The sequence below is a fragment of the Centropristis striata genome, chromosome 8 (assembly GCF_030273125.1).
Source record: "Centropristis striata isolate RG_2023a ecotype Rhode Island chromosome 8, C.striata_1.0, whole genome shotgun sequence".
Taxonomy (NCBI): domain Eukaryota; kingdom Metazoa; phylum Chordata; class Actinopteri; order Perciformes; family Serranidae; genus Centropristis; species Centropristis striata.
This window is the reverse complement of record NC_081524.1, coordinates 21347899-21408846: the sequence shown is the minus strand read 5'-3', so window position 1 is coordinate 21408846 and position 60948 is coordinate 21347899. Positions and strand designations below refer to the sequence as shown.

The 60948-nt window shown below is 38.4% G+C and overlaps 5 protein-coding genes across 5 annotated transcripts; 3 read left to right on the top strand and 2 right to left on the bottom strand.

Annotated features, from left to right (window-relative positions):
- Nucleotides 1–1059: 1059 nt before the first annotated feature.
- Nucleotides 1060–24518, bottom strand: smarcc1a (SWI/SNF related, matrix associated, actin dependent regulator of chromatin, subfamily c, member 1a). Its single transcript, XM_059339010.1, has 28 exons — nucleotides 24299–24518; nucleotides 21897–22016; nucleotides 21726–21811; nucleotides 21501–21582; nucleotides 20912–21004; nucleotides 20716–20785; nucleotides 20531–20600; nucleotides 20308–20383; nucleotides 19736–19861; nucleotides 18723–18841; nucleotides 18051–18181; nucleotides 17006–17065; nucleotides 16830–16867; nucleotides 16233–16354; nucleotides 15771–15842; nucleotides 15488–15601; nucleotides 15053–15206; nucleotides 14802–14912; nucleotides 14466–14525; nucleotides 13747–14005; nucleotides 13355–13516; nucleotides 11884–11939; nucleotides 10929–11082; nucleotides 10565–10743; nucleotides 9493–9627; nucleotides 7326–7656; nucleotides 6281–6406; nucleotides 1060–4725 (listed from the first exon to the last, which is right to left on the bottom strand). The coding sequence occupies exons 1-28, from the start codon at nucleotides 24482–24484 to the stop codon at nucleotides 4634–4636; spliced, it is 3384 nt and encodes a 1127-aa protein (XP_059194993.1). The 5' UTR covers nucleotides 24485–24518; the 3' UTR covers nucleotides 1060–4633.
- A 3286-nt stretch (nucleotides 24519–27804) lies between these two features.
- On the top strand, nucleotides 27805–31578 carry LOC131976204 (fucolectin-4-like). The gene is made up of 5 exons (XM_059339126.1): nucleotides 27805–27868; nucleotides 28974–29259; nucleotides 29473–29627; nucleotides 30143–30422; nucleotides 31327–31578. The coding sequence occupies exons 1-5, from the start codon at nucleotides 27805–27807 to the stop codon at nucleotides 31475–31477; spliced, it is 936 nt and encodes a 311-aa protein (XP_059195109.1). The 3' UTR covers nucleotides 31478–31578.
- A 6185-nt stretch (nucleotides 31579–37763) lies between these two features.
- LOC131976203 (fucolectin-1-like) lies at nucleotides 37764–41266 on the top strand. The gene is made up of 5 exons (XM_059339125.1): nucleotides 37764–37827; nucleotides 38756–39041; nucleotides 39173–39327; nucleotides 39812–40091; nucleotides 41106–41266. Exons 1-5 carry the CDS (start codon nucleotides 37764–37766, stop codon nucleotides 41254–41256), a joined length of 936 nt encoding a protein of 311 aa, XP_059195108.1. The 3' UTR covers nucleotides 41257–41266.
- Nucleotides 41267–44784: 3518 nt separating this feature from the next.
- On the bottom strand, nucleotides 44785–49468 carry LOC131976202 (fucolectin-4-like). Its single transcript, XM_059339124.1, has 6 exons — nucleotides 49417–49468; nucleotides 49163–49230; nucleotides 47100–47385; nucleotides 46746–46900; nucleotides 45739–46021; nucleotides 44785–45061 (listed from the first exon to the last, which is right to left on the bottom strand). The coding sequence occupies exons 2-6, from the start codon at nucleotides 49224–49226 to the stop codon at nucleotides 44911–44913; spliced, it is 939 nt and encodes a 312-aa protein (XP_059195107.1). The 5' UTR covers nucleotides 49227–49230; nucleotides 49417–49468; the 3' UTR covers nucleotides 44785–44910.
- Nucleotides 49469–52464: 2996 nt separating this feature from the next.
- On the top strand, nucleotides 52465–55910 carry LOC131976205 (fucolectin-like). Its single transcript, XM_059339127.1, has 5 exons — nucleotides 52465–52558; nucleotides 53125–53189; nucleotides 54459–54744; nucleotides 55153–55322; nucleotides 55473–55910. Exons 2-5 carry the CDS (start codon nucleotides 53126–53128, stop codon nucleotides 55484–55486), a joined length of 534 nt encoding a protein of 177 aa, XP_059195110.1. The 5' UTR covers nucleotides 52465–52558; nucleotide 53125; the 3' UTR covers nucleotides 55487–55910.
- The last annotated feature ends 5038 nt before the right edge of the window (nucleotides 55911–60948 follow it).

Below are 60948 nucleotides of genomic sequence, written 5' to 3'. Positions count from 1 at the left end.
ACCTTTTAGCATTTTCACTCATTAGTATGGTCATAAGTCAATTTGTACTATTAAAATTTGGGATGTAAACCATATGAAAATGCTCCAAATAAAAAAGGCACTATAGCATGAAAATATCTGCTCTGGTGGGCTTGTTCTATGGTCGGTCACAAAGGGTTAATGGAGTGCGAAAGAAGAAAAAAAACCTACACAAATTTGTATCATACCTCAGTGCATTTCTTGTGTTTTGGTAGTTTTATCTATTTGTACCTTAAACAGCTTTGTGAATGAAACCATCTGAGATATGTATAACGAGGAAGTATATATATGAAGCTGGTAAAAACTCATTAGTCCTAAATTAGACAGAGTGGAAATGCTGTGGGAATTTTTTTTAACTTTCTTAAACTCTTTGTTGGAGGATATGACAGAGCCTTTTACATTTACATTTAGGTACAACAAGCAATGTAAAATGTGATTGTGTTAGTATAAATTACATATAATGCAGCAGCACACTTTTTTTTATTTTTATGTGATGTAATGTTGTCGATTCAGGCCCACATAGACCTTGATATGTGTTTATAGCAGTCAGATGCAGCTTCTTAATTGTTTCTAATGAAATTAGCTTTTTGCTGGTTTTGGGAGCGCCCTGAACTCCTGTTGCTGAAAAAAACTTCAACTTGAAGCAGAAAAACACCTGACGTCATTAGCAATTTTTTCAGATTAACTGAGAGGACTGGTGATTTTATGGTTGCCTAGAAACAATAAGAAAAAGCTGCAGCAAGCTTTTTTGGTGTAGACTTTACCAAAAAAAGGCATGTGCCGATTTGAGTTCTTAATTTAAATGCAGAGGAGAGCAAACAACTGGCTCAAAGTGGTACACAGTGTGAACCAAAATGACTTTTCAGGTGACAGGATCAGCTTCCACATGGTTAGCTCTTTTTTTCCTCTCCCTGTAGATATTTCTCTCGCAGTAAAAGCTAAGCTTTTGGGACTAAGGCGGGCTTTTGCAAAGATATTGTTGTCTCAAGAAGTAGCAAGGAAAATCAATTATTAAATAAAAAAAGAACCGTGACATCAAGCTCATACAAAACACAGTTTATTCGACAGTGTCTAGGTCCAAGTACCAACAGACCCCATACAAAAGAAAAAAAGAAAAAACAAATGCTACAAACTTCCAAAGAACAGAGATAACTTCCATCTACACAAAACTTCTCCTTAAAAATACATTACCAATAACACAAAAAAGTATTGATTAAAGATAATATATGTAAGGGGATTCCCGTCATATTTAAGTGATATTACATAACAAGCCTGTTAAGATGTTGAATGGGAAAGGAGGGCGCGGTGAATGAGAGCGAGAGTGAATGACCGTCCGTGTGTTTAGGTGTGTGGTTTTCTTCTTCCGATAGAACGGGAGAAGAGGGCAACAGTCAGTGATGCAGCAGTCACGTGGGCAGGAAAAGGAAATTTAAAAAAAAAAAAGAAAGGAAATGGGAACAAGAGGTAGCGAAGGGGTGCGCAGAGAGGTAGCAGATAGCAAGAGGAAGATTTCTAGAAGAGGTAGCTAGCGGATGAACGAGGAAGAGGTAGCAGAGATACTAACAGTGCTAGCGAAGGGGCAGAGGAGGAGGAGTTTAAGTCAAGACTTCACATTAGAACAGCTTTTATCCGAGCTTATTATCAACCTGTGTGTCACTAAATTGCCTTATACTTATACTTGGAGACTGAAAAATATATAAAGCAAATTAATTTCACATGTTGTCAGGAAACGAAATATGAATATAACTTAGGTGGTTTCTTATATTTACCGTGTATGTAGGGCTGAAAATGATGATGGCAAAATTTTGTAACATGGTCCTTTAATAGCTGTTCTGGACCTTTTGATTGTATTAGTTTTGAGCATTTCAAGGATTTTCATGACAAGCTGGAAACCTCATCTGCAGAACAAGATTGTAAAAAGACCAAAAACTGCAGAAAAAGCTGCTAATTGATCCTTTGGTTGTTGAGGCATCTGATTTCCATAGTCTAGAATAAACTTTCAAACACACGAAAAGCTGTTAAAATGCTCAAAAACAATGTAAATATGAACATCTGCAATGCCATAAATGCTGAGGAATGTGGTTTTTGTTTGTTAATCAACTGAAAATCTAGATAACTAATTACCAAGCAAAGTTGCCAAATATCTGCTGGTTCCATCTTAAAATTGGGGCAGATTATTTTCTCATTTCTCAATAAATGGAGATAATGAAATTGTGCCTAGAGGTGACGTCTTTAAACATCCAATTTTTTTTTTCTTCGACTAACAAAGATATATTTACTTCAACATCAAAGACAGCAAGCACATATTCACATCTGAGAATCTGGAATTTTTGCTTAAAAAACAACAATCAAATGGGTTCACTTTCTTGCTTACTCATCATTTCAGATCTATAAATAGGTGGTTGGTGGTTTTTCCCCGTGTTTATGCGCCTTTTTAATTTACCACAACACCACAGGACACTGGATTATTAAAGAGTAATTTATGAAATCATGATTGCACCTTGTTTGTAGCGCGGTACTTTTCAGTGTGCCACCCACAATAAGGTTGATACACAGGAATGAGGATATTGCTTATTTACCCCCGTGGCTAGTGGCAAAAAAGCAAGAAAAAAAATGTGAATGTGTGTGAGGTTTAGTTAGCGAGGTAGGCAGCACTAGGCGTTGGGAAACCGTGAGGGGAGGAGGAACGGGGGACGAGGCTTTTCGCTACAGTGTCAGCACCTAAAAACATCTAGAAGCCCGCCGTGCTGAGGAAGAGCATCATTCATGTTCAGTCGAGCCGCATCACAGCGTCTCCCTCTCTGTAAAGGCTGTGTGAAGGTCAGCAGGAGATTATATGTATATGTGTGTGTTTTTATGCGTGTGTATGGTTGTCCAGTGCTTTGTGGCAGGGTCTGGCCAAGTCGGTGTGTGCACGCAGCCTCCAGTGTGAGCCTCAGCTTAGCTTACATTTCTGTGTGTGTGTGTGTGTGTTACAGTGCTGTGGTTGGTGTGAGGCAGCAGGAGGAATGACGGTGTGTTTAGCAGTCTGTCCTTCCTCTGACCGAGCCTCAATTTGTGCCTCATGTAATCAGACTTTTGCTTTAATGTTTAAAAAACAAGTGTGGCGATATTGTAGATTTTTCTTATTGTCCACAAATGAACCAAAATCAGCCAATTGATTCTTCTGCCATACATTTCATATGAACACATAAATGGGCCACATTTTGTCATGTGCGACATGTTCCTTCATTACCATGAACACACATTTGTTTTGAGCAAATCCTGCACTAGAGCACCAAATGTTCATTGATCCGCAGCTAAAAATAGTGTCCAACAAAGGCTTTGTTTACTCATGTTTGAGCGTCATTCGCCAAAAACTACAGCGCCCGGCTATTCAGGAAATGACTGGACCTTTTAACATAAAATTATTGATATATTTCTGACATCTTTAGTGGGAACCAATAGGATTTAGGGTTCAAGAGTCACAGGGTAGGGAGGTCAGAGAGTATTCAAAAACAAAATTCATTCAGCAGAAGACCATTTGTCAAAAATGAGACAAAACCTGATGCTTTTTGGCAGATCACCATTAGACTCCACCCTGTTGTGACAACTGTTTTCAGTTGCCATCTTTGTTTAAATCAAGTAACGGGACATACCTCGTCAAACACACCAGAAAACGTCTTAATTTTAGAATTAAGGTTTTATTTTTTGTTGCGCCAAGATAAAAGTTTTTAAAATGTCTTGAAAAACAAGTCAAGTCATGTTTTCTCATCCATCAAGCTGCCTCGTTTCTTCAATTTTTACTGACCAAAGATTACATAAGAGGCACAAAAAAAGGCAGACGAGTGAACTGCCATGAAACACCCCTCTGTCTCTCACTCACATGTTCACAGACAAACACATAAACACACACACAGAACTACAGTGTATCATTTAAAGAGGAGCGAGAGGTAGATACTCGACAAGACAAAAGCGAGGGCAGGCTGGGTCCCCCCAGTGTGTGTGTGTGTGTTTTATTCATATCGTGTTACAGCTCTGGCTGCTCGTCACAAACTCACAACTCTGCATGTGTGATCGGCCCTCTGGTCTCACTAGCTCCCCCTAGTGTTTGGCTTGCAGAAAGAGGCACCCGACAAGAAGAGGTGTGTGTGTGTGTGTGTGTGTGTTAAATAGAGACGGGAGGGGAGGGGGGGGGTTACAGTGTCATTTAAATCTCCTTTGTAAAAGAGGAAAAATCAGAGACAGACAGTTGTATATCTGTTCTCTCTCCTTTTGTTTTGTTTTCTGTACACAGAGTCATTCTCTCCAGCCTCCAACTGGCCCAACAGAGCAGAAAACAGTGTTCATTACTAGACGACCCTTGCCGCTGTGCCCTGAGAGGAAGTCTGGATGCGTGTGTGGAAAATTGGGTTACCCTTGCCACTGAACCCTGAGTGTGTGTGTGTGTGTGTGTGTGTGTGTGTGTATGTGTCCTGTATGTGTGTGTGGGGGTCCTGTGATAAATTTTATGGTAGTTTTGAGTGTTGAGGGAAATATGCCGAGCCAGTAGCAAAGGCCATCAAAAAGGGGTACAGAAATAGAGTTAGTTTTGTGTGTTTGTGTGTGCTTTCGTGTGTGTTTGTGTGTGTAGGTCTTAGTTGTCGGCTACTCGTCCACTCGCGGGAGCTGGAGGACCCACAGGAACTGCAGGTACGGCCTCAGGCTGTGCAGGTGGAGGGCCAGGATCTGGAAAGAGAAAAGATGCTGTTTTTTAAGAGCACGAAAGAAGCGCTTAATGGGGTAAAGGAGACACAAGGGGGGTTTGAAGAGTCTGGAATCTGGGACCAGCCAGGTCATGAGATGATGAACATGACAGAAAAGACTGCTACACATAATGCACATAATCCATATTTGAGATTTACTTTTTAAAGTGGGATTGTATGGGGTACTTAGCCAAAAATTAGCACTTTACCGACAGTAAATGTTGGTCTGCACACCAACAGTTTGGAGGAGCAACACAGAAGCCAAACACGGTACAGTTTAGGGATGTTGGGAGCATTTTAGGCACATAAAGTTTCCCACTTTTCATGTCATCAGACAGCTCTGTTAAGGATTACATAGAGGGAATTGATGCTGTTATCTATGCCGTCTTCAAAACCACGAGACATGTCCCGCAAGATAAAAACAAATTTTTACCTTACGGGACATGAGTTGCTGGTCTACCATTGCCTTGATCAGTTAGTTTGTGTTATGGTGCGACGTTGGTGTTGTTTGAAAAAGGTTAGTTCCGAAGTCACACAATAACACTGCCACCCAACTGCCACCCACTGTAGAATATGAATAAATATCTCTTAGAAACCCACCTCTATAAATCCAGACTGTCCCTTTAATGTTTAGTTTTACCCCTAATAAAAAAAATACCTCTTTCACAAAGGTTGTACATATATGCAACTGTGGTAAGAGAAGTCAAATATACAAAGTTTCTTTTTAAAGGCTAATAAATCAACAAAAAAAATAAATATAGGATTATATTTTATGGAAACTGTCCCGCAGATAATCCAGGTTCAATGTTGCTTTTTACCTAGAAAAGTGCAAAAGATCAAGACTTAAGCACCTGACGTCCTAAAAAATAGAGCAAGTAACACCCATCTGATGTTCTCTAATCTGTCTGCAATGCTGTCAACCCAAGGTTTTATTTTGGATTACCATAAAAAGATGTTTTTCAGCACTTTCAGGCTGATACTTTGGTTAAGGATAGGTTAACTTCCTCTACCTTATTCTTAAAGTGTCAATGTGAGCAATAACAACAGCACAGGTGGAAACACAAACACTCTCAAGAGAAAATTTATGGAAAATAAATCACATTTGCAAGCCTCAGCTGTATTTACTGAGCTGTCATCGTGCTGCTGCCTGATTTCAGCTGCTGATTGGCTGCAGACTCAACAAGGCTGGAGAAATGAATGCAAACCACAGGGTTGGTGTGTGATGTGATGCTAATAGGCAGCAACGACACAAACGTTTAGCTGCAGCTGACATTCAAAGTAAATACCAGCTGTCAACTCTTTGGTCACAGTAATATTAGGATTACCAGAAACCCTTTTTTTCTCAAGTTGTTTGTGGTGTAAATACTGGATTCTAAAAACACCTCCACATTTTAAGGTATAGTGGTTTTGGTAAATAAAATGCTGTACACAACATCCCAATAAAAAGTACTCAAGTCCGATGAACATAAACAAACGTTTATGCATGAAAAGACACACAGAACAAACATAATGTGTGGCAGAAGGAGATTTGTACTCACACATGCCGTTGGGAGCTCCAGGGTGACGTGGGGGCATCATGGGAGGCATGCCGCCAGGAGGGGGGCCTGCAGAGGGCGGGCCGGGCATCATACGACCTGGCATCGGCTGGCCTGGTCCCATCGGTCCTGTAGCGCAGAAAATCAGATTTGGTCAGACAAATTCTTGAAATATAAAACAAGATTCAGATTCACATTTATATTAGTCTTGAAGCAACACTCATATTCCAATGTGTAAACTGAAAGGTTTTTTCTTTGCAATAATTGTTTCTCCTCTCCGTACGGACCAGATTCTCATTAAGCATTTTTAAAGGTTTGTCTTGGGGGATAAAATCCACGGTCTGCAGGTTCTGTGTAGCTGAAGTGTAAACAGGGCTACAGCAGTCTGCATTATGCCTAGTCCACAAGTGAATGTTTTTTTTGTTTTTGTTTTTTGGCGTTTTATTCTGTTTTCCACATGCAAACAGTATTTGAGGTCACTGATAAATACATTTAGTAGAACTCCTTCCAGGGCAAAGAGCTGACATTATGTGCGGTGGACCTGGTGAAAATAGTGATTATGCTAACCTTGCTAACAGGACTTACATGTTTTAACTTAAATGTATAGTTTTTCCTTCTCGAAACTGAGGCAGAAAGGTGTCAGAATGCAATAGAAAAAGTCACTGCTACATATTCAAACTCTCCCTTAACATAAACCTCAACACCAGCTTATTGCTGCCTGTTAGTTTGGAAGGTCTTGACAGCACGTCTTGGATGAAAAGCCCAGATTTCAAAAATACCTGTGAACACTAGGACTTAGGCAGTTCAAGTAAGTACCTAAATTTACATTTATTTTAGTAAAAAATTCCCTCTTTGTGTTAACTCTACTGTGTTTTGTACTGAATTTTGTGCTAAAAAAATAACTGAAGATATTCACTTGACTTGTCCAACACAGACTGCGGAAGCTGCAATTGAACTTCAAAATGTATATTTGCGCACATCAAGATTGGATTTTGATCCCCATCACTTACAATACAATCTCTCAACAGGTTATGTTTCTGTCTCTGACCTGTCTGTCCTGGGTGGTGAGGGGCCATGGGGTGGTGACCCATTGGGGGATAGCCGGGGTGCATGGCGCCACCGGGTGGGGGCCCTCCGTGGAAGGGCACTGGTGCTCCGTGGTGTGGCGGGGGCCCTCCAGGGTGCATGCCTGATGGAGGGGGTCCGGAGTGTGGTCCAGATCCAGGAGCCTGCCCCTGTCCTTGAGCCTGGGCAGCGGCCGCAGCCGCAGCAGCGGCTTGCTGCTCCATCTGCTGCCTGGCCTTCATCTCAGCGTATTTGAGCTGCTCCATGTGGAACGCCTGACGCTCAGTGAGCAGCTGCTGTCGCTGAAGCTCCAACTACACAACAAAAGAGAGAGAGATGCAGGAATGCCAAGAAAGATTGATTATATGAAGACATTTGTTATAACACTAAACATGACTCCCCACTTATGATAGGTGAGTCAAGTCAAGTCAGTTATATTTACACAGCCCAATTAAAGTGGCTTTACAATCTGTACAGCCTATACACCATCTGTTCTTAGAGCCTTGCTTCAGTTAAAGACAAAAAGAAAATGGGAGAAACCTTCGGAAGAGGGATCCCTTTCTTTGGTCGGACAGACATGCAATAGATGTCATGTCTACACAATAACCAACATAATAAGATTAAAGTATGAATGATCAGACTGAAAAAAGTACAGATATATTGTAACCACATAGCTGAGGGTAAGGGTGTTGTAGAAATGTGGATTTCAGGACCATTAATAGAGGGGAACTGGGTGTCCTCAGACAAATGAAAGTTTAATTGGACCATTAGCATGATTTCACTTTTTACAAGTTAGTATAACAGAATGTATAAAAAAAACTTTGAGAGGTTTCCCTTGACCTACTGTTATCTTCAATGATCTCCACTTAGCTCTAGGGTAGATTCAACAAGTGCTAAATGGAAAAATTGTGTCTTTTAGTAGTTTGGGTGAACTGAGCACTTTAAAAAATGCTTACATGCTTGTATAAAGATTCCCTTTTTTGGCTTTATAAGGGTCAATGACAATATTTTACAAGTGGAACAGAGAGCAGCAGCACATTGGTACACTTCAATGGCTGCCTGCAGGTCTACAGAGGAGATGGTGCATGCACAGGCCTGTGAAGCCTGAGACTCAGTATAATACTGACTTGTGTCTCTTTGCTGTACTGTGTGGATCTGTCTTTTTTTTTTCTCTCTCTCTTTCTTTTTTTTTTTTTTAAAGGAGTTCAGTGTTTTACAGCCTATGGCAGCCGCAGAGGTTTGATTTCTCTCCAGTCTTTGGAAAGCTTATGTAAACCAGAGTCCTTTTCATGCACTATTTACAGCTGTGAAACTGGGCTACGCTCCCGATGCCTCCACCGCGAAAACACAGTTTTACACTCTCACTGGCGTCTCCAGGGATTGTCCAGCGGCAGTACACACACACAAAGCTGAGGGCTTTTCATTTGCCCTCAAGAGGCAGGTAAAAGTTTCACTTGCCTGACTATACAGCCGCTTTGCTCTGGAAAATGTTTTATTCTCAATTCAGCTCCTTCACAAAGGAGTAATTCTGTCTCCTCTTCAGTCTCTGTGGAGGATTTGGACCAAGTGGGAAGCAACTTGTTGGGTGGCCAACACTGGCCAATGAACTCCAAATATTTACTTGCTACTTTTTTTCAAATTAGCAACCAGAGAAGTAGGACTGTGTGACATTGGGTCATTTTTGGATAATTTCAAAAACCTGTATTTAATAAACCTCTTTGTTTATTCACAAAGTATTTTCTATTTACACCTGCCATCTTTGTGCCATCTGTTCATCATTTTAAAAAACTCCAATTTCAAGTTTATCTTATTTATACAGCACATTTAAAAACAGACAAGTCTAGATTGATACTTTGCTCACAAACAAGACAGTAAATGACTGAAAATAGATATTAATCATCACGAGCAGGTCAGTGTCCTCTCAGCAGACAGAGGGTGCTTTGAGATTTTTCTGTTTTGGATGAGCTTCTTAACAGATCACGTTCATTATTACCGACTAAACCTGAGAGCTCTGACTGAATGTGTAGAGATAAGTACAACTAATGCAGTTGGAACTAATGATGCTGTGAAGAGCCAATGCTGGCCAATAACATCCACACTTAATCTCAACGTCAACATTAAAAGAATTCAACAGTTTCTTTAGGACTTACAGCCTCTTTCTCTCGGTCCATGATGGTCTCGAGCTCCTCGAAGTGCCTCAGCTTGATCTCCAACTTCTTCATCTGGGTCTCCACCAGCAGAGCCACCAGGGACTTGATCTTCCTCTCCTCCACCGCCGCCAAGTGCTGAAAGGATGAAGTAAGAGGGGGGGCAGACAAACTATAAATATCTGATGTGGAATGGTTACATCATCAAGATTTCGTTGTGCTTTAGCCCATTCTGGAGGTATTTGGTGACCACAACTAGGGGTGGGCGATGAGGCCCCAAAAGAATATCATGATATTTCAGGGAATTTTTGCGATATTACAAAATACTGAAAAAAATATAGGAAATATTATTTTTTTAGTCTGTATAAATAAAAAACGTAAAAAAAAAAAAATCATAAATCTAAAATAAAGTGTATAGTACAAATCTCAAGAGTTGCCAAACACAAAAAATGTACTCTTGAGTATTAGCAAATAATAAAAAATAATCATCTAAGGGATTTGATTCAGCTGTGGTGGATTCTGTTAACTGTGCTCTTATTTTGAAAGCTGCATGTGTTTAGCGACAGGAAGTTATAGTAGCTTTTTATGATTAACACAACTTTAATTGTTAGCTAATGTTAGCCCGCGGTTAACAAATGGTATAATGCAAGAAGTAGGAATGTTGCCAATATTGTGAGATGCCTTTTTCTTTACTCATAAAAAAATATACCGGTATTATTGTGAACAATACAGCACAGTCCTAACCACAACTTTGTTGCTGAACCTCTCTTTCTACAATCACCCCATTTTCCAAAATGCCCTTAAACAATCCCCTGAAGCATTTAGTATTCCACATGAAATCAGTTGTGCGGCACACAAAGGAAGAGACATTTATGATGGCAAATGAGAGATTTCCAGTAAAGAATAAGGGAAAGTTGTCTTCTGTGTTTAGTGTCTACTGTGGGCATTATACACTATAGTTAAATAAGGATCAAACCAAAAACTTTCAGTAAAGTTTTCAAAATGACAGGTGAACAATGGGACAATTAGACTTCCTAAAGTGTGTTTGTTGTGTCAGCACTCCTGACAGTCTCACCTTGGCCTTGGTGGCAGCAGATGCGAGAGCAGCAGCGGCTGCAGTGGCAATGTTACCCTCTCCGATGTCGTGCTCAAGTTTTTTCCTCTTGTCATCTCCCTCCTCTGTAGCTGCCTTCTCCTCCTTCTCCTTCTCCTGTTCTGAAGACGACGTCTCCATCGCCTCATCTTTGTCTTTTTCTGACAGGGACGAAGACAGAAATTTAACTACTATTTTAAAGTCAGAATATTGCACACAAAAATGTCCTTCTATAGGTGTGTTGAAAAATATTTCTAGACAAAGTAATTTCCAACATTTAACAATCAGCGGCTAACCTCTGAAGATTCAATATTTAGAGCATTTTCATCATGAATCTTACTCTTACCTGCTGGAGATGTCTTGGCCTCCCCTGCTTCTTCGCTCTCCTCCTCCCGCTCAGACGTCTCTGCTCCCTCCTTCTTCACCTTGTCTGTGGCCTCTGTCTTGTCACCCTTCTCTGCAGACTCACTGGGTTTCTCTGCCTCATCTTTCAACTCCGCCTGCAGGATGAAGACACAGACGGTAAGCAGCCCATACTGATACAACAGCTAGTAAGGCTTATGTTTCACGTTTGCCTTTAGACGAGGCCTAAGAAAAGATAACCCAAGATTGTGTTGCAAGGTGCATAAACAAGAAAAAAATCTAACATTCGAGGTTGTAAAACACAACTAAGAAAACATCAAAAGACAGTAGAAATTAGTCAAATGTCCTTGATGCCACTAAACAACTACAGAAGGTAAATGTGGCTAAAGTGACGGCGAGTGAATGCTGTGTTGCTCAGGGCAAGTGGAATAAAGGTCGTATCATGATCCTATCCACTTTTTGGGGGACAATCACTGTGATTTGGACACAGCGTCTGACACTGGTTAATGGATGCTAATGATAAAAGCCATCAGCCATTACATTCAGCCGGTGGGCCTTTCCGACCCGAGCGACACCAAATTTAGATGAGTGGAAAATGGACTTTAAACACCCAGTTGGAGAGAGGAACATTTATAGAATGGAAACTGCTTAAGGAACATGTTCAGCCTTTTTCTTTAAAAAAAAAACACACAAAAAAACATAAACATAAAAAACATTATATTTGGTGCTAGCTTTTAAAAGATGCATGTCTTAAATATGTCTGGAGTCCGGGAGACAGGGATGGAAAATCGGGACAGTTTTGGTCACACACATGGAATTATTTGCTTATAATAAAAGTATCATTCATTGGAAGTTTTATCTGATGCACTAATGCAAACCAATTAAAACAAAGACTTTCCCTCAACATGTAGAACATATAAAGACATGGATGGTCTTACCTTATCAGCCTGCTGGGAGTCTGTGTCCGTGTCCATCTTCTCTGCCTCTGGGGTTTCTGCAAATAACAAATGTGGTGGAGAAATTAGCATTGTGCCACAGACTGAGATGGTTCAGACTGTTGTGCTGCAGCCTAGATTTTCACGGCAACTGTTAATTGTCCGATGGATTGTTTATGCTGTCAAAAACCAAGAACACGGCCAAAGAACAGGGTGAGATTGGGTTCATGCATGCATAATCAGACAACAAAATTACAGGCAGATCCAACAAGTTCAACACTTGTGCTACAACTGTAAAAAGATGAGGCTGCAGCATTTGTAGATTCTCTGGGGCTCCACCAAAAAATTAGTGTTTGAAGGAGAAACTCAGGACAGGAAATTAAGGTCAAAAGCATTTTAAGCAAGCAGGAAAGGCCATGACGTGTGTGTGTGTGTGTGTGTGTGTGCGTGTGTGCGTGTGTGCATTGCATTGCATTGCACACACACACGTGACCAGATGAATACATGTGTATGGTTGAGTGTTAAACCATGTCACGGGTGCACTTGAGCGTTTGTTAAGGGTTTGAATATTGATTGTGTGATGTGTGCGTCGGTTGAGTGCTTCAGGCCAGGCAACGCATTTAAGCTCATTGATTGCAACTCTGGCGCAGGAGGGCATTAATTCAGGTAAAACAACAAATGAATGGTGTCGTTTGTGAGAATCTGTGTGTGTGTGTGTGTGTGTGTGTGTGTGTGTGTGTGTGTAGGAGACAGGGGGGAAAGAATAGAGAGTAAAAGTGAAATATTTCAAGAAAGCACAGAGCAAACTAGAGAGAATGAGATAAGCACATGGTAGAGTGTGATGACCCAGTTTTCTGCTCCCCCTCCTCCCACTCCGCTGCCCCATCTGCCACCGTTGTTTTAATCCACTGGTTACCACGGCAGGGTGCACACCCACAACAATATTTCTGTATTGCTCACCCCCTGCTGGTAGAAACTGGCATGTGTATCACCTTTAAATGTCAAGTCAGATTGATCATCTCTGCCTGATATACAAGTGAAGAAAGACCATCATTTTAATTAAGAGATGGAGGGGAAACAAGGATGTGTGTAAAGGGAAATAGTGACGATGCTGTCCTTAGCGTGAACATACCCTCACCCACAACCCCACACACACCCACAGCGCTAATCTGCATCAAAGATGCTTCTCCCTGTATAATAGCTTGCAGTGTTGATGCTATAAACTGCTGCCCTCCAGTGGCTACATGCATCACAATACAAAAAACTACCAAATCTCCTGTGAATAAAATAAAATTACATTAGGGAGGCCACATTGAGGAAATTCTCACAACGATTATTAAACCAGTGATAATGATTACACTGGAGATTTTATAAGAAAAGACAGCAAAACGTCCTATTTAGAACATTTTCTGGTTAGGAGATTTTAACCAACGACTTCAGCTGCTATTTCTACCCTTCGTCACGTTCTACTCACCCGTCTTTTCTGGTTCCTCGGGGGCGGTGCCAGCAATGCCGCTGCTCTCCAGGCCGAAGGCGGGGTCCACCTTTCCTGTGCTCCTGGCTGCTTCCTGCACTTTCTTCACGTGAGCCTCCACCAACTCAGCAGGCACCTCCTCACGCACACGGGAGAACTCCTCTGCAAACAGAGAGAGGACATTTATTGATTTATTTTTGCTTTGTCATTATTTTGTCTGTTTAAGATACATTTATTACCAATTCCACATATAGTTTACATTTACAGCCTTTGTGTTATTTTTGTTTAACGGTGGGGGAGTCATCCGTCTAACTGTCAAGCTGCTGTATTCAAGTTATATTACATTCAAGGATTGTAAAATAGTCACATTATCAAAGTTCAAGAGTTCTCACCTAGGGCTGCCCTGGCAGCAGCAGACGCCACTCTGGGGTCAACCACAGAGGCCAGGAAGGCTACTGTGCTCATGACGGGGTTTCCAGACTGGCTGAAGGGTATGGGCTGGTAGGCCAGAGGGCCCAGGGAGGCCTCAGTGCTCTCCATGTATGGATCTTCAATGGGCAGCCGCAGGAAGTGCAGGATACACTCGTCCTGGGTGCGTGAACCGATGTGCTCAGACACTTTGTTCCAGTCGTCTTTGAACATCTCCAGGGCCTGGAAGAGTTGAATGGAGTTAATATACAAGGCTTAGTCATAATATCTTGTGAGTGTGCAATCTTCATAAAGGGTATGCAGGATAATAAAAAGCACAGACGAACAGATTAAAGGGTTGTAAGGTAAGAGATGATGGGCTAGAGGGAGAGATGTACTGTTGAAGAGAGGGTAATTCAAAAGTAGAAGTGCAGACCAGTAAGAGTCAAATTAAGAAAGGAAGGAAGGATTATAAAATCAGGAGGGAAGCAAGAAGGGCACAGAGAGAACGGCTGACACGAGTTAAAAGGAGGAATAAGTGGGACAAGTAAGACAGAAACAGGCAAATACAAGAGAGAAAGGGAATAGAAAAAAATGGAAGCTGATTGGATGAAGAGACTGTTTCAGCGCTCAGCAATCAGCCATATTCAAAATTCAAAGTATTTTAAGAGGGATTTTTTGTCGAGTGTCCTGTGAGACTCACCTCCAGCAGCAGTAGGGTTTCCTGCTCAGTCCAATCCCTGCTGGAGTTGGCCGTTTTACCCTGTAAGGAACCAAAAACAATCACATAAAGACAGATAATAGAAGAGAAAAAGTAGAATAAAAATGAGGTTTTCATAGATTTTTAGCCTTCAGCCCCAAATATAAGTGGGGAAAAAAGATTTTCTATAATTTTTTAGGCTATTTAAAATAGTTTATTCTGGTTTCCCATTCATTCGCCATTTAAAAAACCCTAAGAAATCATCTCACCAATTCAAGAGAAAATAAAAAGATGATTTAGAAAACCTATTATAGGTTTTTAAGCAAGTCATGTGCCGACCTTGATATTTTTCTTGTTGTAGAGGTCAGTGCGAAGGCCGAAGTTCTGTAGGTCGATGGCCTTGTCTTTGCCTTTGTCTGCGAAGTTGGGCATTTGCTGCTGAGGGGGAATCTAGAGGGAAGAAACACAGCACAGAAGCAACAATGTTTACATGGTACTGTCTTAGCACCAGTAGAAAGCTCTCCGTTTTACAAAGTCACTTCTTCTTCATCCGTCACTGACTCGGTCTTGTATCTATCAGTAAGTCTTACCGGTGGGGGTCTGTGGTTCAGAGGCATGAGGCCGGATGGTGTGTCAGCCAGCACAGTGAAGTGGGGTGTGGGTGGGGGGCCCATGGGCAAGGGGCGACTCTCAGAATCGACCTGGTAGTTCACCAAACCCCACTGCTCCAAGAATGCATGAACCCTGGAGACAGAAGGAAATAAAAGCATATTTAATGTTATTTCTCTTGAGAATCAGCCTTATTTAAATGGCATGAACAGAATGACAATCCTGATTTCAGATTCAACATAAAATATTATCACTTATTGTACATTAAATAACTCAAGATTAGCTGCAATGTCTGCTTATATATATTTTTTCTCTATTTTGGGTAGTTGAGAGTAGAGTTAGAGGACATTTAGCTGCGTTTGTGTATGTACTTTAGACAAGGTGTTAAATTTAAAAAGGTGAAAAAATGTGCTCACCTCATGATGGCACAGACATCCCCAGTCAAGTTCCTGCGACAGGAAGTGGAGGTGAGGTACTCCTGAGGGTTTAGCCGATACGTATCGATCATGAAGTTACGGTAGGCCAGGTATCTGTCGAGGAGTCAGGAAGAACCACAAAGAATTTAGCATGGCAGGAAATGTATCACATTGGGTCTGGAGCAACACATTGTACAAAAAATATATCTGAAACATGTCTGGTATCTGTAACTCTGTGTGTGTGTGTGTGTGTGTGTGTGTGTGTGTGTGTGTATCAGCTCACATCTCTGGAGTTTTGGACTTGTTCTTTCCATTGAAGAACTCAGGCAGGGCTCTTCTCTCAATCTCATGGATGCTAGAGGGAAACGAAAACAAGTTGCAAAAACAAAAAAGATTTAGTTTTACGCTCAATGACTTTGTGGCTCCTTGTTATCAACAACATTACAACAACCGGTCTAGCAGTTGTACAAAAGGTGCAATCTTCTCAAACCAACAAGTCATATTGAAATACAATAAAAGTGACAATGACCGTTGAGTTATTAATTTCAAGTGTACCTTGATTGTAAAAAAAAAAACAGTTAGGGATTTGAAGCAGAATTTTGATGCTGTGTTTTTTTTGTTTTGCCACCTTTTCATATCTGTTTCTTTTTTATCATTCTAGCTAATATCTTTTTCAAAAGCATTGGCACCCTTCCTAAATGTATCACAACAGGAATGCATTTATCCTCCTGCCTCCAGCTCTTACCAGTTATAGTCAAACCATGCGCTGTAGCTGGGGATAATGATGTGGTGAGTCTGTTCAGTCACGTTGTCCTCGCTGGCGTCCATCAGTCGGTTGATTTCAGCTTTGCCCTGTTCCTCATCATCCTGCAGCAAGGGACAAAGAGTCAGGCAGGTCAGCATGATGCAGACAGCTTCTGTGCAAACATTATTGGGATGCACCAAACGATAGCAATAAAGTAAAAAAAGGTCCAGTTTCCAAGTCCATGTGATTTCAGCATAAAGTGTGTTTTCCTGGAATAAAGCTAAGCTGATTTTGCAGAAATATTTGACCAAGGAAAAGAAAAGTCAATATAGTTTAATATGCAGAAATAAGAAAACTTGTGGAAAATATCCTCACTAAAGATGGATTTGGGTGTCGAGGAAAAAGATTAAAGGGTTTTGGAGAACAGACCAATTTTATAACCTATAAAACACAGACTGAAAGGTAGTGTGTGCAGTGGTGTATGCAAATCCAATGCTATATTTATGCCAGATGCAGGACAAAAGATTTAATGAAGGAAAAAGTAGACTTATTTTACTGAAAACCTTGCAGAGACTTCAGAAAAGCCAATCATCTTACCTTTCCACCAGAAAGCACAGAGTCATCCTCCATGTCATCTGTATAAAGTTAAAACAGAGTTGAGATGCATCACTGAGGCCAATATTTGAAAAAGGTCTAAAATCGTGTTGTTTTTCTGAATTGATTCATGTCATTTATACACAACTTAACAGATCAATACACTTGTAGCAACATACCCAAGTCGGCCAAATTTCCTCCTTTCACAGGAGTATTCTCACTGTCTTTCTTTGAATTTGCTGTGTATGGAAGAAAAGAGAAACTGTTTTATTAAGAGGAAGACTACTGAACGGAGTAGGACAAAAAAGAATAATTCAAAGACAGTTTAATTCAGATGTGGGCATGGAGGCATTAACCCGCACTCTCGTTTGCAAAAGAGGACACTAAAAATAGACAGAAAAAGTGTGTGTGTGTGTGTGTGTGTGTGGGTGTGTGTGTGTGTGTGTGTTGTGAGAAGGAGATTTTTGTAAAAGTGGGACATCCCAGATGGGACTTGTTCTAAAAAAAGAGCATATTTAGAAAGGATTGTGTGTTGGTTTTAAAGGGAATCTTTGAGAATACGGATCGAGCTTCATTCATCTCTGGTTGTTTCAAAAATATATCTTCAGGCTGTTTTCCTACTTTACTGACTGGAAAATGGTGTTTGTGGTGTTTCTGTACATCCCCTCAAAAAGGATTTTTTCATTCCAAGAGTTAAAAAAAAGAAAGAAAAGATGTAGGCCCTATATCACTTTTAAAATCAGATGAAAGAGATGGGATTCACAAACCAGAAATATTTTCACATTTATAAATGAAGAAATTAAATGTTTTTCACACAAGTTAATCCACTTTAATCTGATGTTCACCTTGAGATACCAACTGACTAACCAATACACAAGAAATCATTCAAATGTATAAAGATTACTACATTTACAAACCATCACAGATAACTACTAGTCTCTGTTCCATTATCACTGTTCACTAAATCAGTTGGACAAAACAAGTGATGTGAAGACATCACTGTGTGCTCTGGGAACTTATGATCACATTTCTTTTTTACCTTTTGTAGATAAATAACATTTTCTGAAGAGGTCTAAAAAAGTATTGATGCTCTGTCAGTTAATAGCACAGCTGTTCTTTGTCTGCCATTTTAACCAAGCTGCTGCCTCAACCTGCCTTTTCAGAGTGATTATGTAATAACATCAAAAGTAAGTGTCGTTGTTAGCCCCTACCCACAGCACATACCATTCTTGGACATGCTGCCCTCCTCCATGCTGGCACCAGCTGAGGAGTCGTCCATGTCCTTGGTCATGTCCTCCTCTGTGTCCTCCTCTTCGCCTCTGTGGCCCCGTCGCTTCCAGTGAGGCCCCGGGTTCCTGACGCAGAAGAGGGAGTCATCAGTCAGTTTAATGTCCTCAATTTAAACAGTTCAGTATCACATCCAAACTTCTCAAAAATCACAAGAACAAGCACATCAAGATGTCAGCACACATGACTCAAAGTTAGCGTATTAGTGGATTGTTGTTATTCCATCTATGTCTTGTGTTGTATCATTTATTTTCAGTTTCCAGTGCATATACATCTTTGGTGACATTCAAAATGTGGTATTTTATATTTTTGTAGAATAAAAAAACGAAACACTGTTACACTGGGTACAATTAATTCCAATAAATGTCAACTATAGTTGATTTGGAGTCAATCCCATATACATTGTCCTGTTGGTATTAATACTCAATACTTGCTTTTAGAGTGACAAATGTGTATTAATCTGCCACTTAAAATAGTAACCTACAAATGTAATATGTATTCCTGTTTGAGCACTGTCTGCTATATTTATTCAGCCTCTTTAATTCTACAACATGAACTCTTTGCTCTACATCTGGCTACAAAGGGGGAAATAGAAACTGGCCTCCTTACCCCTTCTTTCCTCCCTTCTTGCGGGACTCGGCGGGAGTGCTGGGCGGCGAGGGCGAGCGCCTCCTCTTCTTGCCGGCGGGGTTGGCCTTGCGCTCCTTGCGATCGGGTGTACGGGAAGACTGATCAGACAAACCCCGTGCAGCGCAGGGAGCGAGGGATGGAGGATGAGAGAAAGAGCCGCAGAATGAGAGGATGGAACGTTTGCACACACAAGGAGGGGAAGCGGTGGGAGAACGGCGGCAGGGAGGGGGAGCGGAGGATGCTGTGGTGGTGGAGGGGACGACCAGGGTTCCTGTATACTTTCCTCTATCGCAAAATTGTTTCTCCTTTACCACAAACCATCATTTCTTAATTTGTACATTGATAATAATTTATCTGTAAAAAATTTGCTTTAGCAGGATCAGCATTTAATTTTTGTAATGGTAGATTGTCTTAGTGATTAAACAAAAACAGTTTATGAACCAACTATTTTTCTAACTGTACAACAAATGTAAGTAAAACAAAACCTCTGAATCAAACAGACTTCAGATTAGAGTATTCAGAGTATTTCCACAAGGTGTCTGTGAATCGACAAAGAAAAAAATATGCAATTTTTTAAATGTCTTCCCTCTTAATGTATCTTCACTTGGCATTTAATTGCAATCTTGTGAAAGCTTTTGATCTCATTTGCGGCTAGTGAACCTACTTTACTAGTTTCCGAAGTTGTGTTCTTGTTTTTGATATCTTGAAAATGTTGAAATCATTTTACAAACAGAAACCTTGTCTTGGACAGAAACCCTGAAATACATTAGACGGAGACAAAGAGTGTGGGAAAGTTTGGAAAGGATGGGCAACAGACAGACAGAGGCGAAGAACAAGGACGCACAATTCACATGCAGCACCACACAAACTTGGAGGAAGAACATGCACTACACTAGGACACAAAAACCTACTTTCAGACCCAGGACTTTCTGGGAGTGAAAATGTTTCTCAAGAAACTCTGGCACTGACAAACACACAGCACAAATACCTACCTCCTCCTCCTTAGGGAAGATCCTCTGGCGGAAGCTGACTGGCTTCTTGTTGTCATCCACCTCGTAGTCTTCTTCATTCATCCACTCATTGTAGGCATCAGTGTCTATAACCCACTTGGCATGAACCTGAGAGGTAGAGGAAAGGAGACAGAGTAGAGGCAATTTGTTACATAATAGTAATAATAACATAACTGAGTCTTAGTGTGCTGAATGTTTATTGTCCTTTATTCATCCAACTGGAATCTGGTTATCTCTTTTTACAATGAATGCCTGATTTTGATTCACCATTTCCCCATAGGAAAGACACATCATTGCATGTTAAAACCGGAAAATGACCATTTTTGTGACAAAAGCCCCAAGATCAAGGTGTTCAAAAGTATTTAACTTTAAGCAAAACCATTAACTTCAGCCACAACATCTCTGTTAGGGCTTCTATTTGAAACTAGAAACCATAACAAAATTGTAAATAAATAAACACATTGTTAATTATAGTAACACCAAAGGCCATATCCCAGGAACAATGTTAATCTTGCTAAAAAGTTCCTTCCCTGCTTGTATTGATCATTGCTCACCTTCCATGGTCTGTCAGTGCTGGGCGGGTCCTCCACGTCTCCATCCACCTCGCTGGCTGACACCCAGGTGTCATAGCTAAAAAATAAAAACCAAAGAATAAGAAACAGCCTTTACCTACCACTTTACCAACTATCAATTATTTTATAATAAAAAAAACAGTATAAAACATGTATCATTACAGACTTAGGAAGAATACAAAAAAAGATCCTCCACTCTGCTCACCTGTCTGGAGAGAGACCCCAGTGAACCAGCACCTGCTTGTCTTTCCTCATGACAGGACGAAGCCACTCCTCTGCAAAAAAAACAAATCAACATTTTTACAAATTTCTCACTTTTCTGCATTACAACAATTAATGAAATTAGGTTTTAGAGATACCTAGCGGGCGACTAAGAAAACTCTACCATACCTTCTTCTTGTTGGGATGGAGAGGGGTAAATGTGGTGGGTTGCCTTTGACTTGTCATCAGTAATGGAGCCCTGGAGAGGACAGAAAATAATAATAATTAACAACCAAATATAACAGTTTTCCATTCGAAATAACCTTTCTAGAATACACTACAGATACTATCATTGGCTAGGTTGACGTAGTAAGTTTGGCCTCACCTGGTGCCTTTTGATGATGTCTTTGAGCTTACTGGCTTGTTTCTGCTCGATGTCCGGCGACAGGAAGACAGTGGGTCGGGTCAAGCAGTTGTTCTAAAAGCAACAGAAACATTATGTCGATTTAATCAACAGATCTGTAAAACTAAGCTTTAAATCTTGTGTGTACCAGATATGTGCATAAAAAATGACTAATCGACTAAGGGGGAAAGCTCTTAAAAACCAGAAGCAATATTTTTCATCATGTAAATGTATGTGAAAGACATTATCTATCTGTGCAGTTTTGCTTGGTTAAGGCTGCCTAGAACTACAAAAACCATCAATACCATTACCAAAGTATCCAGCTCACAAAGCCTTCATAACGGCAGATTGAGGTCAGCTCACTAGAATAGTGAATGTCTGGCTTTAATAACTTGAAAAACTGAAGCCTAATTAAAATAATACAACTACTTCAGGATTGTTTCAATATGATCAACCAAGTTTATTCGCATAAATAGATGAAGAGCAGCTAACGACTGCAGCAGACATCTAAATTAAGGACACAGAGTTGTTCATAAACAAGCAGCTTGTGTGTGGAGAGTGTTGCCCATACCTGGACCAAGTTCTTCTCAACATTTAAGAACATTTCCACGTTCCTGTCCATCCGGGAAGGATTCTGCAGGTCAAATCTACGCCTGGAAGTGGTTGACAGAGAACAAAAAAACATGCAATGACATGTAGTCGCAGCAGTCCAGTATTTTATACCTCATGATAACATGAGGGTTAAAGTTAGGTTCAATAACAACCTTTCTATGGAAGTTAAAACAAATCCACTCACCACCCTTGCTCGCTCTTAAATTTGTAGACAGACCCCAAGATGTGACAGAGCGCACCACTTGCCTTGAAATCCAGGAAACATTTGGCCTAAAGATAGAAGCAAAACAATGAGGACATGATGTTTCAGCGCACAGGGAATGCTAGCTGTGTGTGTTAGAGGTGTTGTGCTTACAGGTAGCTTGGTAAGGGCAGGGTTGTTGACCCTGCGTCCAAATGCATCTTCCTGAAACTGCAGCAGCTGGACCACCAGGCCCGCCAGGGACTTACTGGAGGGAGAGTCATTCTGGACATACTGGGACCAGGCAGAGACATAAACATGTATTAACACAGAGACAGTATCGTAATTTCAATGAAGACAATTAATGTAGGAAATGCCTTCTTTGAGCAGGACTGAGAATCACAATTATTCACATTTTCAAGTAGTCTATTAACAAGAAATAAGGATGTTTAAAAAATTCTGACAAACAGTAAGACTGTACAAATGTTTCAATTTAAAATCATGTGATTTTGTCATTACAGCCAATAAAGATGCGCTTTGATTTGAAGCACCCGCTGAAAAGTCTGTTCATTTGCAGCCCTTTACAGAGGAGGTCAAAGGTCTGAGTCAATACCAACAACAGGAGCCCTAATAAGATTCAGGGACTCTCTTTTCCTGGGATGAGATACATTTTCACTCCTGCACCTAAGGGCCCGGTTGGTAGAGCAGGGTTCCACCGATTGGAGGGTTGTTGGTTCGATCCCTGACCATGGCAGCCTACATGTGGAAGTCGATCCTTGAGCTAGATACTGAGCCCCAAATTGCTCCCGATGCTGCGTTCATGGGTGTGTGAATGAATTCCCAATGGTGGCAGGTGTCACCGTTTAGGGTAGCCTCAGCCACCAGTATGAATGTGTGTGTGAATGGGTGAATAAGCGCAGTCTGTAGTGTAAAGCAAATTGAGTGGTCGCAAAGCGTTTAGAAAATCGCTATAAGTGCAGGTCCATTTACCATTTACCACTGAAGCTACAATGTTGCAAGGGGATAAAATGATAGTGTCTGGCTTAGAGAAAATAGGACAAGCCAAACTACAAAGGGGAAAAGCTCATCCAAGGGCTTCTATTTATAAAAAGGACAATGTCAAGGAGACACACTTTAAGCTGTAATACACACCCAACTTGGCTGCTTTACATACAGCTAATACATATAAACAAACTCAAGCATGTGGGTTAGCATTTGTGGAGATTAGCATTTAAAATGCAATTTAGCCTCCAAAACTGCATCTCTACATAGTTCAAATAGGGTTCCAACACATTATATAATTGGTCTGGTTTTGAATGCAATAAACATGTAAGGTACTCTAACAGTACTAGATCAAATACCACTCTTTGCCAGCCTTTAACAGTTGGTACTTTTTCATTAATCCACTGCAATAAAATATTCTTCCTCACTGCATAGGTAAGAATACAATACAACCTCTTATTATGTTTGGATGTTAAGCGTCGGCTTTGGAGATCCAGTATGAGAGACACAGGGTTCATCTCCAGTTCTAAGACCAATATCTTCTCTATTTCAGATAATATATTAAACCAGTCCATTTGCAGTTTCGAACATGACCAAAAACAATGAGTTGGAGTACCAATTTCTATCTTGCATTTAAGGCACATGGGTGAGAGGGTAGGATTGAATTGATGCCTGCGGTTGGGGGATATGTGCATTCTGTGTGTAATCTTTAACTGTATTGCTTTGGTACGATTGCAGACTGAAATTGAGTTAGCATGTGTCCAGATATCACTCCACTCTTAATCATCAATTAGGACGTTTAGCTCATTTTCCCATGCACCTAGGTGTTTTAAATCGTTGGCCCATTTATTCAATATCCCCGGCGCGTCTACGTGTTTACATGAGAGCATTAACAGACAGAAGGACTATTCTTTGTTTGGCTAACTTATCAGAGGGCGAGTGGAGCCTGCACAGTCTGGTATGCTGCTGTGTTGACAAAACTCAATGCCGCTCACGCTTCAGCACAAAATACAACCGCGCCTGCAAAACGCAGACACTGATCTCATGAGAATTTTTGTAACCACAAAGTTAATTTGTCTAGAATAAAAGGGAGAGTTAGGCACTATGTTGATAGAAAAGTACTGCCTTTGATTGTACGGTGTCCCGTGACGTTAGCTTATCGGGCCTTTGCAATGCTTATGGATGGAGTTTCGCTGGCATTTTATGAATTGGGAAAAGTTACAAATATATGCTAAACAAGTGCGATAGCTGCAGCGTCCACATGCTGCTCATTTGTAAACATTTTTGCCCCAAGTGTGTTATTAGTAAGGGCACGGGAGGAGCAGTTAGCTGGCTAACGGCGAGCTAGCTAACAGATAAACAGCTTCGCTCAAGTAAAAGTTAATTTTGTGGCATGCTAACACGAACATATGCTAACAGGTTATCAACGGTAACTCACAAAATAAAGTAAAGGTTTGTATAAACAGGTTAAACTTGAGCTTTAGTTGGTTTTGTGTGACAGCAGCTAGCTAACATAGCAGCGGCCCATTGTGCCTGCGGGCCGTCATAGGAGTCAATGAGAAGCAGCTACTAACCTTCTTGTAGTGCTTCCCGACCCACTGCCGCACCGTCTCCAACTGGGATATCGTCTCTGAACTTTCCCAGAATTTGGTGGACGGGCCGCCGTCCTTTTTGCGTCCCACTGCGGTCCCGCCGCCGACCGGGCCGGTGGCCGGTCCGCCTGAGCCCGTCCCGCCTGCCGTTGTCGCCGCCGTCGCCATTGTGTGTTTTGTTCGCTGCGTTTTCTTTCTCCTCACGGCGCCGCTCACCGTGCGAGTTTTCGAATGATATTGCGCAGCCGCAAACGCGTCGAGACTTCAAGTCTCGCGAGTCTCGAACATTTCGGGGCTCATGGGAAATGTAGGCAACTAGTGATACAAATATAGCCTATTTAACCCATAAAAACCCAGACCTATTTATCCTTGAAAGAAAATTATGGGGGATTTACCACAGACCACAGTGGACCACATAGACCATATTTATGATGTTTTTTTTTAATTCTACCCGTAAATGTCAAAGATCTGAGATGTGACATATATGCCTATGTCACATTGGGCGTTTATTGTAGCCTATTTATTTTTATGATATTTTATATTTTAATATAAATAAACCCGACACATTCTCTGCATACAGAAACACAAAATTGACTTTTCTCTGCATCTCCACAACATATATAAAAATTGTGACATTACTAGTGCTCTTTAACTGCAAATTGTTTTTCAGATTTTTTTTTAAGTAACAAAATAATAATAAATCAATAATAAATCAAAACAAATAGGGTTCACATCACAACTGGACTACTATAACGCCCTCTACACCGGTATGGATCAATTGCAGCTTCGCCGCCTGCAGTTGGTCCAAAACTCAGCCGCCAGACTCCTCACCTGCACTAAAAAACACGATCACATCACCCCAGTCTTCGCATCGCTCCACTGGCTCCCCATCCGTCACGGCATTGACTATAAACTTCTTCTAACTGTTTACAAATCCCTCCATGGTCTGGCCCCTACATACCTGTCTGACCTCCTGCACCACCACACCCCCTCCAGAGCTCTACGGTCAGCTGACCAGCTGCTGTTGGAGGTGCCCAGGTCCAGACTAAAAACAAGGGGCGACAGGGCTTTCTCAGTAGCAGCTCCCAGACTCTGGAACTGCCTCCCCCTCCACATCCGTGCAGCGCAGTCACTAAATGGTTTTAAATCCCACTTAAAAACCCACCTCTTTTCTCTTGCCTTCGATTAAAGTTTTGTTTTTTCCTCTGGCAAGTGCTAGGGAATAGTGTACCCTAGTAATCCCACAGCGCTTTTAAAAAATATCCCATCCCTTCTTTTAATTTATTTTAAATTAAAACATTTTTTGTTTTTTGTTTTCTTTGTTACCTTTGTCAATTTTGTCAATTCTGTATTTTATTGCACTTTCTTGCACTTTTATGTGAAGCACTTTGGTGCGGCTCAGCCGTCTGTATATGCGCTATATAAATAAATCTGACTTGACTTGACTTGAGGGTTAAATGCAATAAAGGACATCATATTAACGGATTAGAACCTAGTAACAAAAAAAGAGCTTTTTGAAATTAGCTACTTTTTCACATTTCTGTTTCCAGTCACAGCCACATTTTGGAGAAGTCACTTCTAGATAATTTAAAGTGTTTGCTAAAACCGTGTCACAGTGGGTTCTTATGGGTTAAGATAGTATTAATTGTATTATTATATTTCAGATGATACACTTCTTATATAGCATATGAAATTTAATTTGAATTGCAAAAACTTTTAATAGAAGCCCAATGATTTTTTTTGTTTAGCAATCTTTTAATATTCATCCATTTCATTTTATTTCTAAAAAAAACATCTTAATCTGTTGTCTTCTTTTCTCCTATATTGCTGTATCTCCTTGTTTTACTATATGTCCATGTATTGCTGTATTTTTTATTTTATTAATCATCTTGTGTTGCAATTTTGCACGAAAAGCACTATGTGAATAAACTTCAAGATATTACATATTATTTATTATTATTATTATTATTATTATTATTATTATTATTGTTTACCAAATTATGGGAAAGTACTTTAACTGATTTCCTTTGACAAAATAAATTTGAGTGGCTGATTGGTTGATTGGTTCTTGAGTTGTTTATCTGTTGGTGTAATCTACTGTTTTGATGTTTCCGCCATTTTTTGAGAATGATTTTTCAAAATTATATTATTCAAATTATATTATTTATTAACATCTAAAAAGTCTCTCTTTATAGCTTACATATGAAAATATTTTCTGACCCCTATGACCTCATCAATTTTATTTATTTATTTTGAGTAATTTATTTATTAGGTTTTCTCCTCTAATTTTTTGAGGTACTTTGACTTTATTTTTTATGATATCTGTCATGTTTGTTACCATCATGTTCTTTTCTCTAGTGCAATTACTGTGATTATTGCGCAAACAAATGCTTTTAAATTTACTGATACCCATTCTGTCTAGATGTATTTATAACTTGGCACCTTTACACACGATAAAATGTCAATATTTAAACCCTTTACTGCACACTGATAACTGCAGTACCCTTTCAACATTAATAAGTTACACACATTATCTTATCAGACCGGGAAGTTGTGCCTTATATGATCCACATGGCAGCAAATAAACAACATGAGTGTTCTTACTTATTTTACTGTTTGATAGCTGTGCTTATTTGACCAGGAAGTTCAACTGTATTTATTTAGGACTGTTAAGTACACGTGGGAGCTTATAAAAGCGAAATACATAGACAGGGCTCGTTCAGCTATAACTGAATTCAACTTTAGGACATACTGTATAAGGAAGCACATCTCTTCCTGGCTGCAGAGAGTTTGTGCCTCTGTCCATCCAAGGCCAGGAGGTGGTGCAGGTTTACACCATTCTATGAACTGGGCAAGCCATCTCTAACTTAAAAAAGAATCACCAAAGACAGAAACAACATGTCATAAGCATTTGGCTGTTGTCGACAGGAAAACAAGAATAATGCAAGTGTAGTCTATGCAGTCTGCTTCAGTGAAGTATTCATGTTAACTTCTAGTGAATTGAATACATATATCATTTTTTGTTGTTGTTTTAAATCACACTGTCACATGTGGCTGCATGTTTTTATGTTTGAATGAGTTGTAGCTGTTTATATGGCAATAAAGTATTAATCTTGAATGTGAAAGTTCTAAGGAATCGCCCACACATTCCTTATCTGCATGCAAGGACATCATATTCGGTAAATCATCAATAAACAACAGCACGTGCCCTGATAAGATGTGCACATAAATATCCCTGTGTGGCCCACATCTGATCATATTCATCAACATAAACAGTCACTCCTCTTCTGGGTTTTGCTCTACAACTTAAGGTATGTTGTTAAAGTTGAATACTGAAGCTTTTAAATATTCACTGAATTAAAAAATAACAGCTATTTTATAGATATCTAACTTCTGCAACAAAATGTCACATAGTAATAATGCTGGGAATGTTCATTTCTTCAGTGTAATTCTGTTATTGACTCTGCTGTCTTGTCTCAACCAGAACAATGAAACTCGGCTCAGTTCTGCTTCTGCTGCTCCTTCTGGGGATGTGCTCGGCCTACACCTATCGTAAGTATCATCTGACTGTATAAATAAAGTATTCAATTCCTACCGTTGGAGGAAAACGTCCTTTTACATATTGATGATTTCAATGGAGATGGACGAACATCCACTCAAAAGCATCTCGTGATTTTAGAGAATTCAGTATTTATTCAGCTCCTTGATGCCACTTAATCCTGTTCAATGGTCTTTCAGAACATCTGCAGGGAATTTTAATGGATAGATAGATAGATAGATAGATAGATAGATAGACAGACAGACAGACAGACAGACAGACAGACAGACAGACAGACAGACAGACAGATAGATAGATAGATAGATAGATAGATAGATAGATAGATAGATAGATAGATAGATAGATAGATAGATAGATAGATAGATAGATAGATAGATAGATATACTCTATTGATCCCAAACTGTGTTACAATTACTGTGTTACAGCAGCAGCTAAAATTAAAACACCAAGCACACCATGCAAAATTTTGAAAAGTATATAAGAATATCAAAAACAGACTATCCAAAAACAACTGCATAAGAAACAAATGTATATTCTAAAAATAAATAAGTCATCTGTCAGAAAGAAGTGAACTCTTGTACAGTGGTTTTTTTTTTAAAATACACAAGTGTTTCTGTTCTAGAGGGTTAGTTATGTGTCAAAAAGCTACTGTTTCAATACAAGTTCACCATATCAACTGACATGGTGATGCTATATCTGTTCTGTTCACATCTTGTTTCTGTCGCCCCCAAGTGGACTTTTCAGGTCGAGATTTAACATAAAAAACATGATACATCTTAAGTGATTTGACTTTTTTTTTAACCTCATAACAGTATATTGAGAAGTTAAATTGAGCCCTACCAAATATATTTGGAATATATAAAACAATCAGACTAGAAGTTCTTTTACTTTTGATACTTTAAGTACATTTCGATGCTGATACTTTTGTACTTTTACTTGAGTAAGTTGTGAATGCAGAACTTTTACTGTAGTGGAGTAATTTCACCATGTGGTATTAGTACTTTTACTTAAGTAACTGATCTGAATACTTCTTCCGCCACTGGTAAGTTTAGCAGTTTTCAAACATCTTAAAATGTGTTTCATATGTCTCATTCACAGAAAATGTGGCCTTGCGTGGAAAAGCCACCCAGTCAGATCGTCTTGGGAACCTGTACGGAGCTGCCTCTAACGCTATTGATGGAAACCGTGAATCCAACTATGATGCTGGATCGTGCACCCACACTGTATCACAGGCCAACCCCTGGTGGAGAGTGGACCTGCTGGAAACCTACATCGTCACCTCCGTCGTCATCACCAACAGAGGAGACTGCTGTCCAGAACGGCTCAACGGAGCTGAGATCCACATCGGCAACTCTCTTCAAGATAATGGTGCCGCAAACCCAGTGTGAGTGGAAGTAATGACTTAAAAACAGGGTTTCCCACAGGAAATTGATCCTGACGTAGATGGACTAAACTATAGCTTTAAACATGTGGCAGTTGTTTTGTGAAATCTGCAACTGCTTTTTTCCAGCAGGTTAAGTGTCTGTATTATTTTTTACTCTATATTTCTAAACAGCTTTAAAAGTAATGCATGCACTGCTTCCTCTCTTTATTTTAGGGCTGCTGTAATTTCACACATCCCAGCAGGCAGGTCTTTAAAAATTACCCTTACCAGACGTGTGGAGGGACGTTACGTCACTGTGGTTCTACCTGGTTTAGGAAGGGTCCTCACGCTCTGTGAAGTGGAAGTCTATGGGTACCGGGCCCCAACTGGTGAGATTTGAATATAAAATACTTTTTTTTGTGATGCCGCTGCCTTGTTTCCTCTTCGTTTGAATCAAGAAAACATGCAAAATGTATGCACTTTCTGTTGCTAATAGATTCACCTTTGCAAAGTGGTATCTAAAGTATTTGAGCTCCATGTGCCTTATCTCTAACATGGAATATAGTGAGACTCACCAGCCAGCTGGTTTATTTTTTTTTTTATCTTTAAATGATTTGTAGACCATATGAATTGGTGAATCATAGGAAAAAATAGTTTCTCAAATTTAAGTCACATTTGTATACATACAACACAATATAATCTTTAAAAAGTCTGCAGTGCTAATCCAACTAGCATCATCACAACTTTCTCCATCTTTTACTGCTTGTTTCTTTTTACCACTGAAGAAGCTAACAATGCACATAGTTGTGAATTTCAGTTTCATGACTTACACAAATCATTGACACTTTGCACTAGATAGAGTATCGAAAAAACGCATAATCAGTGCTATGTGTCCTGTTTGCAGGAGAGAACCTGGCCCTCCAAGGAAAAGCGTCACAGTCGTCAGTGATTCCTAAAGGCAATGCAAACAATGCCGTAGACGGGAATCGTGCCAGCTACTGGAGCGAGGGTTCTTGCAGTCACACAGACATCACCATGACCCCCTGGTGGCGACTGGACCTCGGCAAAACACACAAAGTTTTTTCTGTAAACGTAACCAACTACAAAGATGAGCCATTTAGACTTAATGGAGCTGAGATCCGAATTGGAGATTCTCTTGAAAACAATGGCAACAACAATCCCAGGTAGGATACAATTATTGATTCAAATATAACAGTTTGATAAGTATGCTCTCTTTTAAATAAAAAAATCACAAAGAATACACAGTGAGCCATAGAAGGAGGCTGCAAAGACATGCATCATCACAGAATTTGAAGTTTCCAACAGTCCTTTAATATATCATCGGTCATGAAAGTTTCTGTTAGAAAAAGGAACCAAAACAAAGCCTAAAATTTCCATATTTCTGTTAAAATCACTTTATTCTGCATGCCTCACTTAAGATGTCACCAAAAATAAACTGTTTGGAATAAATAGATCCTGTTAAAAACATTCAATTCTGCTCCTCGGAGACACTGTGAAGCATGATTGATTCTGCTGAGACGAATGATCACATGACAAATATTCACTGAAAATCTGTTTACACAGAGCTGAGGGGAGAGGACAGGAGAGTTTGCAAGTTACAGTTTAAAAAATGTTAAAAGTGCAATATGTACGAAAGAGGGTTGACTTTTTTATGACTTTATACTTCTTACCTTAAAGTCAGAATTATGAAAATAAAGTCAGAACTCAAATATTTTTTTTATGTGTGGCCCTAATCCTTTTCAGTAAATATACATATAGCATGTGGAGACCCATTTTCCCCCCTCCAATAGTCTTTACACTTGTGGGCACTTGGAAAAGTGTTGTATATATAAATTCTGTTTTATTCCAATTAAAAAAAAAAAATCAGAGAAATCCAACTCATGTTTTTTTTTTTTTTTAATGATTACATCACATTATAACTGTGTTTTACTTGACACTTGTAGCCATTGTTGTGATGTTTCCATAGAGCTGCAAGAAAAATCATGATCTCACAGTGACATATCAAACTCTTATGGAAAATATTGTCCTTAGAGTATCTAAATTTATTAAAATTTCTTCTTCTGCTAGGTGTGCTGTGATCTCAAGCATCACTGGAGGTTTCACTGAAACCTTCGAGTGCGACGGGATGGACGGTCGATACGTTAACATCGTCGTTCCTGGAAGAAGCGAGTACCTGGTCCTGTGTGAGGTGGAGGTGCACGGCTCCAGACTGGATTAGGTCTGAGGAGCATCAAATTTATAACAACGACAGTTTAAGATTCACTTCAACACTGATGGAGGGAAAAAATTATGAATACTGACTAACAGGTTGATGGTTTTCATTCTACATTTCAGTAATGGGAAAGTTAATTAAGCCAATGAAAACATTTACAAATAATTATTTATCAGTTGTGCAGAATCCAAACACATGTCCAATGCTTTTCTAGATTTATTTTTATAACACTATGGATCTATTGTCTCCTCCTTTGTCTTTGTGGTTTTACTCTGCATTGTTTGTGTATCTTTTCAGCATCAACATTACATTCCCGGAAAGGAAAAATACACACATTATGTAATCAAACTGGGAAGTTAAGCCTCGTATCAATAATATTACGTTAAGAGTTTAGAGTTTACTGCTTTATATGACCAGGAAGTACAACTGCATTTATGTGTGAATTGACAGTAAACAGTGATTACACCTGGGACACATTCAGAATAAAACAGTGCATGTTTTAATTGTTGCAATGTACAGTCAACTAACATCATGATATGTAAAAATGTAATTATATATTCTTCCTTTTTGTACTTAACATGTTGCAATAATAAAAAAAAAAAGTTACATTTACTGGACTGTCTGTGTCTGTGTGTGTGAGTCAAGATGTTGCTTTAACTCCTTGAATACTTCTTCATTGTGAACGGATTGAAATTTTGCACACGATGTTGTCTGGAACCAGACTCTTTGCCACGTGACAAATATTCACTGAAAATCTGTTTACACAGAGCTGAGGGGAGAGGACAGAAGAGGTTGCAAGTTACAGTTTTAAAAATGTTAAAAGTTCAATATATACAGAAGAAGATTTACTCTTTTATGACTTTATTCTCAGAATTCTGACTTCAGAGTCAGAATTTCTCACTTTATTCTTCTTACTTTAAGTCAGATTTCTGAGAATAAAGTCAGAACTCAATTGTTTTTTCATGTGTGTCCCTAATCCTCGCACTAATCATCATTCTTTGAACATTGTCTGAAACCAATGACTATTTGTCAGACCTCAGGTGGGGAATAAAGAGCAGATCCAACTACTTGCATTGATTCATTTTTATTTAACAACAGTCCAGTAGGCAAAAACAGAGTCCAGGCATAGACAGAGTTCTTTAACAGGCAGACATAGGCAGATAATCCAGACACGGCAGGCAGATAACTTAAAAAACCAGGCAGGATTCAAGACAGAACAAAAACTTTCCTTAATCTTTCCAATATAAACTTAGACTAAGTACTTGTCTCACTCACATGGATTTCAGGCACCATACTGTACACACAGTGACGGTCTGACAAACTCTACTGAAAAGATTTTAGGGTCTAAATACTCAAACTGATTGGCACAAATGAGAGACAGGTGAACAGAGAAAAATGACGGGAAAAGAATAAAGGCAGGAATTACCAAACAAGTACATGGGGGCGGCCCCAAGCACATGACTAAAACACATGGCAGTGTAAACAAAAACAAAGTTCAGAACTGTCATACTTGACAGGTAGGGGGAGACAACACTAACAGTCCAAGTGGGAATCCTGACACTCTTCCATCTAAGGCCAGGAGGGGGAGCAGGTTTACACCATCTCCATCATCAAAAACAGGGACTTTTCTTCACAAGATAAATCAATCCAGTCAATGATTTAAAAGCTGAAAAGAAGCTCCAGGAATTTCTGTTAGTAATTTGTGGGAAAAGTAATACTTTTTTCATTGTGTTTTGCAGTCATTTGACAGGAGATTAAACAAGCTCTGGATAGTATATGGGGAAAAAAGACATTTAACATTTTAAGTTCTTCATTTACACTCTGCTCAACACACAAAATGAAGATATTGTTGCTTGATATCTTTCTTTACTACTTGCAAAAAGTGCTGTCTCACTCTCAGAAGACAGCTAAACCAAAGTGTATTAATACTTTAATGTTCTGTTACAAGTGAACTGTCTTTGAGTTTGACAGGATGAAAAAAAAATTAAAGAATCACGTGAGTATAAAAAAATGGGAACCCTCTTTAAAAAAACAGGGTTTAAAAAAAAGAAGAATTATCATTATATATATATTATATAAGTTTTTTCATTTCATTTTAATTTGAACAAACTTTTAATCATAGTGGAACATCTTACATACTGAAGGGGTAATTATAGTATATAGTTTACATTTACTTTCAAACAAAAAGTTATATATATATATACACACACACGTTATTTATGTTTATGTTATATATGTATAGAATAACATTTTTTTTAAAGTTTTTTTTATTTTTTTTACCTTAATATGAAGGTAAATGTTGTTTTACACGTGTTTTCGGTAAGTGACTCTTTTAAACAATATTTTACATTGAATTTTAATTTTTACTATAGGAAAACAGAAAGTTATCTTAATTTTACATTCAGAGATATGATGTTTATTTTTTTTGTATTATTTTAACATAGAATTAGCTGTAATTTAACATTCAACACCACTAAGCAATTGAATAATACTGTCAAAGAAATCTATAATGTCCCATTACATTAATTTACAGATTTCAACATCCAATGTTTATGGCTAAAATTTGTAATAAAAGTAATTTGTATTTTTATGGCATTTGTGGCATGTAGAAAAAACAAGAAACTGTAAAATAATACCGTAAATGTATTTTGTACAGTGCAGTAACAACATGGTATTTCTAACTCATTTTAAACTGTATGAATACTTACAGCAGATATATTTTTGTGCAAGTCTTAAACTAATGCTGCATGTTAGATGTGAGCTAATAATGCTTCAGTGACTTTCTGTCTACATAGTTGATGTCCTGATTGAACAGCACCAAAAATGTTTTCTCGCAACCAAGTGACACATTTCTGAGTCTCGACTGCTGAGGACACACAAGATGCAAATACTTCTCCCTCATTTTCTACACAGCCGTGGTCATGCCAGAGTTTTAAGAATTGATTTGAACAAAGTAAATGAATGCCTGCTATTCTGGAAACAAACACATATTTCCTTTGCAAACTCATTTTGTTAAAGCTACATGTGTCCTAACTCCATGCAATATAATGAGACACACCAGCTGGTTTGATTTGAAAATAGCATCTTAAAAATGATCCAAGGGCAATATAAAGTGTTAAATCATTAGAAGAAACAGTTTCAAGTTTTGCAGTGCTGATCAAAATAAACATCAGTCATCCTCACAACTTGCCATGACCACTCCATCTTTTACTGTGTTTTCTTCTTGTCAGTTGAAAAAGAAACAATGTGCAAATAATTATGAATTTCAGTCTGGAGATACAAACAGATTGGGGACATTTTGCTCTGCAGAGAGTGCCAAGAAAAAACATATTATAAGTTTGCAAATGTCTTCTGTTTGTAGTAGAGAGTCGCTGTGTATTTTGATTACTAACTGTTATAAAAATTTGTATTAATCTGGGGTTTTTCCAACGTTTTAATCATATTAAGCAAATGTGATCCTGTCTGCTGTATGTAGAGGCACTGGCTTTGGGTTACATCAGACCAGTGTTTCTGCTAAAGGCTGGCAGGCTAGATAAGGTTAACTATATGTTACAGTTTTTCACAACCGATATGACCCGTTTGTCAGAACCTTAAAAACTTTTTCAAAACTGTTAACGCACATCACATCTGATACACACAATCCCCCAAACAGTTAATTTCATGGTCAAAATCACCCAGTGTAACTAAACACAGACACACACTTCCAAAATACAATACAGTTTTTCACAACCGCTATGACCCGTTGTTCAATACTTTTACCGCTTTTTCAAAACTCTTCACACAGTTACCACAACATCAGCCTGTGTGGGCGATACAATTAACACAATTCTTCTTCTTTTGACACAAAATACACACATTTTACACATTTAAAATTAGTTTTAACTCCTTTTACACACAAGCTCAATCAAGACCAAAACAGTACATGTTAACTGGTGAATTTTCAATTGTTTTCACACGGTTTGTCAAAACAGAAAACCTCATGTTCAAAACTAATGAATTGAAGATTACATTGATCAGCTTCTGCTCCTTTTTCTTTTTGTCTATTTGGCAATACAGTAATGAATGACAGCTGATTTTTTTTTACCTCTTTACTCTACTGTAAGTCATTTTAATTTGCAATACAGTAAAGTGTTTACTGCAAATCCTGTCATTCACTATCTTCTTCTTTCATACGTAAACATTCTGCAAAGCTGCTCTGACACGGCTCGTTCACTTTCTGTACTGAGTGTTGTACAAAAAAGGACCAAAATTCATGGCCAACAAATGAAAAATGAAGAACATCATCACAAACATTGTCTCTATGGAGGCTATTTTGTCCATTTTTGAATCATTTTCATGTCTTTTCATGTCTTTGTAAGTCATTTTGTGTCTTTTTTAGTCATTCAGTCCAACATAAAATGTGATTTTGAATCTTTTTTTACTTTCAAAACACTATCATGCTCAATAAAGAATTTTACAGTAAATGTTGCAAATGTGAACAAAGGTCGCAAATACAACATATACGTAAGAGGGTTCCATCCAGTTCTATCATTTTATACTAAATATATTTGAGTTTGTCTCCAGATTTACTTGGTATATCATCATCAAACTGAAACTGGCCTCATGGAGTTTACAGCCAGAACTTTAGAGGTAAATTTACAGTAGGGCTCCACGCTGCTTTTTTTTCTAGTCTGGATGATGAAGAAGTCATGATTTGGTGCTTTTGGAGACTCCAGAGGGTTAATTTACATGTATGATCAATACAATAATCTGTTGATTGTAAAAGAAAAAGGAAAAAAAGTAGATAAGAAACATGCAAAGTGATTCGGTTTGTGTTCTTCCATCAGTTGTCAGTGTTTTTTATGACACGGTGCTGTGACTGACTAAATGTTTCTGTTGGAAGACAACGTGTGTCAGTGTTTTGGTAGATTTGGTGAATTGTGTTAGTGTATTATTGTATTTTGGAAGTGTGTGTCTGTGTTTAGTTACACTGGGTGATTTTGACCATGAAATTAACTGTTTGGGGGATTGAGTGTATCAGGTGTGATATGCGTTAACAGTTTTGAAAAAGTTTTTAAGGTTCTGACAAACGGGTCATAGCGGTTGTGAAAAACTGTAACACCACACTGTGAAATTTCTCCACTTTAAATAAAAGTCCTGCATCTAAATCTTACTGAAGTAAAAGTACAAGTACAAGTATCAGCATCAAAATGTACTGAAAGCTTTAGAAATAAAGTTCTCCTTATGCAGAATGGACCCACTCAGATTGTTTTATATATTCCAAATATATTATCGTATTATTATTATTATCGTATTGTATTACTGCTTAATATGCTGTCATGTGGTCTAATTAATAGAAAAGTGCAATCTTTCCCGTAAATCTTGACATCAAAAGTAATTCAAGCTGGCTTAATGTAATAGAGTAAAAAATAAATACAGTGCTAAACTAATGTATTAGACCACCAACAGCATTAGTAATTGCCAAAATTATTTTTAATGTTTCTGTAATGGTTAATATTTATGTTTTCACTTTTATGATAGGTGGTCTAATACATTTGTTAGCCTTGTATATATATATATATATATATACATACAATGCTATATATATATATATAGAGAGAGAGAGAGAGAGAGAGAGAGAGAGAAATATAAAGTTACATAAAATTGAAATATTCAAATAAAGTACAAGTACATCAAAGTTCTACTTGAGCACAGTTCTTGAGTAAATTAACTTAGTTACATTCTACCACTGACTACAATGTACCAGATTTTGTAAAAATGTAGTTTTAAAACTTTCGTTGTTCCAGCTTATATCTGTGTTTACTAAATGAACTAAGAATATCATTTACTGGCTGAAGTTTATTTAACACACTTCACGTGTTTGTGTTTATGTTTGTGTTTATGACATTATAAAAACTTTCTCATCCCCTAAAACGTGACCTGTGGTAAATCATCAATAACTAACAGCACATGCTGATAAGACGTGCATATAAATATCCCTGCGTGAGCCGCATAAAAATCATACTCGTCAACACAACATAAACAGTGGATCCTTGTCTTCTTCTGGGATTTTTGCTAGTAAAGGTATGTGCTTGTAGTTGAGAAATGTGTTTTTTTAAATTCACAATCTGGACAGTTAAGGCTACTCACATGTAGGTCCAGTCAATCATTTTATACTTTTACTCACATTGGATATCTGACTCATGAAGTTGTTGTAGGTGTGGGATAAATTTCATACATTAATGATGATGACAATGTTAATCCATTGAATGTAATTCTGTTATTGACTCTGTTGTCTGTCCCAACCAGAACAATGAAACTCGGCTCAGTTCTGCTTCTGCTGCTCCTTCTGGGGACGTGCTCGGCCTACACCTATCGTAAGTATCACCTGACTATATCTGTCATACCTTTGTTATGAAACGTTAATTCCTCCTCCTGCCACTAAAATATGTATTTTGTGTCTTGTTACTTCTTGCTACCTTGTGACATCACATCATGACACCGTCTGCAGGGGTGTCTACCAAACCTTTCAGCAGGATTTTCATGTATTGTGTGAAAACAGTGATGTTGAGCTTCAGATGGTGTGCAGACCAGTGGTGAAAAAAGTATTTAGATCCCTTACTTAATTAAAAGTACTAATACTACACTCTGAAAGTACTCCACTACAAGTAAAAGTCCTAAATTCACAACTTACTTAAAGTAAAAGTACAAAAGTATCAGCATCAATATGTACTTAAAGTATCAAAAGTCAAAGTATTTCTTATGCAGAATGGACCCACTCAGATTGTTTTATATGTCTAACTTTAATTTTATCATGTTTTTCATGTTAAATCTTGACCTGAAAAGTAACTAAAGCTGTCAGCTAAATGGAGTGGAGTAAAAAGTAAAATATTTGCCTCAAAATGTAGTGGAGTAGAAGTATAAAGTTACATAACATGCCTCAAAATTGTACTTAAGTACAGTACTTGAGTAAATGTACTTAGTTATATTCCACCACTGGTACAGACATAAAGTAAGACATGTGAGCAGGGTTTCAGATGAGAGAAAAGACAGAAGAAGTCAGAGTATCATCTGCATAGCTACGGCAGGAAAAAGTGAGAGTAGGGGACCCAGAACAGATCCCTGAAGAACTCCACTAGTGAGGCAACAAGGTTGAGATACAGATTATCATCAAATGATCCCGTTAGTGCAGCTCTTATATGCTCAAGTATTGGGTTGAAGAAATATCTTGTAACTCCCTACATCATGAGGGTTGGGTTTTTGTAAAAAAATAAATCTTTTAAATGTTGCCTGCTTCATTCACAGAAAATGTCGCCTTGCGTGGAAAAGCGACCCAGTCAACTCGTTTTGATCGTGCATTTGGAGCGGCCTACAATGCCATCGACGGAAACCGTGACTCTAACTACTCGGCCGGATCATGCACCAGGACTAATGAGCAGACCAACCCCTGGTGGAGAGTGGACCTGCTGGAGTCCTACATTGTCACCTCCATTACCATCACCAACAGAGGAGACTGCTGTGCAGAACGGCTCGACGGAGCTGAGATTTACATTGGCAACTCTGTACAAGATAACGGTGCTGCAAACCCACTGTAAGTGAATATAATGACTTATCAAATACAGGGTTTCATCGCAGCTCATCCTATTATCTATTAGCTCGTAGATGTGTCTGTATAATTTCTTACTTTATATTGCTGTTTGTGGTTTCCTCTCTCTCTTCTAGGGCTGCTCAAATTACACATATCCCAATGGGAAGGTCTTTAAAAATATCTTTTACCGGACGTGTGGAGGGACGTTATGTCACTGTGGTTCTACATGGATTACGTAGAGTCCTCACACTCTGCGAAGTGGAAATCTATGGGTACCGGGCCCCAACTGGTGAGATTTGCCCCAACATTTGATTTTCTAGGGGAGGCCGCGGCCACCTCATTTTCTGATACAGCCACAAACATGCAAAATGCATGCCCTTGCTGTTATTAATAAATCCTTCCTTTGCAAATTCTTATTTATTTGAGCTACGTGTATATAAGTCTGACATGCAAGATAAAGACACTCACCAACTCGCTGGTTTAACATGAGAATTTATTAAAATCCTAAGAAAAATGTAATGATTTTCACATTTGCTTCCCCTTGCTGCATCCTTCAAGTTTTTCAGTGCTGATTCAAAAAACAACAGAAATCCTCAAAACTTTCTATGACTTCTCCATCTGTTCCTGCAGCTTCCTCTAATTATAAGAAATGGCAGCAATGTGCAAATTCATGTGAATTTCAGTTTCAAGACATACACAGTTTGAGAACATGTTGCACTGCAGAGAGCATTAAGGAGAACTAATTATTATTTCCAAATGTGCTCTGTTTGCAGGGGAGAATCTGGCCCTCCAGGGAAAAGCCTCACAGTCGTCGCTGCATTCTATAGGCATTGCAAATAATGCCATAGATGGTGATCGTGACACCCTCTGGGGCCGAGCTTCTTGTATGCACACAAACAATGACTTCAACCCCTGGTGGCGAGTGGACCTGGGCAAAACCCACAAAGTGTTTTCTGTGACCATAACCAACTACAGAAATACTAACCATCAGCTTCGAGATGCCGAGATCCGAATTGGAGATTCTCTCGCAAACAATGGCAACACCAATCCCAGGTAGTAATGCTCATTCATTCATTCATTATCCATAACCACTGACATTGGGCAAGAGGCGGGGTAGACCCTGGACATGTCGCCAGACTATCGCAGGGCAGAGACATAGACATAGAGTTTTTGGACTGTGGGAGGAAGCCGGAGTACCCGGTGAGAACCCACCCTGACACGGGGGACAACATGCAAACTCCACACAGAAGGCCAGAGTCCAATCGGCGTTCCTCTTGCTGCAGAGCAAGAGTGCTAACTACTACACCACTGTGTAGCCCTAGTTTAATGTCCATTAATTAAAATACTACAATAGCTAAAAAATTGGATACGGATATGTCACTGGATTTGTTTGGAACACCAGATTCACACTTATTATAACTTTATTTTAACTATTTATCAATCTACTACCTCTTAAAATGAGACATTTTTCTTCTATTGAACTGATCACTGAGTTAACCAGTGGTGAAAAAAGTATTCAGATCTCTCACTTAAGTAAAAGTACAAAAGTATCAGCATCAAAATGTACTTAAAGCATCAAAAGTAAAATGACTTATGCAGAATGGAGTTTTTTTTTATTTATATTCTAAATATATTATCGGATTATTTGCAGTGAAGCATTTATGTGATGAGTGTTTAGAAGATATATTTCATTTATACTAGTTTAGATACTGTTATACTCACTTTAAATGTATCATGTTTTTCATGTTGAATCTTGAACTGAAAAGTAACTAAAGCTGTCAGCTAAATGCAGTGGAGTAAATAGTATAATATCTGCCTATAAAATGTTGTGAAGGAGAACTATAAAGTTACATAAAATGCCTCAAAATTGTACTTAAGTATATTACTTGAGTAAATGTACTTAGTTATATTCCACCATTGGAGAAGACATAACATAAGACGTGAGCAAATACAAATAATCAAGTAAAGTACAGGTACCCAAAATTATACATAAGTACAGTATTGAGTATATATACTTAGTTACATTCCACCACTGGAGTTAACAAACTTTTTTTCTTTTTCTGCTAGGTGTGCTGTGATCTCAAGAATCCCTGCAGGTTTCACTGAAACCTTTGAATGCCACGGGATGGATGGCCGATACGTTAACATCGTCATTCCTGGAAGAACCGAGTACCTGATCCTATGTGAGGTGGAGGTCTACGGCTCCAGACTGGATTAAGTATACAGCTGATTCAACACCTCAGTCAAAACCAAAAACTCAATATTATAATTGTCCTAAGGAGATGATTTATTTCAGGACTGTTGTATGAGTTTTTGCTTACTATAACGTATGTATCCAGCTTCAAAGGGTCCAGCAGGTAATGCACGGCAGTGTGACACTATACAAGCTGCAGAGACTGAAGCAGCTAAATGGAATTCAGCCATCATTGAGTGCATTATTTACACTTTTCTCCTTGGTGGCATGTCACAATATCTTCTGTGAAAGAGGCCATTTAAAAACCGATGGCCTTAAAATAAAGCTCATCTAGGTTAGTCTTGTGTTTCCATGTTTAGGAACATTTCAAAAAACAGTTTTCCATACATATGTATTTTGCATATTTTGCAACAATCTTGTGAATATCTTTATTCAATTTATATGATTTTGTATTCACTTTGTTTGTATTTTTGTATTTGTTTGGATCATATTTGTGTTGTAAAGCTGCTGCTGTGGTGTTGTTGTTGTTGTTGTTGTTGTTGTTGTTGTTGTTTGATGAAGATAGATGAAGATTTCAATGCATATTACTGAACTTTTCATTGTACTGTAAGTGCCTGCAGATGGATATAATAAATGTATGATAAATGAAAAGTAATAAAAATTGGCTGCCATGTCTTTATTTTCATTAACCTATATTATTCTATTCTATTCGGTAAGACCATATTGCACATTATGTATTTGATATTAACAAGCAAACATCAGTTTTGCCCTTTGGTTCAGTCATCTACAGAACAGTTATACACCTAGAAGTTTCTAAGAATAAATATTTAGTAACATAAAGTCTCTATGTTCTCCACAGTTTGTGTGGTGAAGCCTGTTTGAAGTTGTTGATGCTTAAAGCTTAATAAATATTTAAAACGAGGTTGAACTGACCAGTGGTAAGTACATTTACTCAAGTAGTGTACTTAAGTACAATTCTGAGGTACTTGTACATTACTTGAGTAATTCTATTTATGTACCTTTATACTTCTACTACATTACATTTAAGATGTACATATTGTACTATTTACTTGTTAATTTTCAAGTCAATTTCTCAAATGAATTTTTTTTAATAATTCAACTTTTTGTTTTAATCTAACTTCATAACAGTATATTAAGTAGTTAATATGAGCCATATTTTTACAAAAATAAAATGCTGCTTACATAAATGCATCAATAATAATAATCCAGTAACATATAAGTAATGTACTTAAGTACAATTTTGAGGCATGTTATGTAACTTTATACTTCTACTCCACTACATTTTGAGGCAAATATTGTACTTTTTACTCCATTAGATTTAGCTGACCGCTTTAGTTACTTTTCAGGTCGATTATCAGCATAAAAAACATGATAAAATTAAAGTAAAACAAAAATTAGACCTCATAACAGTATATTAAGTAGTTAAAATGAGCCCTACTTTCAGAAAATTAAAACGCAGCTTACATAAATGCATTGATAATAATAATCCTATGACATATTTAGAACATAATAACAGTCTGAGTGGGTCCATTCTGCATAACAAGAACTTTTGATAGTTTAAGTACATTTTGATGTTGATACTTTTGTACTTTTACTGAAGTTAATTTTGGATGCAGGACTTTTATTTGTAGTGGAGTAATTTCACAGTGTGGTATTAGTACTTTTACTTAAGTAAGGAATCTGAATACTTCTTCCACCACTGACTGCAGTAGTGTAAGCATGTCTTCCTGCTGTAGGCCACCCTTTGTTTTTAAAAAGATAAAAGCCACGTGCACTTGACGTTTACAGCTTATTCCCGGATAAATGTGTCTGTCCTTCCTGGTCAGATAAACACAGAGATAAAACAGTAAAGTTGCCAGGTGAACCGGTTGTACTTTTTCCACCACTGGAACTGACAAACAGCTGGTGCAACTGACTCTAGACGATGCAGCAGGACTCACCAATCAATCAGTGACAGAAAAAAATCTTTAACCATTTACTCAGATTTGGGAAATGGTTGCTGAAATGAAGAGTACCCAGTTGATTAAAAAAAACTAAATTTTTGGCAGACATATTAATTAAAGGCCTATCAGTATCAGTGTATGTGCTGTTCGATTTTTCCCATTATAAAACCTTTTTTCACACAATATATAATGGAGAAAATGTTGAGTGGCATGATTCAGAAATGTAGTGAGCTGTTAATTTTTCAACATTTTAATTTTTTTAAACAGTTGGCAGATGATTTAACTGAACAGAAAAGGTTTGTTTATTTAGCTATTTATTTTATTCCTATAATTATTCCTATATATTCCTTTTATTCCACTTTCTCAGTTGTTACTCTGCCTTGAGGGGGCGTTCACGTTACTTTTACTTAAGACTCCTATTTTCCAATTATTTTCATACCACATGAATACAGCACAATTTCCCTTTCTGGCAATGTTAATCAAAGTGAAGAATAATTCATATATCCATCCCATTATTCAGATCTGCTCCAACGTTTAATGAGTCCTTCCTCAGTCCATGTTACATCCACCCACCAGGTTTCATGAAATCTGACAAGTAGTTTTTCCATTTCTTTAAATAGTCAGCAATAGATTAAACTGAACAGTAATTATGTTTATTTAGCTTTTTATTATATTCCTGTATATTCTTCATTTTCTCAGTAATCATTTAAAGAACTGGCTGACATGTACATTGTTTGTATATGTATAACAATGTTAAATATTATTTAATTAAGTTTTATGTTTGAGAAAGTAGCTGTCTGGGGACATTTGCAGAGTGGGGAAAATATTGGTGCACATTCCACATTAAAAAAAAAAGGGTCTATTTTCATTCCAGCTAAAAGAAAAAATCTATATCGGCCACAATATGGGTCATCAATGAATTTTCTGATTCAAAAGTCCCATTTACATATACTAAATATGTAAGTAGGTGTAAATGTAAGCAGTGTCACAGACTTGACACATGAAGAAAAGTCTTTGGTGATCCTTTTTCTGATGGTAAACCACCACAAACAACTGTCTTTGAATGCACTGTTCAGGAAATTGGACAAATAAACATCAGGTTCAGGTTACAGTGCAACCACCATGGAAACATTGAGTTTTACAGGCTGGCTTTTGTTTTGAAAAATGTGTCACATGTATTTACTGTCTATTGTTAAGTCACAAATGAATCTGGTGTCACTTCCTGGTCAGATAAACACGGAGGTAAAACCATAAAACGAGAGAATATTATTGTTGCTGACTCATTGCAAAGTGGCAAGGACACATCAGACACAACTTCCTGTTCGGATAAGATAACGTGTGTACTTTGCATTCTCAGGAATTTAATATCGATGCTGTAAAAGGCAAACAAACAATGGATTGTGAAGCCGTGTAGGGACAAAGACGGAGAGAAATCATATTTTGAAGTAAAACTAGAGATGCACTTAAAATGTGTTTGATTTCTGTAAGTACTGATGATGATTGACATGGAGCGAAATAATATGAAAACTTATTGGCCTTTAATGTAATGTCACAATTAACATCATTAACATGCCACCATTACAGTTGCTTCACACAATCTATCTATCTATATCTTTATACTAGAGTAGCTTGAGACAAACAAACTAACAAGTGAATCTAAAGCTATGATTGCAAGTATGTACAATGTAAAATGTCATTGTTTTGCATTTTGAACCTAATCTAGTACTGAGCCGTAGACCTCCACCTCACACAGGGTCAGGTACTCGGCTCTTCCAGGAATGACGATGTTAAGGTAGCGACCGTCCATCCCGTCGCACTGGAAGGTCTCAGTGAAACCTCCGGGGATGCTTGAGATCACAGCACACCTAGCAGAAGAAAAAAAAAGTCTTAACTCGTGGAATAATCACGTTAAGAAACAGACACTCAAAAGGTACCAACTCATTTCAATGGTGTATTCCCATGTTCTTCAGAAATCAGTAAGTCCATAAGCTTTAAGTTGTAATGTGCAAACAACATGGATGCTACAAAAAATATGTTTTGTCTTTTATTGCTCAGATATTTAAACTATTCACTATTTGTGTGAAACTGAAAAAGGCTAAAGGAAACGGACCAGACGAGACAGGAAATGTGCTCCTACATTTTTTCAACTTTAACAGTTATTATTTTGACTTAAGGGGGCATTCTTGTGACTTTTTTGAGTTTTAAAACTGTTATTTTCCAATTATTTTCATACAACATGAATGCAGCACAAATTCCCTTTCTTGCAATGTTAACCAAAGTGAAGAATAATTAATGTATCCGCACCAACGTTTAATAAGCCCTTCCTCAGCCCATGTCATATCCGTCCACCAAGTTTCATGAAAATCTGACAAGTAGTTTTTCCATAATCCTGCTGACAATAAAAAAAACTAAGCTAAAAACAAAACCTTATTGGTGAAGGTAATAAATATAAGTGAATAATAACTTACTGCTAAGTACCACCAAATCTCTATTCTTAGATTTATTTTTCAAATTAATGACCTAATAATGGACATTCGATTACCTGGGATTGTTGTTGCCATTGTTTTCAAGAGAATCTCCAATTCGGATCTCGGCTCCATTGAGTCGTTGTGGGACAGAATCTATAGTGTTGGTTATGTTGACAGAAAACACTCTGTGGGTTTTCCCCAGGTCCAGGCGCCACCAGGGGTTAAAGTCAGCCTTCGTGTGAGTACAAGAACCCTGGCCCCAGTAGCTGGCACGATTCCCATCGATGGCATAATATGCAGTGCCTGTAGAATACAGTGACGACTGTGCGGCTTTTCCTTGGAGGGCCAGGTTCTCTCCTGCACACAGAACACATTTTCGTTTTCCTTAATGTTCTCTATGAAGTCGACCCAATCTCGTAAGTCTTGAATCATTAACATATAGAGAGGTCATGGATAGTTGTGAGGAAGCCTGTTGTTTATTTCGATCAGCACAGCAAAACTTGAAGGATGCACCTGCAGCTTGCGGCAGTAAACACGCTTTTCGACCAGAGCAACTGCGAATGGTTAGTTGGTTTTCCACCACCAAAGAACCGGCTCCTGGCTGGGAAAACTGGTTCCACAGCAGCACCAACTCTCTGGTCTTGAACCGCGGGGTTATCTGACCAACTCGGCTTGTATCATTCATTTATTTGATTTGTTGCAAATGCAATGTGATTGATACCGGCGAGCTAGCGTGCTAACGTTAACAGCAGCTACGTCTGATTTTATTACGAAATTTTTCGCCGTCCGTTGTGATCAAAATGAACAGCACAGGTGTGTTGTAGAGACATGTAGTCTGACTTGTTATTATACGAGACATATACAGACATTAACAGAGATATAATGACGTGGCTCTAAAGCCTGTGGGCAGCAAACAGATTCACATCTGGATCGCAAGTTAAACCAACTGTGAACCAGCACTAGCACCGGCTCTGAAACGGCCCTGAAACTGCTCCGATCGAAAATTTGTATAAATGTGTAAACTACGTTTCCAAATCTTTGCAAAACTTTTGAGGAACTGGTTCTTCTTAAGAAATCTCACCAGTTGGGGCCCGGTACCCGTAGACTTCCACTTCACAGAGTGTGAGGAGTCTTCCTAAACCAGGTAGAACCACAGTGACATAACGTCCCTCCACACGTCTGGTAAAAGACATTTTTAAAGACCTGCCCGCTGGGATGTGTGAAATTACAGCAGCCCTAAAAGAAAAAAAGAAGAAAGGAAGCATTACTTTTCGTATAACTTTATAACTGCAGGTGAACAGTCATGAAGTAATAAATAATACCAATACCACAAAGAGTAGAAGTAGATTTCACACAGCAAGATGAGCTGCATCAGGATCTTCTAAACAATATCCTCATGAAACATTGTATTTAATGATGAATTATGTCCACTCACACTGGGTTTGCGACACCATTATCTTGTAAAGAGTTGCCGATGTGGATCTCAGCTCCGTTGAGCCGTTCTGCACAGCAGTCTCCTCTGTTGGTGATGACGACGGAGGTGACGATGTAGGACTCCAGCAGGTCCACTCTCCACCAGGGGTTGGTCTGTGTGATAGTGGCAGTGCACGATCCGGCCGCATAGTTCGATTCACGGTTTCCATCGATGGCATTGGAAGCAATTCCATACGCATCTGCGTACCGATGTGACTGGGTGGCTTTTCCACGCAAGGCCACATTTTCTGTGAATAAGACAGTTGAAATATACATTTAACTGCTAGATTTGAACATCTATCTATAAAAGCAAGAAGTATCTGTGTGTGTGTGTGTGTGTCTAGCTCATATCTCGCTGACCGTTAATCAGACTGACCTAAGATTTCGTATGTGGCTTGCGCATGGCACGAAGGTGTGCATCCTCGATTTTGAAGGTTTTTGAATTCATTTTTCAAAATATCATTATTTACGTAGGACGTGTTGCGGCATTGCACTGTTTCTGATTGGACGCCTTTTAGGGGAGCTCCGCCCCATTGTGTGATAGGCCTGCACCTGGTCAGTAACACAATTCACTCTGGATTTCCACCCTGACTCATCTCATCTCATGTCATCTGTAAGTTTATTTAGCCTACCTATCTTTCGGAGTTTTAAAGTGCGCTACAAGGTTCAATTTTCCAATAATATTCAAATAGGTTCCAGCAAATATCAATGTTCAATGTGTATGTGCTGGATGGTGTGCAGACCTTATGAAAAGTAAGTGTTTTATGGAGTTACAGATGTTGTAGTGGTCTGCTGGCCACAATATATGAAACACAATAGTTATCAATCTTCACATTCCACAACACACCAAATAACCCTTATTCACATTATTCTCCTCCATCTGTTTGTGCTGCATGTAAACTTATTCCCCCCTATATCTGTGTCTGTATATATGTCTAAACGTATTGAATAATTAAGTTTCTTTTTCTTAAAATAACTATTTCTGTGTCTCTTTATATCTCAATGTACATCCATGTATTACCCAATATACACTTTGTATATTAACACTATGCAAGAGTATTACACCTCATTGTACATCACACTTTCACACACAACCTCATTTGGCCAGAATTGAAAAATCTACTTAGTCTCCCACTATACGAATACATATTTCCTACGGGCACTACACTAGTGTTTGTTAAATACTAAACCTGCAATAACTATTTTATGCCATTTGGAGGCTGTAGGATTTTATTTCACACAACATTAATATAGCATCCAGTGGTGGAAGACAGATCCCTTTACTTAAGTAAAAGTACTAATACCACACTGTGAAATTACTCACAAACTTACTTAAGTAAAAGTACAAAAGTATCAGCATCAAAATGTACTTAAAGTATCAAAAGTTAAAGTTCTTGTTTTGCAGAATGGTAATATGTTACTTATTATTATTATTATTATTATTATTATTATTATTATTATTGATGATGCATTTATGTAAGCAGCGTTTTAATTTTCTCAAGATAGGGCTCATTTTAACTACTTAATATACTGCTATGAGGTTTAATTTAAACAAAATGTCTCATCACTTTAAATTGATCATGTTTTTAAAAAAAATGTTTTTTATGTTAAATCTTGACCTGAAAAGTAATTAAAGCTGTCAGCTAAATGTATTGGGGTAAAAGTACAATATTTGCCTTGAAATGTAGTGGAGTAGATATATAAAGTTACATAAAAAAGAAACACTCAAGTAAAGTACATGTACCTCAAAATTGTACAGTACAGAGTAAATGTACAAAACTACATTAATTGATATCATCACCTTCAAAAGTGATTTTATCAGAAATGTTGTAGCAACTTTGTTTAAATTAATCTGATTTGAATAGTAATGTGGCTTTTCCCCAAAAGTCAAATAACCTGTTTCGTATATTTAATTCTATATTTAGGGCAGGCTCACTAGTTATAAGCCAAGGACTGAGGTGACATTTTCATTTTCAACATTAAACTGTTTAATAACAAAGATATGACAGATACAGTCATACTTACGATAAGTGTAGGCCGAGCACGTCCCCAGAAGGAGCAGCAGAAGTAGAACTGAGCCGAGTTTCATGCTTCTGGTTGGGACAACACAGCAGAGTCAATAACAGAATTACACTGAAGAAATCAACTTTTCGCCGATTTAACTTTATGTAATTTATTCCAGACCTAAAATTAACTAACTGTAATAAGATTAATAACTGTGAGTGCAGTGTAATGTGTGTAGTTTATTTAAAACATCATTTTAAAATAATACCACATACCTTGACTTGTAAAATAAACCCAGAAGAAGACGACGATCTGCTGGATATGTTGTGTTGACGAATATGATTTGACGTGGACCACACAGGGATATTTATATGTGCTTCTTATCATGATCCATGCTGTTGGTTATTGATGATTCACCACATGTGACGTGCCTTTGCCCTTGTTTGTTGATAAGGCTAATTTCGGCTATCAAGCTGATCAGGGAGCAAGTTTTTATGACACTCCAGTTATGATTTTTTCTGGGAATGCCGCCACATACACGCAGCTCATAACACTGCAAATTAGGGCTGGGCGATATGGCCAAAATCTTCTTTCCCTATATCCTGATAAAGCATGATTTCTAGTTATTCAGTTAATAAATTGTCTAGCCTGCTTTTGTCATTTTTCTAAATGACGTAAACCTTACATTAACGCAAATCAGGCGCTGGTTTCTGACATTGCGATACATTAGTCAATACATTATTGAAAAATATATACAAGAAGCATTTTTATATTGCTCAGGTGATGACAATATATATATATATATATATATATATATATATATATATATTGTCATATCGCCCAGCCCTAGTATCACATGACAATGCAATTTTGTATCATGATATGTCAATATTTGTTTTTATCGCGATATGATGCCATTAAAAGACAAATAAATTATTGTTTTGAATTATTGCCCAGCCCTACTGCAAAAGCTTTCTGCAGTGGATTACAAACTCAATCACTATCGGGTTACCTCATTTGCAGATAAATAATTACTGAACAGAAATTCATTTTAATTAAAATCTTTGAGATTATTATTTAAATGCAAACAGTTGCATACCTGATTCATCACTAATCAGCCCATAAGAATGGACGAGAAGGGGCCTGCTCCACCTGCTGGCAGGTTAAGAAGGTCATTATCAGGTCATTCAATAACCTGTTGCAGGAGCACTTAGTTGAAAAAGGCCATAGCTTTCTTATGATTATGCTTCAAACTCACATCTCTAAAGTTAGGGGAAAAAAATTTCTGGTTTGGCATCACAAAAGGTATTTTAAAAAGTAAATTAAATGTTAGAAATGAAGGTGTTACAAGGACAACGTGAGCACCGAGGCCAAGGCCAGCAGAATCTGGTCCAGAAATCCAATGAGAAGACCAAACAATACATCAATCTCATTAAGTATTTTCCTTGTAACCAAAGCCTGATATATCTTCTTCCTCTGTGCCGTAGAGCTCCTCTGTTGTCCAGAAACTATAACACATTAATAAGCCAAACTGTTGCACTGGGTGACATCTGTCTTCTGTCATCTTCTGTCATTACCATCACACACATGCTTTGGTTGTTTTGTAAAGCTGAAAGCATGAAGGTCCTGAAACTACATTTGACAAAGAAATGCTCCTCAAAATTAGAAGCTTATCAGAAATCCATTCCTGTGTTCTCAGTAACTACTAGCTACTTTTAAACTAGTCATTTGCTAAAGCAGATTGCATGTCTAAAACTAAATAAATCCAATTATCCAACTATACAATACATATTATTCTGGAGTGTTTTTTAATGTGGGTAACTTTTGTCTGATTTGCTGCTCATACATTTAAACTTTTGGGTTATGTACTTAAAGATAGAAGCGTTTGCCCATAATCCAAATACGATGTAATTATATATTCAATGCTATAACATGTTAACAATTATAGTTAGAGATACAAGTCAACTGGAGAAAGTTATTCACAGTGTGTTTTCAGAGAGAAAAACAGAGAAGTAGCAGAGCATCTGAAATGTTGAAACAGTGAGATATTGAAGTGTTGATGGCAAAAGTTTCAGGGAAAGTGCACATTGTGCAAAATAAAAAAATCTGAAACTAAGCATTTTCAGCATTGCTTGACACTGTTTTTTTCATTTGTTTCCTGTGTTGTTGGGATGTTTGGTAACTGTCCATGTGCTAAGGTCAGAGATTATTTCCCCTCACATTGATTAAGGAGCACACTGCAGAAGACCTTAATCACACATTAAGCATCAGACTGCTGCAAAATCTCTTCTTGTCTGAATTTAAGTCATGGTTATAACTCTAAGTTACACACAGTGTGCACGTTAATCAAGTGCATGTTCAGCCAATCCTCCTCCTGTATTGGTCCATTTTAATAAAGCCATAGTCTGCAGAGGCTTCGTGACCCAACTAAGCAGCGGTGGAAGAAGTATTCAGATATTTACTGAATTAAAGCAACAGTACCACTCTGCTTGTTCTGTAAAACTGTAGTGTACAACCAGTATCAAAATTAAAACTACTTGTTGGGCAGAGTGGCTCCTTTGAGAGTGTAATATTGTTATATGTATCATATATTTGGAATATTATAAACAGTGCATAAAAAACATGATCTGCAAAGTGATTTTAGATTTTAGACAAATGTACTGAGGTGTGGTTCAGTAGAAGAACAAAGTAGCATCAAATAGAAGTTTAAAATGTCTTAAAATGAGTAGAACGATGTGTAAAAAGCAAATAAAGCTGATTTTCTAATCCTTTTTGACATTAAAACTGTACAAATAAAGGATTTTTTATGTTATTTTTTTAAACATACACTGTGAACTTGATGCACTCTGTTTATATTTACATTTTATACAATGTCCCAACTTTTTTTTTTAATTAATTGAAGTTGCAGTAACATACCAACAATAGGCTACATTCACACTGCAGGACCATAAAGACTGAGGTCGCTTTGAAAAAACATCAGATATGTATCTGATTTAGGACCACATATGAAAGTGGCCAGGATCTAAATTAAAAAAATCTGATTCATGCTGGTCATAAAAAATCAGATCCAAATCACATGAGCAAAAAAAATCTGATGTGTGTCACATTCGCCTGCAGTCTGAACATAGCTTAGGTGAGGGTAAGAGTCAATTTATTATTTTTGATAAATTGGTGTGTATTGTGTAATCTGTCTTGGCGTGTAATTGTGAAATGTAATTCATGAGTAGGGAAGTGAAATATGGTGGCACACGAGTAAACAAGAAGAACAGGATTGCATAAGTGTTGATGATGAATATGATGTGATTTCTGAGGATTGGTTGATAAGGTTCAGTCAAAAGGCTTATAAAGAGCACAGGAACAGTCTAGCTTTTAGGGGTTTGGAAACTTTTTGTCTCATCAGATTGACGGCGTCTCCAGGTAATTATTACAAAAGATTTTACACCGCATGTAGACATCAGGAAGCTAATAACAACCACACCATGTTAAACCTTAATCCTAATATTATCAGTTATATAAATTTACTGAATACTATGTATTTGCTATTTGATATTGTAGACATATAAGTATGTATCAGTGTCACCGTATATATTTTCCAATATTCAGGGATATGAAAAACTTTTTTTACAGAACATACACTGCAGAAAATGATGCTTTGGGTGAATTAGAAATGGTGTTCGCTATTTATCTTATTTTTATTTATCTCAATATAAATGGTTAGTAATTGACAGACACTGAACACATTTTATTTGTTTTATGCTTTATTTTCTCAGTGTTAATTATTGTAAGCGGTTGACTGTGTGATGCATTGTATGTGTAAAGTATAATATTCTTTTATAAAGTTATCTGTTTAAGTACCTCTGCACAGTCATATTGGTGCAAAATCACCGTACTGTTCGGATGTGATACATTTTCAACAGTAATGATTAAGAAGTTTAGATATTTTAAGACGTGGATTATAAATTTCTTTTATCTGTCTCAACCAGAATGATGAAACTCAGTGTTTTCCTTCTGCTGCTCCTCCTGGAGACATGTGCAGCTTCCACCTATGGTAAGCACAATCTCAGCAGTGAGAGATACTTAAGTACTGTACTTAAGTACAATTTGGAGGTACTTGTACTTTACTTGAGAGGCAAATATTGTATTTTTTACTCCAATACATTTTCCTGAAAACTTTAGTCACTTTTCAGGTCAAGATTTAACATGGGAATACATGTTGATGTATGATGTAATTATACCATATAACAGTATATGAAGCATTCAAAATTAGCTCTACCTCGAGTAAGATGCTGCTTTCATAAATGCATCAATAATAATAACTAGAAAATTTCCTCTGGGGAAATTCTGAAAGGGCGACGGGGGCTACTGCCGGTGTGTGTACACTATGATGAGATTCTTCAGAGATTTCAAACAATTAATACTAGTAATGTTATAACATCAGGACCTTAGACAGCCTGTACATCTTCCGCCGCAGGCTGAAGACCTATCTCTTCCAACAATACCTCGGTTAAGCCATGGTCACCTAACACATATATATATTTAAAAAAAAAAAAAAAAGAAAAAAAAAATTGCTCTTCTTCTTCTTCTTCTTTTCTATTCTTTTCTTCTTTAACATATAGCACTCCTGTAGCAATGACAGTTAGCTCTTAAAGTTATGTACTTACTTGATTCCTGTGGTCTATGTCTAGTACCATCAGGTTGAATGCACTTATTGTAAGTCGCTTTGGACAAAAGCGTCTGCTAAATGACATGTAATGTAATGTTATAATACTGTATAATATACAAGGGGCACACCTACAACAAGCATTCCTTTTCAAGTATTTATTTAGACAGCAACCTATGCCCTTTAATCTCAAAAGTGAGTGTGTGTGTGTGTGTGTGTGTGTCAGTGTTTGTGTGTGTGTGGGAAGCATGTGTATCTGGAGGAGTGTGTGTGTGTGCGTGCGTGTACGTTTAAAAATCTTCGAAAAAAAAAATATTTTGTAGAGAAAAGTAATAGCACACCAATCCCGATCAACTCTTCAAGTTGTAGGACTAGTACCGGGATGAAATTGCGTCCGGAAGAGGAAGAAGAAAAAATCCACAGTATAACAATAGTGCTCGGGGCAAAGCTGTAGGGACCAGTGCTCGGTGCGATTGCCCCATGGCCCTAATAATATATTTGGAATATATAAAAATGATCTTAGTGGGACCATTCTGCATAACGAGTACTTTGGATGGCATGGATGACATTTCTTTGACTTTCTTCATAATCCCTGACTCCACCTTTAACAATCCATCTTCCATTCTATCTTTTATGTGTTAATAAAACTCTTCACAGAAAATGTCGCCCTGCGTGGAACAGCGACCCAATCAGATCGTTACGATAGTCCATTTGGAGCTGCCTACAATGCTATTGATGGAAACCGTGACTCCAGATTCTCGGCTGGATCGTGCACCCACACTAATGAAGACAGCAACCCTTGGTGGAGAGTGGACCTGCTGGACAAATACATCATCTCCTCCGTCACCGTCACCAACAGAGGAGACTGCTGTGCAGAAAGGATCAACGGAGCACAGGTTCACATTGGCAACTCCTTAGAAGGACATGGGGCTCCAAACACAGTGTGAGTGCATGTTAACATTCATAAATATATTATGATACAGGTGCATCTCAATGAATTAGAATATCATAGAAAAGTTTATTTATGTCAGTAATTCAATTCAAAAAGTAGAAATAAGACATTATTTTGATCCATTACACACAGAATGAAACATCATATTCTAATTTATTGTGATGCACCACTATATACATAAAAAAATAACAAAGTTTTACCTTTATTAATTGCATAGAAATGTAACTGTTTATTTTCATATCTACTGTTTCATATCCATAACTACGATTTACCTTAGACCTCAGTCCAGTCAGCTCAGTTACTTTAAGCCTGACATGACAGTCTGCATCACTGACAACCCCCCACTAGATACTTAACATCACAGATGAGCTCATTTCTCTTTTTCTGTCTCTCTTTCAGGGTTGGCACCATTTCTGTAATCCCTTCAGGGCAGTCATTCACTCTGACCTTCACACCTGTGGAGGGACGTTACGTGACTGTGTTTCTACCTGGTGCAAAAAGAACCCTAACACTCTGTGAAGTTGAGGTTTACGGGTACCGAGCCAGTGAGACACCCAGCGAAACCAAAAGTAATTTGTCAAAATATATAAAAGAAATAACAAGACACTGAAGACATTCATTAAAGTCAAATTAGACTCATGGCTGTGGTGTAAATCATTTTTTTCGGCTAACTTTTGCTGAGTTAATCAGGTGATTTCTGCTTCTTTTGATCACTGCAGAACCTGCCAATTAATTCCAGCGTTTCGACAGGATGGATGGTCACTGCAGTACCGTCGTTATCCCTGGAAGACCGGAGCACCCTACCCTGTGCGAGACGGAGGTTGATGGCTCTGCACTTGATTTGCTTTAAAATGTTACTTCAATTGTAAGAACTTAACCAATGCTGTCACATGTAATTAACCAAAATAACAGATTCAGCTACGATCTGATTGTTCTTATGACTAATAACCAATAAAAATGTGTGTAAAATGTAATTTCATCTCACCAGAAAAACAACTGCATAATAACCTAAATACCAACACCTCCAATTCACCCCCCCCCTTTCTTTTACTGACCTATAGTGGACAAAGTAAAATTGGAATTTCTCTACAATTTCCACACTTTTAAAAGTCTTCCAGTGGGTCGGATTAAACCCTTTGTCTGGTCAGTTCTGTTCCTCCAGCAACTAATTGAAGCCCCTGTCTCAGTCAGGAAACCTGGGTTTTTGATGATCCCTATATTAATATTGTCATTTGTGATTTGTGCCTACTACCTGTTTCCATTTCTAATGCTGACACTCTCACTGAACGTGCGATTGTAGTACCACTGCTGCTGCTGCATTGTATATAATCTTTTCTGAAATAAAGTCTGTACTAAACATAATCACTAATGATTAAAAAAAAAAAGTCTCTGACGTTTTTTTGTTTGTATTTTTTTTTTTCAAATAAAAAGCTGAACAGCTGCTGTGTGCTGGGCAAAAATAATACTGAAGAGAGTAATGTTAACTAGAAAATTTCTAAAGGAATTTTGATTGTGTGCTTGCCTCTGGACCGTCATTGTCGTGGCTCAAATCAACAGTTAAACAGGGACTCTGTCCTGAGTTCACAGACACCTCATACAAGTCTCTAGGACAAACAGTTCAAAAGTTAGTAAAGGGGGCGTGGCTACTCAAAGGGGGCGTGGCTTCAAGCACCAGTTAAACAGGGACTCTGTCCTGAGTTCACAGACACCTCATACAAGTTTCTAGGACAAATGGTTCATTAGTTAGTAAAATGGGGCTTTGGTAGCTAAGCAACAAGGTGGCTAGGTGGGGTCGATCAATTGCTCAATCAGAGCTGAGCAATCAACTGAAATTAACTGCTGGTGGAGACAGTTCCGCCACAGTGAGCAAGCAGAGGTGGACTATAGCGTCATATTTGAGTCATTGTTTGATCTTCGCGCACATATTCAGCAACCGAGTGAAACAGATTCTCCCCCATGCTCGCTCGTGGTGTATGGAATTATATTTGTGCCACTATCCTGAGCGAGCAATGATATATTCTGAGCACACAAAGACAGATTTTGAGCACAGAAAAATATATTTTGCAAGCACATCAATTATATTTCAAAAAGAAATTACACTTGAGCAAACAAAAATATATTCTGTGCTCCATAAATGTGTTTGCATGTTAGTTTTACTCGTAATGTTCTCTCACAAACTCTTTCCATGGTGCACAAACAGACCGCTGCGCTCGCTCGCTCCCCCATCCCTCTCTCGCTCAACCTCTCTTGCTCTGCGCGCTCTGGTTTGTTCTCTCTGCGCGCTCAGCTTGGAGAGCTAGTGGACGAGGAGGAAATTTCGGTCAGTATTTATTATTATTATGAGTATTATCTGATGTTACAGAACTACCTTATTAGTTTTTGTACTATAGTATTGTAACTTTAGGGTTGCGTTGTTACATTATATCCTCTTATTTTGAGACATTAGCTGTTGTGTGACTGACGAAGACTTTTCCTTTCTGTCCTAGGCACCATTAGATAATGTCAGGTGAACAACAACAACCACATGTAAGTAGTTTGTGTTGCCATTGTTATAAACACAGTGTGTTATAAAGCATTTGTAAAGTAATGTAAAGTAATGTAATGTAATGTAATGATGCCTTTGTTGGTTGCAGTGAGTGAGAGGCACATGACATGTTTAAAATCCTTGGCAACAGTTCAATAACAAGTAGTTTTAATTTCTATATTGAGTATAAACAGATACACTTTTCAGGGACAGTTGTTTATTTTTATAAACGAAATACACACAGCAGTGTGACATATTGAAAAACAGTCTTGACATATTGGGTTTTTTTTTTGTCTTTCTGGATCTTTACGAACTGCAAGACCCAGACATTGACTGGGAGAGTGTCGTACTGCAAGATGACTCTAATGGAGCAGTTGTGGTCCCTGAAATCGCATGCCCACTGGATGACGAAGCCCTGGAGGAACTCCAGAGAACTATTGATCCTCTGGGACATTCTCAGTCACATGGTTGTGACTTGTACACACAATTTTTGCACAAGGTGTCTGACATTACAACATGAATAGACACATTAGCTGGTTACAGGAACCTTGTTTTACAGACATTCTGAACATTTTCCAACAAATGCATGGAAAAAAATCCTGTATGAGGTATTGAAAAAAAAAAGAACAAATAAAGGAATAACAAAACTTCATAACTCGTATCTGTTTTCAGATGAAACAGCCATTGGCATATTAACTTCTTGTTTTGAGTAAAGCTAGAGCTATTAAGCTCTGTGGAATCCACCACCATATCGCACTGCTTCACTCAGGATTCTTCTAAACTCAGTGTAAGTGCTAAGATGCTCTACTGGAAAAGTCACAGTCTGAGTGCATGCACTCACTCATAGACGGATTACCACATGGGCAAAGTGGGCGTGTGCCCAGGGCCCTAGAGCCAATAGGGGCCCTTGGCCTTCAGATTTTTTTTTTTTGGTACAATTTAAAAATATATTGGAATGAATGTGGCTTTGAAAATGTAGTATGATAATAAAATCAATTAAATGCTTTAGAAATTATAATATTAAATCAGTAATGTGTGATGACACAATACGCTGGTCGCTGGGGTTAAAGTTGAAAAAAGTGCGTTTTTAAAATGAAGACGTGGGCGCTCAGTGGATCAGCTTAACGAAAACAGAGGAAAGAAAAAGGTGAAACGGCTGAAACCACACTATGTAACTGGCCGTAGAGGCCAAACTGGTCTGAGAGTTGGACTGTGATTACTTTATCAAGGACTTTTCCTCGAAGAAGGCCAGGAAAAAGCCGGTGGTTTAGGTGAGTAGTTTCTAGGAATGTACCCATCTGAGTACTCGGCATCTGAGTGCCGTGTTCGGTCGGACGGTCGGTCTGAACACATTAGCGCAATTTAGTGCATTTGTTTATTACCATTACAACATGACTCCTCCATGTGCCTGTATTTGTGTGTGTAAGTGCGTCTGTGTGCGCCGGCCAGCGCGAGGGAGAGAGAGAGAGTATTAAGGGGACACTCTGGATGCGCTGGTTGATAGTTTCATTTTTAAAAATAGGTGGTTACCTATATTTTAATTAATACTACAAGGGCTGGCTATTTGAGCTTTCTGTCTCTCCCATAATATATATATCGTCCTGTACATGGCAGGTGCCAAACAAAACAGACCTAACTGACAGTAATGTTGTGTGGTTGTGTGTGCCGGTGTTGTTACGTGCGTAATGAGCGCTGTTGCACGCTCACATAATGCGTGTGTAGACAGGGGCTCGTGGTCATGATAATCCGTCTATGTGTATATCGTCCTGTACGTGGCAGGTGCCAAACAAAACAGACCTAAAATGACAGTTATTTTGTGTGGTTGTGTGTTGCCCGGTGTTGTTATGTGCGTAATGGGAAGAGCACCTTTTCGCGCACACTGTTTGCGTGTGTAGGCAGGGGCCCGTGGCGAGTTTGTGTCCAGGGCCCGTGGTCATGATAATCCGTCTATGCACTCACTATTGGGTAACAAACCGAGTGGTCTCCAAGCCTTTCCCTGCATTCATGGTCACAGTTGCATGTAATTTTGAAATGTCTCTTTTCATCTGGGAGGATGGGGATGTGGGATTGCCCGGTCATCCACTGGAGCACATGTGGCACTTCAAGAGGTTCTGTGTCACCAGCTGCACTGTCTGTCTCCCCATCTGTGATTAATGTATTTTTTCAAATAGCATGAATTTAAGATTAAGATTAATTTAAGAAACAGTTTAAACTGAGTTTTAAAAAAAAAGTTCTGAAACATCAGATAATACTCATAATAATAATAAATACTGACTGAAATTTCCGAGTCCAGTCCGAGTCCATCTGATGCGATCTCCTTAGTTTTTTTCCGGGTTAACGTAACTAGCGATCTAATTGGAGAGCAAACAGCCAATCAGGATGTACCTCCGCCAGCTCTCTGATTGGTTGGTTTTGTGGCACATTTGTAACGTGTGTGCCAAGCTGAGCGCGCAGAGAGAACAAACCCGAGCGCGCAGAGCGAGAGAGGTTGAGCGAGAGAGGGATGGGGGGAGCGAGCGAGCGCAGCGGTCTGTTTGTGCACCATGGAAAGAGTTTGCTCGCGTGGAGCGAGGACTTTTGACACATTGGGGGTGGGGCCAAGGCTGACCCCGGGCCTCTTATGATTGGTCATTTTCCAGCCCTCCACGTGGGTGCCTTTTCAGTTTACTGCTGACAGCTGGTAGCAGCGGCATCATCTAAACAACAACAACGGTTGTTTCATGATGTCACGACCACAACTCTACGCTTCATCACTGGTAATAAAAAGGTTAAAAAATGCTGTTTCTTGTTTCTAAATGGGTTTGCCGTGACACGGAGCAGAGACCTGCAGTCCAGCGGTGCAGGCTGTCTCTCTGAAGCAGAGGATGGCGGTCGTCTTAATTTACGTCAGTCTTCTCCATAGACTGTATATAAATAATGGACGTAGTCACCGTGACGTCACCCATTGGTTTGTGGACTGCCCGTTGGAAGCCTCGAGTTCAGCGTTATACTCGTCGCCATCTTGCGTCGTCATCTTGTTTCCGATACGCGGAGCAGACCATAATTGGACTGTGGCGGAGCACGAGGGATCTGACGACACTGACTACACGCCTCTCTACACCGGCAACCCGACTGAGAGAAGCCGCTGCTAATTCATGTTAGCATTAATTGGAGCATTAACTGGGATGTTAGTTTTGGCTAGCAAAAAAACAAAAACAAAATGTATCTTTCTTACCTCAGAAAACTGAGCAGCGACTCCTTGGAGTGTCTGTTCGTCCAACCAAACACTGAACAAGACATTTTTACTGAACAAAACGTTCAAATAAACTGTCATTAAGTGAAAATGCAGTGTGAAAGGGTCAAAGTTATGAGACCAAATCGGTAAACGTCCTCTTTTCTATCTATAAAGTTATATATAACTTTATTGACACGTTGCCGTGGATATGCATTGCTCTGCTTCTCTCCTGGTGACGCCTCGCCTTGTCAGTGACCTGTAGCCACGCCCCAAATCATATGATTCTTTATCTTCTATTTTCTTCTTAATGGGGCCATTATTAGAACTATTGACATCAAATTGTCTTGAAGATGATTTTTTTACTAGCGATTGAGACCATAATGTTGTCCTGAAAATTTTTTCTGAGTTAATAAATCAAGTGAGAAGAACATAGCAGTCAGAAATACTTAAGAATCAA

What these genes read in the sequence shown, in the direction of transcription:
- LOC131976205 (XM_059339127.1), top strand. Translation starts at nt 53,126, where the DNA reads ATGATGAAACTCAGTGTTTTCCTTCTGCTGCTCCTCCTGGAGACATGT. An exon ending in ATGTGCAGCTTCCACCTATG is followed by an intron (nt 53,190 to 54,458) that starts GTAAGCACAATC and finishes AACTCTTCACAG; the next exon opens with AAAATGTCGCCCTGCGTGGA. An exon ending in CATGGGGCTCCAAACACAGT is followed by an intron (nt 54,745 to 55,152) that starts GTGAGTGCATGT and finishes TCTCTCTTTCAG; the next exon opens with GGTTGGCACCATTTCTGTAA.
- LOC131976203 (XM_059339125.1), top strand. Translation starts at nt 37,764, where the DNA reads ATGAAACTCGGCTCAGTTCTGCTTCTGCTGCTCCTTCTGGGGACGTGC. An exon ending in GTGCTCGGCCTACACCTATC is followed by an intron (nt 37,828 to 38,755) that starts GTAAGTATCACC and finishes CTTCATTCACAG; the next exon opens with AAAATGTCGCCTTGCGTGGA. An exon ending in TGGGTACCGGGCCCCAACTG is followed by an intron (nt 39,328 to 39,811) that starts GTGAGATTTGCC and finishes CTCTGTTTGCAG; the next exon opens with GGGAGAATCTGGCCCTCCAG.
- LOC131976204 (XM_059339126.1), top strand. Translation starts at nt 27,805, where the DNA reads ATGAAACTCGGCTCAGTTCTGCTTCTGCTGCTCCTTCTGGGGATGTGC. An exon ending in GTGCTCGGCCTACACCTATC is followed by an intron (nt 27,869 to 28,973) that starts GTAAGTATCATC and finishes TCTCATTCACAG; the next exon opens with AAAATGTGGCCTTGCGTGGA. An exon ending in TGGGTACCGGGCCCCAACTG is followed by an intron (nt 29,628 to 30,142) that starts GTGAGATTTGAA and finishes TCCTGTTTGCAG; the next exon opens with GAGAGAACCTGGCCCTCCAA.
- smarcc1a (XM_059339010.1), bottom strand. Translation starts at nt 24,484, where the DNA reads ATGGCGACGGCGGCGACAACGGCAGGCGGGACGGGCTCAGGCGGACCG. An exon ending in CTGCTGCCACCAAGGCCAAG is followed by an intron (nt 9,628 to 10,564) that starts GTGAGACTGTCA and finishes TCATCCTTTCAG; the next exon opens with CACTTGGCGGCGGTGGAGGA. An exon ending in TGGACCGAGAGAAAGAGGCT is followed by an intron (nt 7,657 to 9,492) that starts GTAAGTCCTAAA and finishes TTTGTTGTGTAG; the next exon opens with TTGGAGCTTCAGCGACAGCA.
- LOC131976202 (XM_059339124.1), bottom strand. Translation starts at nt 49,226, where the DNA reads ATGAAACTCGGCTCAGTTCTACTTCTGCTGCTCCTTCTGGGGACGTGC. An exon ending in AATGGTGTCGCAAACCCAGT is followed by an intron (nt 46,901 to 47,099) that starts GTGAGTGGACAT and finishes TTTTTCTTTTAG; the next exon opens with GGCTGCTGTAATTTCACACA. An exon ending in CGGGTACCGGGCCCCAACTG is followed by an intron (nt 46,022 to 46,745) that starts GTGAGATTTCTT and finishes TTCTGTGTGCAG; the next exon opens with GAGAGAACCTGGCCCTCCAA.